This window comes from Zingiber officinale, chromosome 8A (assembly GCF_018446385.1).
Source record: "Zingiber officinale cultivar Zhangliang chromosome 8A, Zo_v1.1, whole genome shotgun sequence".
NCBI lineage: Eukaryota > Viridiplantae > Streptophyta > Magnoliopsida > Zingiberales > Zingiberaceae > Zingiber > Zingiber officinale.
Genome location: NC_056000.1, coordinates 64,080,711 through 64,152,799, shown reverse-complemented (window position 1 = coordinate 64,152,799; position 72,089 = coordinate 64,080,711). Strand labels below are relative to the sequence as shown.

At 35.5% G+C, this 72,089-nt stretch overlaps 3 protein-coding genes and 1 long non-coding RNA gene across 4 annotated transcripts; 2 read left to right on the top strand and 2 right to left on the bottom strand.

The window, feature by feature from the left end:
- The first annotated feature begins 2,645 nt into the window (after positions 1–2,645).
- LOC122009307 (NADPH--cytochrome P450 reductase 3-like) lies at positions 2,646–9,407 on the top strand. The gene is made up of 18 exons (XM_042565416.1): positions 2,646–3,202; positions 3,287–3,346; positions 3,437–3,513; positions 3,583–3,640; positions 3,732–3,815; positions 3,897–3,933; positions 4,289–4,358; positions 4,509–4,700; positions 4,800–4,892; positions 5,828–6,053; positions 6,134–6,217; positions 6,330–6,481; positions 6,555–6,651; positions 6,895–7,044; positions 7,146–7,223; positions 7,329–7,451; positions 7,540–7,653; positions 8,923–9,407. Exons 1-18 carry the CDS (start codon positions 2,873–2,875, stop codon positions 9,001–9,003), a joined length of 2,106 nt encoding a protein of 701 aa, XP_042421350.1. The 5' UTR covers positions 2,646–2,872; the 3' UTR covers positions 9,004–9,407.
- Positions 9,408–25,770: 16,363 nt separating this feature from the next.
- Positions 25,771–26,414, bottom strand: LOC122011607 (protein GLUTAMINE DUMPER 2-like). The gene has a single exon (XM_042567989.1). The coding sequence runs from the start codon at positions 26,340–26,342 to the stop codon at positions 25,854–25,856; it is 489 nt and encodes a 162-aa protein (XP_042423923.1). The 5' UTR covers positions 26,343–26,414; the 3' UTR covers positions 25,771–25,853.
- A 3,088-nt stretch (positions 26,415–29,502) lies between these two features.
- On the bottom strand, positions 29,503–49,841 carry LOC122009304 (diacylglycerol kinase 4-like). The gene is made up of 13 exons (XM_042565415.1): positions 49,238–49,841; positions 47,845–47,967; positions 47,429–47,566; positions 47,264–47,349; positions 46,236–46,323; positions 45,305–45,380; positions 43,783–43,865; positions 42,812–42,882; positions 40,529–40,606; positions 39,695–39,782; positions 33,675–33,791; positions 32,697–32,876; positions 29,503–29,809 (listed from the first exon to the last, which is right to left on the bottom strand). The coding sequence occupies exons 1-12, from the start codon at positions 49,778–49,780 to the stop codon at positions 32,718–32,720; spliced, it is 1,650 nt and encodes a 549-aa protein (XP_042421349.1). The 5' UTR covers positions 49,781–49,841; the 3' UTR covers positions 29,503–29,809; positions 32,697–32,717.
- An 18,519-nt stretch (positions 49,842–68,360) lies between these two features.
- Positions 68,361–71,161, top strand: LOC122009303. The gene is made up of 3 exons (XR_006119522.1): positions 68,361–68,905; positions 69,007–69,116; positions 70,958–71,161. It is a non-coding gene; the product is annotated as an uncharacterized LOC122009303 (long non-coding RNA).
- The last annotated feature ends 928 nt before the right edge of the window (positions 71,162–72,089 follow it).

Sequence of the window (72,089 nt, the reverse complement as noted above, 5' to 3'; positions counted from 1 at the left end):
TTAAGTCAGCACATTTAAATTATGATTTATTTAAAAATAATAATTTTATACTGAATGCAATGCTAATTTTAACATAAAATTATGTATATTAAATTTATTTATTGATGTGGCAGAGATAACGATATCACATGTGCCCGCACAGTTCGTGGCTCAGTCTGACGCTCAATTAGTCCATCTCGAAATAGAACTCAAGTTAAGTCACTCGACTCATACCTAAACTCAGATCAAGTCAATCGATTCATGCCTAAACTCGAGTCAACTCATGCAACTCATACCTAAACTTGGGTCAAATTAACTTACTCTTGGTGGAGCTCAATCCGGATCAGTTTGAGTCATCTCGATTTGGCCTAAGTTGATAGATTTCCAGCACAACATGGTCCTTGATAACGCCCAGGGGCATGACAATTAAATTAACGCCGGTTATAGAAATAAGAAAGTTACGTTGCGGCTTTGGTGAGGGATAAAGAGGTGCACCTTTGGTCAAGTCAGTCGACTCATGTTTGAACTCGAGTTAACTCATGTGACTCATACCTGAACTTAGGTCAAATTAGCTTACTCTTGGCCAAGCTCAATCCTAATCAATTTGAGTCACATCTCGATTAGGCCTCACTTACTAGAGTTCGAGCACAACATGATCGTCAATAATATTAAGGTTACGTTTGATTGGTTGTAATGTAATTGAACTTGTAATGTAATTAAATTTATAATATAATGTAATGTAATCTTGATTACGTCACTACGTTTAGTAATATAATGTTTACAATCTTTGATTAAAAGATTACATTCTTTTGTTTGGTATCCATTATTTTTTATAAGGAATGTAATTCATATTATTATAAAATGATAAAAATATCCTGCGACCGCCGCTGCACTTCTGTCGAAGCTTGCGGCCGGCGATCGGCGACGGACGACAATGGCGACGACTGACGACGATGATGACCGTTGCCGACGACGATGGTGACTGGTGACCGATGGCAGCGTTCAGCGACCGACGACGGCAGCGGCCAACGATCGGCGACCGGCGGGTGGCCGAGGTGGCGGGCGACCTGCGGCGGCGACCGACAACCGGCAGTGGGCGGGCGGCGGCCGACGGGCAGTCGGCGGGCGATGGCTGACCAGGGATATATTCAACATTCAAATTTTGGTTAAACAGTGATCTCGTAATGTAATCGGATTACATAGTATTTGTTTTGTAATCCAGATTATAAAATGTCACTACCTTTTGTAATCGAAATTACATTACATTACATGTTTAAAGTTAAAATAAATAAAATAATTAATCTTATAATATAATCCTGATTACATTACAAGATAAGTTGCATCCTATCAAACGTAGCTTAAAGGAAATAAGAAAGTCGTGTCTTTGGTCAGGGATAAAAAGGTGTCTTTTGGAGATCTGATCTCCTCTTTGCATCATATAAGGTAACGATGATGCTACAAAAGGCGGAATCCGCCGCCCCGACGGCCCCCTACGCCTGCCCCATGGTGATGTAGGAGGAGGGTTAATCAGGGTGAGTGCTGGGCTGACAAGTGGCTGGGGGTTCGAGGCTTTAAGCCAGCAGACGGGGATATTATCCCGCATTGCAACTGGCGACACTCGAACCCGTTACGTCATGCTACAACATCCCAGCCACTTACCAGCTGATCCAGCCCCTGGGGGCATATAAGGTAACGATGATGGTATTACACCAGAAGGTTGAGTTTTACTATTTTTTTTCTTAGCTATTGTTTTTTCTTCAACTCTTTTGTCAAATTTGGACTTGAGCATAGGATGCCATCGAGAGGTACACCTTAATCTCCATTCTAATCTCTTTTCCTATTCTTATCGTTTGACCCTCGTCCACTCGGAGAGTTACATCCGAGTCTTGATAATAAAAGCAACTTGATAAAGATCGACCCGATAGCAACTAACTTGACATAAGCTGACCTGACAAAGACTCCCTACAGAGCTGACTCAACAGGAACTGACTTAACATGCATCTGAGCTACCGAAAGAGTTTGGCTGTGATTAGATTGAGTCAACCTTAAAAAACCATTAAATATTATTCACCAATACTAAAGCATGTATATTTGTATTAAATTTATTAATTACGTAAATGGGAAATTAATAATTATTTTATTTAATTATCATTTTATATATTAAAAATATATATAAAATAAGCTTCTAATATTTTTAAAATATCAAATTGATAGAGGTTGGATTCGTTTTTAGCACTATCCATAAAAAATAAATATTTTTTTTTTCTGATTTTACATCCACCCACGCGTTCCCATACCCAGTACACCCACCACTCGCACACGTGACACGCCCTCTCGCCACATAAATAAAATTGACTCCGGCCTCTGGGACAATTAAGTCCATAAATAATTAAGGAATCTAGTAATTATATAATTTTTTTTATTTTAATGAAAAACAAATCTACGTTGGCCACTAAATGAATCTTCAGGAGCGCTTCTATTCGATTTATTTTAATAATCGGTAAATAATATTTTTAGAGCAGATCGATCACCCAGATAACCAGATTAATCAGTTCAAAGACTCGATACCTTGTAAAAAAAACAAAAGTAACTCCGATCACGCTGCATCGTAACGGCCGTTACGTTCCGTCTCCACGCGTTTATGTCCTCCTTTCCCACGACGTGATATTTCCAAAACCACACATCCCACCTTCTGGTGTCTTCTCGTGTCGCCGTCTGCTCTTCCAACCGGCTACCCACCAACTGCACGTCGCTCGCTGCTCCTCCGCAACCTCTCTCTATCTCTGTGTCCGTCACGTCGAGCATCATCGGAGCAGGGAGAGAGGCGGAGGAGTAGGAGAAAGAGATCCACCCGGGAATTTGTATCTCGTCGAGCGATCTTTCACGGGCCGCGATGCAGACTGGTTCAGGGAAGGCATCGCCTCTGGATCTCGTTTCGGCCATCGTCACCTTCCTCGGAGGCGACGGCCTTGCCCCGGGGGTGGACGCCGCGGCTGCGATCGCGGAAAACCAGCGGCTTCTCGCGATCCTGACTACTTCCGTCGCCGTGTTCGTCGGATGCGCTGTGATCTTCTTCTTTAGGAGATTTGGCGGGAAGAATCCGGCCGAGCCTCCGAAGCCACTGGCGGTGAAACTGCAGCGTGAGGCGGACGATGACGACGGGAAGAAGAAGGTCACCGTCTTCTTCGGCACGCAGACCGGGACAGCCGAGGGGTTCGCTAAGGTTTGGGTTTGATATCTATGGTTTGATTTTGAATTTGCTTTTCCTTTCTTAAGGAGCTTTTTTTTTTTTCCTTTGCCGTGTTAGGCGCTGGCCGACGAGGCGAAGGCACGGTACCCTAATGCCACATTCAAAGTTGTGGATATCGTAAGATCGTGTCCACCCTGATTTGTGATAATTTGGTAAATATTGATCGGACTTTATTTTTTTAGTGATATGTACTTTCCCAAATTGCAGGACGAATATGCCACCGAGGATGATGAGTACGAGGAGAAACTGAAAAAAGAGACCTTGGTTTTGTTCTTCTTGGCCACGTAAGTAATACAAACTGGGAACTATTTTCTGCAGAAATTTGAGCTGATCAATTTGGGTCCTATTTATAGGTATGGAGACGGGGAGCCGACTGATAATGCTGCTCAGTTCTACAAATGGCTTACGGAGGTTCTGGAAACATGCACATTTCATTTATATGTTTTCTCAATGATCCTTCAACATTACCTGATTACTGATAGTGTATCTCGATTGATTACAGGGGAAAGAGAGAGAAACTTGGTTAGAACATCTGCAATTTGCTGTGTTTGGCTTGGGCAATCGGCAATATGAGCATTTCAATAAGGTCTGTGGAAGAACTATTCAAGACCGCTTTGTGTTAACCTCTGGACTGACATATCTTTTAATGTTGCTTGCATAATAAAAGGTTGCCAAGGTGGTCGATGAATTGCTTGCAGACCAAGGTATAAGCACTTTTGTCTAGCAAAGATTATTTGACTCATTGTTTTTGTTACTTGGATTGTCTTTATCTTCTGTGGCTTGTTTTCTTTGGTTGAAAGCCTATGACACAATCATGTCATTCAAGAGCATCTAACTTGTGTTTTTGAGAGAGATTTTTGAAAGTTACTACAACAAATGAGGAGTGTGCTTTAACATGCCCTAATATGAAGAGTTACTTGGAGACTTTAGTTTTTTGTCTTAGGTTTTCACTATATATAAGGAAATTTAATATGGGAAGGCTGTAAATGTGTTTATCAAAATTAAAGATAGTAATCAATTTTGACCAGATTGATTTTCCAACATTTTTGTGCTGCATAGGTGGCAAGCGCATTGTCCAAGTGGGATCGGGAGATGATGATCAGTGTATTGAAGATGACTTCTCTGCATGGTATGTTGTATCAGCAAAATATTATACTTGTGCCCATCTAATTTCAATGTTGACCAGGCACTCTTTCTGTTATCCTTTCCTGCCTCTCTCTTTTTTTGTATTTTTTATTTCATTATTCACTCTATAATGGTGGAATTGATATTCTACTAGGAAGGAACTCCTTTGGCCAGAGTTGGATAAGTTGCTTCAGGATGAAAATGATGTAGGTGCATCTACTCCATATACCGCTGCTATTCCTGAATATCGGATTGTTTTTATGAAACCCGAAGAAGTTTCATTCCCGGATAAAAGTTTTAGTTTTGCAAATGGCCATGCTGTTTATGATATACAACATCCATGCAGGTAGAGATACTACTCTATTCATGAAAAATTTAGAAACTATAGGATATGAGACACCCTTAATGTAGAAGTCATGTCTAATGCAACATATGGCTCTTCAAGGGCTGATGTGGCTGTGCGACGAGAACTCCATACTTCAGCTTCAGATCGATCCTGCATCCATTTGGAGTTTGACATTGCTGGCACAGGCTTGACGTAAGCTTATTTGTTGTATCATTTTGAAGCATTGTTTCTTATTTATTGCTGTAGCTACATGCAATTTATGTAATTATCTGAATTTGATACTTTACGTGCTAATCTATTTGGTGAACGGTGACCAAATTTCATTTGTTGAGTTGGTGTTGTGCGTTTTACTTTGTTTATTATTCTTTGTCCATAGAGAATGTTTCTTCCTCTGAATCAATTCGAGATTTTTTTTTGACAATCTTGCCTCTAGATGAATTTGTTTCAGAGCAAATATTAAATACTACAGTGCACGCATATTTTATAAGAAACCAGTTAATTGCTACCAAGTAGTTCTTGTAGATGGCACTAACAAAGAATTACTGTTACTCTAGCTAGTAGCCATGTATTCCAAATATGATTGAAATTATCTAATTTTTAAACAATTTTGATTTTGCATAAAATAGTTTTACATTCTATCTAAATATTTTAGGATTTGCTCCACTAGTTTGAATCAAACAATTGAAACTGCCCCATCAACTATAATTTTGGTTCCATATGTCTATCTAAAGCGTCTTAATCTTCACTTGTTGATGAACGATCACTTTCAAATTTTCCCCATGATTAATCAAATGTTGCATGTATAGTCATATCAACCTGTGATGTTCAGGAATTTTAGATATACAGAATTAAGCTGAATGTCTTCATAGAGTGGCTACCTGACCTAACTTTTATTCTTGAGATACATTATGTGTAAGATTCTGATCCTTCACCTTTGTTTATTCATCATTATGAATCATTGTGGTATTCTATAAGTTGATATGTTTTTGTACTCATGCACTGGAAGTTGCATTTCTAAACTACAAGCATCCTTTTGAACAGGTAGACAAATTATTGAAGTAACATGCTCATTTACAATTATGGAATTTGACATTCTAGTAACCAGTTTGGACCTTTTATTTTTTCAGGTACGAAACAGGGGATCATGTTGGTGTATTCGCAGAGAATTGTACAGAGATAGTAGAGGAGGCTGCGAAGCTGTTAGGTCATTCACCCGACACATATTTTTCTATCCATGCTGACAAGGAGGATGGTACACCACTTGGAGGCTCTTTATCACTTCCTTTCCCATCGCCATGCACTCTAAAATCTGCTCTTACCCAATACGCTGATCTTCTAAATTCACCAAAAAAGGTGTTTTGTTGCTCCTATTAACTAGTTTATATTGTTGTGTCCCTAAGCTTGTACCTGAATCTTTTCTGCTAAACACACAGAGTGCTTTACTTGCTTTGGCTGCACATGCATCAGATCCTAGTGACGCGGAGCGACTTAGATTTTTGGCTTCACCTGCTGGAAAGGTTAGCTTTTTTCCTGAGACTGCACAAACTTTTTGTTGTGAACTTGCGCAAAATTGTTGCCCAAATAAATTTTGTTCACAAATTCTCACCTAAATAAAATTTGTTTATGCAGGATGAATATTCTCAATGGGTCATCGCTAGTCAGAGGAGTCTTCTTGAAGTTATGACTGAATTTCCATCTGTAAAGCCTCCACTAGGAGTGTTCTTTGCTGCAGTAGCCCCACGCTTGCAGCCAAGATATTACTCAATTTCCTCATCGCCAAGGTAATAATAAATTCGTAATCTCGAATTGTTTTTCATTTATCCAACAGACTCACGTTGGATTGCTCCTGTTCAGGATGGCACCAACTAGAATACACGTGACGTGTGCATTAGTTTATGAAAAGACACCAACTGGAAGGATCCATAAAGGGGTTTGCTCCACTTGGATGAAGGTACTTTTCTGTGTGGTTTAGCCCTTTTGTACCTGCATGCCTTGATTGAATAATTGAACTACAGCATGACAGCCATGCATGCTTTCTTTCCACATCTTCGTTCTATGTCATTTTCAATCCTGATCAATGCATAAAACTAAATCAAGTTGTTGCTCTTTCAGATTACTACTGCAATTTTTTTCTTTCTATTTTTTCTTATAAAGATATTTCAGTCTTATTACAATGAAAGTCTTCGTTACACAGAATTCCATTCCTCTGGAAGAGAACCAACAATGCAGTTGGGCTCCTATATTTGTCAGGCAGTCAAACTTTAAATTGCCTGCGGATCCTTCCGTACCTATCATCATGATTGGACCTGGCACAGGGTTGGCGCCTTTCCGGGGCTTCTTACAGGTTTCTACATTTTTACCAAGAGTTACTTTCTTGCTAACATGAAACATGATCATACCTAATCAATTACTGGTTCTCACACTATGTATACTTGCCTCTCACAGGAAAGGTTGGCATTGAAAAAGGAGGGAGTGGAACTTGGTCATGCTATTCTCTTCTTTGGATGCAGGAACCGTAAAATGGTGCAATAAAACACAGTGCATCCTCCGATATGTTTAGAATCTGTTAAAACTTCAGTTTCTTTTTTTTTTTCACTTCATAACTCATGTGGCTCTTAAATTTTGCAGGACTTCATCTATGAGGGTGAGTTGAACAATTTTATCGAAACATGCGCACTTTCTGAGCTGATCGTGGCCTTCTCCCGTGACGGTCCAACCAAGCAATACGTGCAACATAAAATGACAGAGAAAGTTGGACAAATTCCCTTTTCTTCATTTTCATGTCATTATTTCCTCACCTCTTAAATCATAACTTTTGTTTCTTTTACATTACTCTTAGGCATCTGAACTTTGGAACATCATCTCTCAAGGTGGATATATTTACGTCTGCGGTGATGCCAAGGGCATGGCCAGAGATGTCCATAGAGTTCTTCATACTATAGTTCAGGAGCAGGTATGTTGACTATGTGCAAACTTTCAAACATGTTCTTACTGATGACCATCATTTCCTTAGGTTTAATTTGGTTGAAATATGAGAGGGAAGGGTGAGTAATCCATTCATTTTCTCTCTCTTTATTTTCCTCAGTCTAACTTTCCACCCTAGTAAACTCAACCTAAAAGATTTGATCTGGCAAAAGTTAGGCCATTATGTTCTACATGTGCATGTCATTGAGTCTACGTGTACAAGCAAACACCAATCATTAAAGTTCTACTTCAAAAATATAGGTGAACTAATCCTATATTTCTAATCCTAACTAGTAGTGATTATAAAAATTCAGGGTAAAAATTAAAAGTGTCCACCCCACCCCAACCAGTTTCACCTCATTTGTATTTTTAACAATATCTTTATTTTTGAGTCGTTCTAGCATATTCGTAACGGTTACAACATAGAAAAAAATGACTTTAATATAGTTCTAGCCACTATATAGTTCTAGCAACTACTATTCATAGTTACTATAACCGCAGATGTAGCAGTTATGGATTTGTAATTGTTATAACATAATGTAGGTCAGGGATGAAGTATCTATGTTGTAGTAGTTATGATTTATAGCTATTATAATATAATATTCATTTGCGTTGACCAAAGATAAAGTATTCATGTTGTAACACCTATATTCCTAGTAACTAGATCATAGTGTTATTAGTGTTAACTAAAGTTAAAGTGTGTAAGTTACAGTAGCTATGAATTATAGTTGCTACAATAACACTGAAAATAAAGATATTTTTAAAAAACAAAATTAGGCTGAGGGGGATAGGATGATGTTTTGATGATAAATTAAAAAGGAGCCTTCTATTGATGATTTCAATAAAAAAAATGACGTCCTTTTGATTTTTGTCGCAAAATTTATGCATTGTTAAACATGGGATAAATTCGTAAAGTAATTTTTTTTGAAATAAAAATATGCGATTTAGTACTTTTATCGATTAACTACAAGATTACCCTACCCTTATATATTAGATAGGAACTGAAAATCAAATATGTTTCAAAATAGACTCATTTATTAATCCGCCTAGCAATTTGCTCCTTCACTCATGGGAGTCTTCCTTTCGTATTGAATGATATTAAGATAAGTTTGCTCCTTCATTAATGAATTATGTGAGTTTTCGGCTAATTGAACTCTTGATCTACTTCCGCCGTACACATTCAAGAATTGTAGAAATAAATCAATTGTTTGGAATTTTTTTTTTTTGCATATGGATAATTCATCAGTTTCTTTTTCAGGGGTCTATGGATAGCTCCAAGACAGAGAGCTTCGTGAAGAGCTTGCAAATGGAAGGTAGATATTTAAGAGATGTGTGGTGAGCTCTTTCCCCATGCTTCCCCTCGAACAACTTCTCTTCGGTAATACTCTTTTGGACAACAACTTGATTGAAAACTCCAGAATCCCCAAGTTAATAAGGTTCTAGGGAACGTGATCTGCATTGCCCTTCAGTCACATTATTATTCTTTTAGCCATCTGGGCAGAGTTTTTTGTTCCTTATATATATATATATATATATATATATATATTACAAATCACTGTAGTGATTATGAATTATAGGTGTGAAGCCTTAGGGAGTCATAATTAATATACCCAAGTCTGGTGTGATTGGACTGTGAGCTTCCTTCATGTTAGACTAGTACCTCAACCCAAACTCATACTTCTTTACTTTTATCTGTTGAAAGAGTTTTAAATATACTCCTCCTATGAGCTGCTTTGTTAATTATCCAATTTTCTCTATTAGTTATCTTTATTTTCCCTTTAAAATCAATTTTAGCCAATTTGTTTTAAAATGTAATTTGAATATGAATGTCATTTGAACAAAACCAAAATTATTTCCCTCTGGTTACTTTGAAGCGGGTTTTTTTAGAGAAAAGGCAAAGGAAAGAGAATAAAAAATTATCTGAAAAAATAGCAAGAGAAATAAAAAATACAATTGTGATTGTGTATGGTTATGCAGTCGTGATTGATGACCTTGTGTAAGGTTGCCCTATGTGGTTACGCGGGGTTGCCGTTTGCATTCGCATTCGCATGGGGCTATTCATGGGCAAATTTTTAACTTAGAAAATTTCCTGCACGATAATCAAGTACTGCACTTGACTCAACCTACCAATGAATCCACCATTGGGGTACAAGAAATCCCAATGCAAAGGTACTGCAAAAGCCACGAGAAAGCTTCAGCAAGCAACACACACGAGTTTAGGAAAACTCTTAACGTTTATTATTCTCACTAATAAAGGAATACAAATAAAATAATGCATACTCACTTATAAACGGCTCATGACTCATAATTCTTTCCGTCTTCACAAATTTTATAAATATGCTTACAATGTGCACCTTTTGCATTCTTTGCACTCCTCCCTTGTCAATGACACACCTTGCTTATTTATCATTCATAGATAGTGGTTATAATGGAGGTTACATGGTGGTTGCACCAACTGCTTGTGTCACATGTACAAAATTAACTTAACTTACAAAATTATTTTATCCACATATCTTGGCTGCATTGGTACCATGCCAAATGGCAGCTTGCACACTTTGTGCTATGCTCGATCATCATGTTGCATTGGTCTATGCCAAGTGTTATGCACTGCTTATTCGTTGCCCCATGACTCTACTGCATTGGTCCACACTAAGTGCCAATCTGCACGCATGGACAAGTCCATCTGTCCGCCCAGTGTTTGCCCAATGGCTCCTCTTCTTTGGCACCACGGATAAATCCATTTGTTCGCCTTTGGTACCACGGATAAGTCCATTTGTCCGTCCAGTGTTCGTCACGCCAAAGTATGTATGCATGTCAAGTGCTTGACCCATGACTCTATGTCTTTGTCACCATGGACAAGTCCATCTGCCTGCTCCTTGACGCCACGGACAAGTCCATTTGTCTGTTCATTTGTTACTGCTTGGCATGCCCAACACACATGCTTTGTTCGCATGATTGTCAAGCCTGCCATATGCATGACTTGGGCTTGGGTAGCACCCCGCGCACTACCATATTCGTTACTTTGGCATGCCTCGTGCACAAGTCACGTCTGGATCATTGCCAAGTCTTTCTTCTGTAAGACTTGGACTTGGACAATCCCACGTCGTCGCTCCGTTGCGTGACATGTCTTGCGCGCATGCCAGGCTTGTTGGATTGTCAAGTCTTTACCTTTTGCATGACTTGGGCTTAGGCAGTCCCGTGCTGCCGCTTCACTATTTGGCATGGCTTGCGCCCATGCCACGCCCATTGCTTTGCTAAGTCTGCCTCCTGCAGACTTGGGCTTGGACAAATGCCCCGCGTATTGTCAGTCTGCTGCTTGACATGGCTTGTGCCCATGCCACGTCTGCTAGTTTGCCGAGTCTACCTCCTATAGACTTGCACTTGGACAACCCCCGCGTTGCCGCTTCGCTTGGCATGTCTTGCGCGCATGTCACGCCTCAAACATTTGCTAAGTTTGCCTCCTGTAAGACTTGGGCTTGGACAGTCCCCACACGCTATCCAAAGTCTTCGCTGCTTAGCATGTTGCGTGCCTCCCGCGCATATCCAATAGGCTAGATCAAAAGAGCAACGAGCTAATCCTTATGTCCAGCCAAGCCATCGAGTTAAGGGGCTAACAATTGCCCTATGTGGTTATGTGGGGTTGCCCTTTGTGTGGTGAGGGGTTGTTGTTTGCGTTTGCATGGGGCTAACAATTGTCCACGGCTGCTTGAGGTCTAGTTGTGATTTGGGAGGGAGGAAAATATTTTTTGTTTGATTTGGATAGATAAAAAAGGATTAAAAATAATTTTATAAATCTATATCTATTAGATAACAAAGTATTTCATTATTTTATGAAATAAATAAAGTTTTTTTTTCATAATTTTTTTGTGGTTTTAGTCTCTAAAATGTAATTTTTAGATTAATATGAAAATTTATATCGAATCACCCCTCATGATTTTCATGAGAACGTAAAAAATAATAATCTATGTTTTTTTTTTTTTTGTCATTTTAGTGCTAACTATTGCCTTTAAGTTAAAACAGAAACTAAAATAATTTAAAAATTATGAATTAAATTTAAAATCTAATAAAAAAAATTTCTCAATGAATTTTAAATTTTATATTCAATTTTTTTAAAAAAATATTCTATATTTTTCTTCCTTTGTTATATTTATGCTAAAAACGTTTTTCTTCACCTACATGGAGTGAAAATTATGAGGACAAAAAAATTATCTACACGGATAATTCACATGTGTAATGTCAGTTTAGATCTTTTGGTCCGTAAAATATGGACCAGATGATGGGTTACTTTTTACTATTGGTAGAAAATGATGACTTAACGTGTAAAATAAATAGGGGCTATCATTCTCCACCAATGTTCATCTTTTGATCCGTGTTTTAGGGATAAGAGGATTCGTGCTCGTGTAACGAGTAGTAGAGCAAATGGAGTGCCTTGAATTATGATATTCATTCATTGCAGGGTATTTTTTTTTTAATGGGATGATAACAGGGTATGTTATTTTAATGGAATGATAAATTTAAAATGTTGGATGGTTGGATATTTCTGAATTTATCTTAATTTTGTTACGAGGAGTCAGTAGATTATCTTTATAATTAGTTAACCGCTCAACGGATTAAATAAAAAAAATATACAGAGCAAGTGGAGGTCAATGCAAAAAAAGGAAAAAGATTTTTAATTTTTTAAAATAAAATATGGATATCTGTAAAAGAAATGGACGCCAAACTTTTAAAAATAAGTTTTTATAAATATTTTATGTTTCAATTTTAAATCTGAATTTTGGTAAATTTTTTGTAAATTCATATTTTAAACATCGTAAGATAGGAATTATAAATGGAAATCTTAGTATAAATCCAGCTTAATAAGCATCATCCCATTTTTAACGTTGTAAAATATTTCAACTTTTAAAGAATTAATAGATAAAGTTCCAGATTATTTTGCGATTTACTAATTCACATTTTTTTTAAAAAAATTAAATATCTCTAAAATTTAGGGTAAATTATCTATTTTATTAAATTTAGATTACTAATTTTCACTATACATTATATTAGATATTTTAAAATTTTTATTAGTTTTATTTTTTTATTATTTTTTTTCTCTTGTTAAGTTTTTTTTATTATTTTCTCATTCCTAATATCTAATTTTTATTATTCAATCTATTTTTTTATTTTTTTCTCTCTCTAAAATTAAATAAATTTTTAATATTTAAAAAATAAATTTTATTTTTAAAATTTAGAGAATATTATTTATAAAATTTAAATTTAGAAAATAAATAAGATAGTAAATGAAATTTTTTTACATAAAATATAAAATTTAAGAAAAATTGTGTGTAAAAAAATTAATGTGGATGTCTTACTCTGTGCTATATATAAGCACTTATACCGAACATTTTTTTTTATTGATTTATGGACATTTAAAAAAGTTTAGGACGTTTTTAGTGTCTTGAGGAAGGCGGTATGTTCACCTCGTCACCCCTATGCTCACCGCCTGTGCTTCTGTGCAATCATATGGGTGATTATTTTGCTTGATTTTTAACCGTTTAAAAAAACTACGGACCTTTTCGGAGCCTAGACGAAGGTCCATTCACCTTCAGACACAACGCTAAATTTCAGCTGAGTGCACTCCTCGTCTGTGTATGGTGATCATAATTTGACTACGTTGAATTCAGTATTTATCAAAAGACGCATAGTTTAGTACTTATCAAATGACGCAGCTAACTGTGTGTTATTTCTTTTCTAATCCTCCCGTCTGTCTCGCCTTTCCATATGACATTTTCTAAGGCATCCGGACCCTATTTTAAGGAATTCTTATTCGTGAGTGATTTCTCTGGTTTGGATACAATATACATATCACCTACCGTCTCTCTTCATCTCTTATAAACATCTACCTTATCCGTCACATGCTCACTCGGATGCTACGATTTATCTTTTTCGTGATGACCTTGGGTCGGGTACGACCGGGGCGCTGGGGCGAGCGTTTCGCTTTTTTGCCACAACGAATCTCTTATCCCCTTGAGACGAGTTGGCGGGGGAGCTGGGGGCGAGCGTATTCGTCTTTTGTCACCATGAACCTCTTACTGCTTACCATACCTCTTCCTCCAATTTGGTGGGATTGTAAAAGAGTAAGTAGAAAACAGGGGTACTGTAAAGCATTCAAGAGGCGACTTCAAATGATTCAAGAGGCGACTTGAAGAGGCATTGAAGGATAAATTTCAAGCAAGACTAAATTTGGTAGAAGAAGACGGATAAAGATTTAGTGATGTACGTATCAATTTGCTACTGTAAAATTGGGTTGTACTGTAAAAAAAATAGTGTACACTTTTATAGCAAAAGGTAATTACAAAAATCATGTTTATATTGTCCATCAATGTGTAGGGAAGATTTATAGAACAACACTAGGAATATGGTGTCCTCCATTATTTATTTGGTTTGCGAGGTGCTCTACTATGATACTAAATTTCAGCTGCACCTTAGTCATGTTATCCAAGATACCAGACCCATGTTCGGCTAATATGGTATGTATCATGCTCACGTTGGGTTTGATATGGAATCATATTAGATCCATTTTATTCCTTGATCAAAACTTTGATTTGACACCATATATACCTTCTTCTTGCTCAACCCTTCCTAGTGATTGTGAGTTTTACATAAATTCAAATACCCTAGGTCTATTAATGGATTTTGATCAAAATCTACTGACGAACATAAAAAGATCTAATTGCACTCATTTTAAATTTTATGAGTTTTTGATATTACAGGGACTCCAACGATGTCATCCATTGCTTATTTAGGGCTCTCCAGAGATGTTCTCCAACGTTACTATAAGTTTCAGCTTGATATGGGATTGGGCTTGATATTATCCCATATCAGATCTACACTGGGCCTGATATGGGATAATATCAGGCACACTTTGATCCTTGATCACAACTTTAATTTGATACCATATCTACCTTCTCCTCGCACAACCCTTCCTAGTGGTTTCGAGTTTGCAGAAATACAAATACTCTAGATCCATCAGTAGATTTCATTTAAAACCCAATGATTAATTATGAAAATCTAGTATGTACACCATATCTATCGTTGTTTGCTCTTTGAATTACAACACCACTTTACTATGAAGTTGTAACTTTGCTAACTTAGTTTATAATTTATTTTTCAAGGACAATCATATTGTTGAAGAAATTCTCTCTGAGTATGGAATACACTTGATGCAAATTTTATCATGGGATAGGGAGCTAATATGGTAGAATTATCCAGAACTAATATTTCATCGTATTCTAAGTATAGTGGTATGTGGAACACAAATAGAAATACATGTAATTTGATATTTGATCTAAATGAAGAAGCAAGTAACCTAGAAGATAAGGTTCTGAATACTTTGAGCTTACTTTGAGTGAGGAGAAAGAGCATTATATCAGGATTGCAGAGGAATTACAAGCAATACAGATGTACAAGAATTCTTAGCTGATGATATGCAGATTGAACAATATGAATTTTTCCCAGAGCAATACAATGACTTAGAGGAGGAGTTTCGAATAGTTAATGATCTATATATTTTGAATTCTCGATTAGTCGATGCACTCCACCTCATCTTGTTGATGAGTTTTTGGGTCCGGGCGCTTGGATCGACTCTAGGCGCTTGAACCGCTCGGGTGCCCGCGACACCCACCCGGGAGAGGTGGTCCGGGCACCTGGACCAGCTCCGGGTGCCCGGACGCCCCTTTTCTTCAGTAGTCTCTTCCCTATAAAAAGGGTTAGTCCAGACAATAGAAAATATATTTACCCTACAAAATAGAGTTAGCACAACATAATAAAATAAGAATAGTAATTAGATCCTGTCTCCACGAGATTAAGATCTAGTTAAGGTCTCGGCTTAGATTTTCCAAATGGACCTAAGCTGGACCGACGTCTATAGTTCCCTAAATGAGGAATGCGTCCTCATTGGATCTCTCCTCCAATTGTTTACCTTCACTTACTACTTCAGTCGCTTGACTTACCTTTGACCCACCAGGTCTTTCCGCCAGTTGTCAGATCCACAAACCTAATTGGACTTCGGCCGGTTGTTAGGTTCCGCGGACCCAACCAGACTTCCCGTCAAATATCAGGCCCCATGGACCTATTTGGACTTCCCACCAGCTATTGGGTTCCGCAGATCTAACTGGATTTTAGCCTGGTGTCATGCCCTTCAGACTAGTCAACTCTTACACACTTGGTAAAGTAGTTAGATCACAAAACACTCTAACTTTAATTATCTTATCATTCATCAAAATATGAGTTAGATCATTAGTACAACTTGCACCAACAATCTCTCCTTTTTGATGTAATGACAAACTAAGTTAAAGTTAGAAAAAAATAATATTGAGGGACAATATGTAAAAAGATAAAGAAATGATCTTAGTTTGTTTTGTATTTGTTTTACATGATCAAATTTATTTGTTATTTTTCTACATTAACTCCTACCCTCCCCTTTTGACATTCATACAAAAAATTAGGGTAAAGGAAGTACAAGCATACAAATAATGTCAAACAGTAATATAGAAAATAACTGAAAGTAAATGCTTTGTATATCTCAGACTTAGGGAGAGGTATGAACAAAAAGTTTCAACTAAAATTCTAAGGAAACTGAAAACATTTGAGTAGACTTTTTTAAAAATTTTGTAAGTCCAAGAAAACTTCAAAAATTTCTAAGTAATTTTTTTTTCAAAAATTACTAAGAAAACTTTTGTCATTTGTGTGAGTAAACTTTTTTCAAGAATTTCTAAGTAAAGTTTTTCAAGAATTTTTAAAAATTTTGAAGTAAACTTTAAAAATTCATAAGTAGTTTTTTTAAAAAAAAATTCTAAGAAAACTTTTTCAAAAATTTTTGAGTAAATTTCTATGTAAATATTTGCAAAGTAAATATTTTCCAACGATATTTTAGTAAAGATTTTTACGTAGAATTTTGGCAAAATTGGTTTTCAAGTAAGCTTTTGAAAAGACCTTCAAGGAAATTGTTGAGGAATCTATTTTTAAAAGAAGTTTTGAAGTCAAATTTTTCAAAAAAAAAAAATTCTTAAGTGTTTTTGAAGTAAATAGTTTTCAAAAAAATTTTAATAAAGATTTTCAAAGGAAGTTAAAGAAAAAAATTTTCAAAAATTTTAAATAACCGTTTTCCAAAAAAAATTCTAAGTAAATTTATCAAAATTTTTAAAGTAAGTTTTAAGATATCAGTCAAAATAGCACAAATTTTTTTTAAAAAATATGATAATATTTGAAAACAGTTTTCAAATATCCTCCCCCTGAATTTAGTATTTGTATTTTAAAAATAATGATTCAGCTACCAATATCTTTAGAATATATCTAATCGTTTGTTACTAACTAACTATACAGAGGACAACAGTATTCATTTGGTTAGTCAAGTTAAGTAAGATTTGATCTAACTTATTGTTTGATAAGAAGGATTGCTTAGCTTGATCACTGTATTTTGGTATTTTACGTCCAAATTTTTGTTGATGCATGAATGTAAGCATCCGAAGTCCAGGCAGAAGGCCTACGCATCTCACGTCATTCTATGTTTTTGAATACACAATCAAGGTAGACCAGTGTGTTTGTGAGATACTCGTTTCCTAGATCTATAGGATCATACTTTCTATGAGTTTGATCTAGACTAAGGCCAAAATAATTTTACAACACTAGAGAAATGGAAATTTTTTAGAAAATATAAGTAAATGATTTTCCTAGAATTTGTATTTTTTTAAAAAAAAATGTTTGATAGAAGTCCTAGTCTATCGTGCACATTCCTAGTCATCTTCGTAAATTATTGAATTCAGATTCTGGTAATGGTTTAGTGAAAATATCATCCAAATTTGACTTGGTCTCAACATAGTTAAGTTCAATGTCTCCTTTGGCGATGTGATCTCTAATAAAGTGATGTTTTATTTCAATATGTTTGGTTCTTGAATGATGTACTGGTTGGTTAAGTTAATTGAATTGATGCTATCAATATAAATTTTTATATTTTTATATTCTAAGTTAAAGTCTTTTAATGTGTGCATCGTCCATAACAGTTGTGCTACACACTCACCCATTGCTATGTACTCGGCTTCAGTAGTAGATAAAGCAACATAGTATTATTTTCTACTAAATCAGCTGACAAGTGATGACCCAAGTAATTGATATCCACAACTTGTACTTTTACGATCTAGTTATAACCGGCATAATCTGAGTCAGAGTAACCTATTAATTCAAAATTAGGTGTTCTAAGGTACCAAATTCCTACATTTTGTGTGCCTTTCAAATATCTAAAAATTCTTTTTATATTAGTTAAGTAGGATTCCATAGTACGGGTATAGTATCTAGCGCACATACTAATTGTAAATAAAATATCAGGTTGACTTGCAGTTAAGTATAAAAGACTATCTATGACACTTCTATAGTATTTTAGGTCAATGGATTTTCCATTTGAGTCACTATCTAAATTTGTGTTGGTTGCCATTGGTATTTTTATTTCTTTGGTATTTTCTATTCTAAATTTTTTAAGTAATTTTTTGATGTATTTTTGTTAGTAAACATAATTTTCTTTATTTATTTGTTTAATTTGTAATCCTAAGAAATAAGTTAGTTTATCTACTAGAATTATTTCAAATTCTTGTTCCATTAGTGTTATAAATTCTTGCAAAAATTTTGAGTTGGTTGACCTAAAAATTATGTCATCTATATATACTTGGGCTATAAAGATATCTTGTTTTATTGATTTGACAAATAGAGTTGGATCAATTTGACATTGGTTGAACCCTTTGGAAATTAGGTGGGAGGTTAACCTTTCATACTAGGCCCAAGATACTTGTTGAAGACCATACAAGGCTTTCTTTAATTTAAAGACATGGTCAGGATGATCTAGGCTTTCAAACCCAGGTGGTTGACCTACATGGACTTCTTTTTTTATTAGTCCATTTAAAAAGACGGATTTAATATCCATTTGATAAAGCTTAAATCTTTATGGGTTGCATAGCTCAGTAGCATTCTAATAGACTCAAGTCTGGCTACTGGAGCGTATGTATCATAGTCAAGTCCCTCTACTTGACTAAATTCTTTAGCTACTAGTCTAGCCTTGTTTCTAATAATTTTCCCATTTTCACTTAGTTTATTTATGAATACTCATTTTGTTTCTATCACCTTTTTATTAACATGTAGTGGTACTAAGTCTCAAACTTCATTTCTTTCAAATTGAGCCAATTCTTCCTGCATAGCTATAATCCAATCCGGATCAAGTAGAGATTCTTCTATCATGCATTTTGGTTCAATATTAGATATCAAGGATATTTGACTTAAGTTTCTGAATGATGGCCTAGTATGAACTCTTAGATCTGGGTCACCTATAATTTGTTCAATTGGATGATCTGAGCTGACTCTTATCGTTCTAGGCTAAATTTGTGTTTGTTCATTTTCTTGTGATTGATTATGTTCATCCTCATATTCACCTATTGGGTTTTCACTTGCTCCCCCTAGATTAGTGTTAACTCTAACGAAGTCCATTAGTTGATACCGAGGTTGGGTTGAATTAGATTCATTAGCAATTTCGTCGAATTTTACATTGGTTGTTTCCTCAATTCTTAGAGTAGTTTTATTATAAACTTTATATCTTCTATTGTTTAGGGAATATCCTAAGAAGATATTTTCTTAATTATTCCCTTGTGTTTAATATGTAAATAAGACATCTAAATATCTTAAAGTATTTATTATTTGATAATTTATTATAGTAAATTTCAAATGGGATTTTATTGTGTTTCTTATTTATTGTTGTTCTATTTTGTACATAGCAGACTATTCTAACAGCTTTTGTCCAGAAATATTTTGGTAATTGATATTCATTAAGCATTGTTCTTGTGGCTTCTTGGAGAGTTCTATTTTTTACTTTCCACTATTTCATTTTGTTGAGGTGTATTAGGACACGAGAATTCTTGATGACATCCATTTTCTAAGCAGAATTTAGTAAACCTGTGATTTTTAAACTCCCCACCATTATCACTCCTAATCCTTTTGATTTCTAAGTCTTTTTCATTTTAAGAATTTTAGCCAAGTGAATCTTGAGTAATCATCAATTATTACTAGATAATATAAATTTCCATTAACAGATTTTACCCCATGTGAGTCAAATAAATCTAGGTGTAATAATTCAAGTGTTGAATTAGTTTAAATTTAATTAGTTACTTTGTGGGTTGATTTGGTATATTTTCCTTGTTGACAAGCATTACAAATTGTTGAGTCTAAATTAGCTAGTTTTGGTAGTCCTCTAACTAAGCCATTTAGTTTGATGATGTTTCTAAAGTTAGTGTGGGACATTCTCCTATACCATAGTCAGGTTTCCTCTTTTTGTGTCAAGTGATACTTAAATGAGGAGCTGACTAGGTTAATTGTATAAATATTATTATTTCTAAGTCCTTTTAATCTTATTATGGGGTACATTCATATGTTTAATTAAGCATTCAGTGGATGTAAACCTAATCTTATATTCTGAGTCACACAATTGAGTAACACTGAGTAAGTTAAATTTGAAATTTTCAATAAGAAGTACTTTGTTAATAATGAAATTGGATTCTAATTCAATGTTACATATTTCAATTACCTTCATTTTGCCATTGTTTCTAAAGGCAATTGTTCCTAGTCTTTTGAAGGTTAACTTTGTGAACATTGTTTGATCCCCAGTCATATGTTGAGAGCAACTACTGTTCAATATTTATTTAGATTCCTAAAAAAATAGGAGAAACAAAATTTCAACTCAAGTGTAAACTTATTTTAACTTGATTTCTTTTGATTTTAATTTAATTTATTTTTATTTTTATTTAATTTAATTTAAATTTTATCCTTATTCAACTCATCGAGTCTAAATTTTTAGACAAAGGGATTATACGATTTTGTGAGATGAGTTAGGTTAAATTTCAGGGTTTGTTTTAACTTGTGTTAGATTCAAGTTTAGCTTTGGGTTCAACATATAGACATTCTTTGGATAAACTTCTAAGCTATAGTGAGTCATTTAGAAATCATTAGAGTAACTATACCTTCAAAATTTTCCAAATAGTCTTATCCACTGAACTTAATAATCAAATTTTGGTATAAACAGCTAGGATTGATAAGGGGCAGCTTCAGCTAGTTTCACTAAGCTAAATGCACCAGGTCAAAGTCATATCTTCCTAGACATGGATATGCATAGTTTTCCTAACTTACTATCATCCAAAGCTTCTCTAGTGTTGTTTTTCAAGTTAAACTTTTGTCCCCTTTTAATCTAATCATAATTACCCTACCGGGTAAACTATTATTTTGGAAGTACCAGCTAATTTGGAGCCTCTTCCTCAATTATTGAACTTTTAAGTTTAGGTTTTAGGTTTATGTAGATTATTTTTATAGTTATAATAGACTTGATTGTAATTTAAATTTGATTTATTTTTTCTATTTGAGTTTGAATTGTTTGACTTCATTTTATATTTTAGGTTTGATTTATTTGATTTGATTTTATTCTTTAGTTTGAAATTTAGTTTTGAAGGTTTATTTTAGTTTGGTTTTGAATTAATAAGTTTAGTTAGATTTGGTTTTAGATAATAAATTTCATTCTTAGGAACATAAAATTGATTGAGTCCTACTTGCGTGATTATGTACGCTTTCGGAACTCAAGCTTTAGTTTGTTTCCTATTTTGGCTTATAAGTGATATAAATATTTTGTTTGTTGAGTTCGACTTGTATCCAAGTTCGAATTTATTGTACACAACCTTTTGGGTTTTAAGAATTAGGTCCAAGTTTTTTGATATAATTGTGAAAGCTTCTAATAATCCTTTGAGTTTATTAATTTCACTTTTTAATATTGTGTTTTCCTCCTCAAATTTCATAACTTGATTTGAATTTGTACTTTTAATTTGTTCCTTGAGGTGTTGATTTTCCTCAAGGACTGTTTTAGTTTATTTTTCATATTTAATTAATTTTTATTCAAACACGTAATTATTATAAAGAATTGTGAGGTTAAGATAGAAGATACTTTATTCGAACCTTCAGAAACAAGTGCGGACTCGTGACTTAATTCATCTTTGGACTCATCATCTTATTTTGTCTTGCTTTCTGATTCTGGTCTGGATGCTATCAGCATAAGGTAGTTGTGATGCTTTCGATCTTCAATGTCTGATTCTTCGGAGGACGCTTCACCCCAAGTTACCTTTTCTTCTTCCTGCATTTTGATGTTAAGTGATTTATTCAGAAATGAATTCTTTTCAATTACCTTTGCACTGCTTGTGTCTTCGTGTAGTTCTATCAATTTGTCCCAGAGCTCTTTAGCATTCTAGAATGGGTCGACGCGGTTCAGTTCTTCCTTGGTAAGTCCACACTGGTTGATGTTCATTGCCTTCGAGTCGATCTAGGCCTTTTTCTTGTCTTCGGAGTCCATCTTTCTAGTTCAATCAGTACTTTTGTTGCTTCGTCCACTGGCGCCCGATTTCCTCATCGGATGGTGAACCATTGACCAAGGTCGGTCAAACAACTAAAACAATTTATATGAAAATACATAATTATGACAATGGCTTATTTCCTCATTTTGTTAAATTGGGCAATCCTATCTACTTCCTTCTTTATCTCTACTTCGGAATTACCTTCCATAATTGTAATGGTCTCTCTTTCTTCTTCCATATCATCCCCACCAAATTTTCCTTTCCCCTTGTCCACAACATTAGGTTCTTTTACATATTTTTGACCCTCTCCTTCTGCTAAAATGTTCTCCACAGGCTCACATATTTGTATCTTACTCTGCTTCCTCTTAAGTAAAAGCCGGAGTCATAAAGGACTATCAATTGGAGTATTCCTATACTTCGGTCATGTCATCTCCTACTCCTTATTCCAAAAGCTACTGGTTTAGGATGAGGATCAACTACAGGATCGCTTGATTGAGCCTTCATGCCTTTATTTTTCAATTATTTCGAGTAATTATTTCACTCTTTCATTTAGATGCATGTTCTCCAATGTTAACTTCTTGATTCAGTTTGCTTGAATAATGTAGTTACAACATTCCATATTACTTTGGCTTCCAACTTCTGTGTCATATAGTTGTGATGTCTCCATTGGACATGGAATATCATCAACGAAATTAAAGTTCTCAATCAATATTTTTTCATATCATGTCAATATTTTTTTCATATTAGGTAGGGATTAGTTCAATTATAAATTATCAAATTATAAAAATAAATATTAAAAACTACATATTAACCTAAGTTAGTGACCATCTTCAATATTTACCACTTGAGGTAAGCCTCGATCGAATAAGACCCTCACCTTACAAATATTTGAAGGAATATTCCTCCACTTGTTTATTTGTGCTCCTTCAATATTGTATGAGTTCTGAATTAGAACATGTTCTAAAAATCATGTCTGATTCATCATAACAAGTGTTACATATTGATAAATGTCCATAAAATATTATCAAATTTAACATCAAAAATAAACTTACAGTCAAAAGACCAATAAATCCTTTTAGATAAGGGAGGTTGGTGTTGGAGTGATATGTCTGAGTTGATGAAAATATGTTCCTAATCTTAGGTAATTTTAGAGCCATAAATTAATGGATAGTTTTAACCCAGTTGAATATAACAAGATTGTCAAAGTCATTTACTATATCTACAAAACCTAAATGGACCTTATATATACTAGAAAAAAAATAATATACAAACAAAAATATATAAAATGTAGAATTTGCAAAATAATAAACATCATCATCTACTTCAACTTTATTGACATAAAATTTAAGTAACTCCTCAATTCTTGATCTAATAGTTTCTTTTTTATTTGAGAAGTAAGCAAGAAAGAGGTTACCCGGTACTTTAGTTGAATTGATAGGAACTGAAATAGATGGTCTGAAATACCAAGTAACAAAGAAACACCTCTTCTAGTGAAGGCAACTAGCATAGATGAAAAACTTAAATGATTAGTTATCTTCTACGACACGATGAGCTTGATATAAGATAATATCAGGCCCAATGTATCAGACACATGTTGGGCTTGATATGAGATCATTTCAGACCCTCGTTGGGGATGATATCCTGATATCAGGGTCATATGCTGACCAAAATGAACAAATATTAAGTTTTTCAAACTTTTATTTTACTATACTACTTACTTCTTCGTGCTTAAAATTCACAACTATAAGTTGTACCTGAAACTTTAAAGGTTTGAGAAGTTAAATCCTACTTTTGAAATATATTGACTAATATATCACATATATGTTGCATATTTTGTATGTCCAAGAAAACACTAAAGAGGCTTGTTTAATCATCGTTATGTGTTGATTATATAAAATAACAGATCCATGATATCTTCCTTTCATTGTGGATGCTTAAAAAAATTATTAAAATGACCTAACATACTGTTCCAATGCAGTTTCTGTCCAATATGAACTGAAACCTATAATTTTTTTAAAAAAAAAATTATTAACAACTAAATCTAAGCTGGTTGAGCTTTTCCAAATCTGGATGCACATTATATGAATATGTCTATGATAAATACCTTTGGGATAATTGAAAAGTAGAAGTTGAATCACCTGTCATACTTTATCGTGTTATTTTGAAAAGAGAGTATTGAGGACAAATAATACTCTAAACCTTTGACTATAGAGAATATTTCGTCGAAAACCCTTGACGCCGCCTTAGGGACACATGAAGTCACTTGCTGAGCCTTTTGATTGGGAGGGGATAATATCACTATTAAAACATAGCGTCAAATTTTTACAATCAAATACTTAAAAAAAGATATTAAATTTGTAGGTGTTAAGAGAGGGAGGGAGAAAAATATTGATGCCTTCAATATATAATTAAACTATCGATATTATTTTAAAATCAAACTATTCAAATATCATTCAGATGATTTAGAAAATAGCGAATGGAAAGGAGAGACTGATAGGAGTAAAGGGCAATAGTATACATTTGACTGTGCTATTTAATAAATGTTAAATTATTGTGTGCTTTTTGATAAAGGCCGAATTCGACATGCGCCTTTTTGATAAATTGTTTATCATAATTTCGAACCTTTTGGCGTCTTGCGTCATGACAAAGGCAGTACATTCACCTGCGGTCACGACACCTCATTTCAACTATGGAGTGATTTCATCCAAAAAAAAACGGTGATCATTTTAAACGATTTTTACCCGATTTTTTTTTTAAAAAAATGGGAGCTATGTCTTGCCTGTAAGAACGCGGTAACTATCACCGTAGTTACCCAATTGGTTTGAATAATTCTAAAAATTAATCAAAAAACAGGATTGTTCTTGAAATTAGAGCAAACTCAATATCATTAACAATTAATAGAGTTTGACCTATAATCAATTCAAATAATTAGATAATAGAAAAAAAAAAATTCGGACAATAGATATCCATCAAAAATTGACTTCTTCCACTGTAATAACCGGGCACCCGTAAACACAAACCGATAAACATAGTAATGGAGGAAGTGGTCCTATAAACCCCAACTTTTGCACCGTCGCATCAGTCCCTCTCCAATCGACTGTCCCTTCTTAAATGAATTCAGTTTCAAGACTACAACACTTCACATGTTCGATAGCAAGACATGCGACCTAATTCATACAAACACCGTGATACCGTGTCGATATTCCACTCTAATATGGACCCTTCTCATACCCACCAATCAAGGTATGCCACGTGCTAAAGGTATGCCACCGTGATAGTATTCTTGGCATTTCGACCGAAGCAACTGCGAAGACTATAACTATTTAGTAATTGGTGGCGTGCAGAGAAAAAATCTTAAATCGCAGGGAGCAAAATGGAAAATTTCCAAAGCTTCTATGAAGCTGACGTGGACGACGTTTAGGAAATGCAATGTAACGGTCGTTACCATCGCGACGAAACCGTTACGCAGCACGCTGCTTTACTTACTCTGACGCCGTGGGCACGCGGCATCGCGTGATGCCTTCCGGGTCCCGTGCTGGTCACGTGCTTCCTGCTGGAAGTCTATTCGCTACCGGCCGGCGAGGAAGAAATCTAGGGAATATTCCGTCGCCAATTTCAATTTCGAAGGAACAAAGAAATATTATCGAAATTATTGGTATCGAATTTTAATTAAACTTTGAAGGAAAGAATCATTGACAAAAAAATTCGAATAATTTAGAAATTTATATATTTTCGGACTATGCGATAGAACAAGTAACACCATATGCGGGCAGCCCGTCGCCTTCGGTCAGGAGGAAGGTTGTCGGACGTCCTGGTCGGTGGCCGCGGCGGCGGCGGAGAGGGCCGAGGAGGGGGTGGAGGAGGCGGCGGAGGGAGGTTTGGAAATGGGGATGGCGAGGACGGTGGGGGCGTCGTCGCCGGGCATGATGACGAGGAAGCGCTCCTCGAGGAGGGCAGGGACGGCGGTGCCGGGCTTCCGGTGGTCAGCAGAGGGGGGGTCGCCGCCGCTGTCGGCGGCGTCGGGGTCGGGCTCGGGCTCGCCGGCATCGAGGTAGCTGGAGAGCTGCCAGAAGGAGCAGGTGAGGATGAGGAGGGCGACGGCGATGAGACCGAGCATGGCAGCGAGGCCGCCAAAGAGGTACGGCACGGGCGAGTGCCACGGTGAGTGGGGCCCTCCGGGGGCGGCAGCGGAGGAGGAGGGAGGCGAGGATAGAAGGGAGGCAGCGGAGGAGGGGTCGCCGTCGCCGTCGGCAGTGAAACCTGCGGGCGTCCGCATGTTGCCGTGTGTCGTATGCGACGGGGCGGTGAGTCGATGAGGGAATGAGAGGAGTCGATAGGAGAAATAGGGCCTATTTATGGCAGCAGGGAGGTGTTGCTAAGCATGACATTTATGAATAAAATTATGCAAAATAATATAAATTTATTATATTTTCAACATTTGTCGAGGACACGTTAAATTGTGAAATTTTAAGACAAACACGTATCTAATTTTTAGATTGTCTGAAAGACGATCTTTTTTTTTCTTCATTTTACTCCCCGCTAAGTAATGTGCTACTGTATTAAAAAAACATCAATATGATATGGGATTAGTGTTGATGATATATAAATCTTAAAATACATCGTGTTGATTTTTAAAATGTAGTAGTATTATTACGATGTTGATTTTTAAAATATATAGTAATGTCTTTAAATGCAAACACTCGAGTGATTAGAGTGATTGATTGCAGGATAAAATGGGAAAGAAATACTTCCTTTGAGAAATCCGAAAGTTTGGGATAAAATGGAAAATAAATACGTGCATCTTTTGAAAATTTCACAACTTCCAGTGCATCTTTGGTTGATTGTAGTTATTCTTTAATTTTAAGATTTATTAAACCTTAAAATTAATTTAACATAGTTAATAGGCCAATTTACGGGGTTTATTTTTATTAGCCAGCACTCGTTTTTTATGTTAAGGTAGATCAATTTTACTAAATTTGAGTTGGCTTAAATTTAAATTTCGATGTTTACCAATATGTAAGATAGAAATCAAGTAGATCAAGGGACGATCGGCTACTTATCTAGAAAATCCCTAACTGGAGATTAGGTGGCAATAAATCTCTAGTTGAAAATTAGGCAGTACTGAAAGTCTTAGCGGGACTAGGTAGTCAAGACCTAGTAGAAAACTAGGCAATGGAAGTCCTAACTGGGGTTAGAAAAAAGGAAAATTCAAGTGAGTCAAGGAAAAGTGTACGTTGGTAAAGGAAAGTCCTAATTGTGGTTAGGCAAGGGAAAGCCCGAGGTTAGTCAGGGTGGAAGTTTATAGAATGACTAGTCCTAACTGGAGACTACTGGAGACTAGGCAAAAGAAAAATCCAAGTCTATCAAGAAGGACTGTACTTGGTGATTAGAAGTCCAACGGAAAGTTGACAAGGGAAAATCCAAGTGGATCACGGAGGGATCGGACACTTGATGAAGAAGTCCTAACAGGTCAAGGTTGACTGGATTTTAGGTAACGAGAAATTCCAACAACTCACGGTTGATCGGATATTAGGCAAGGGAACCCTAGATGTATCAAATGAGTTAGGATTAGACAATCAATTAGAATAAGTCAATCAATTAGAGCAATCAATTAGGAGCTTTTCACGAGAGCACAGTGAGGCTAGGAATCGATTGGTCAATCGATTAGGCTGAAATTTAATCTCTTGGCCAATCGATCAGCTTGGTTTCATAAAAGCAAAAAAACACTGTGAATCGATTAAGATATCAATTAAGTCTATTCCAATCGATTGAGCTAATCAATAGAGACATTTTTAGCGAGAGAATGAAGAGTTTGAGAATCTATTGGGGCAATCAATTAGGCTACTTTCTCTCGCAAACACAAAGCATCCGAATTGATTGTAACAATCGATTAGAAGTTGCCGAATTAATTAGTATGACTCACCAATCAATTAGATGTTTGAAAAAGAGTCATTCAGCAAGTTTAAACGAGCAAATCTTACGTGGCATTGATTAGAAGGCGTTGAAGAATAGAAAAAGGTTTTCATGGACATTTTGAACTACAACAATTTACGACAATTCTTGAATTTTGAACAATAAGTATTGCTGCACTTTCTAAGCATTCAAAGATGAACGAAAGCAAAAAAAAAAAAAAAAAAAAAAAAAAAAAAAAAAAACACGCAAAGCAAAGTTTATTGTTATAATCGTTTTCAATTTTTTATGTAACCTAGTTTGCGATTTCTTATCATATTCTTGTATTTAACTTGTACGAGACTTCTCCACCTCTAAAAAGGAGATTTTCATAATGTATCTATGAGTGAGAAGTGAACCCTTAGATTAGTCACCTCAAAAAGATGAATACCAAATAAAATTTAGGATGTTAAAATTATGAGGATTTTCACTTCGAGTATCCGTTGTAAATCATCATCAAAGAAGCAAACGTAGTTATTCATCCCCTCTAGTTCTCTACGTGTCCTAACAGTATCTAATTCTTTTGGCCGATTAATTTTAGGGATGATCAGCTTGGCGAAAATTTTTTATTAGACATCAAAGTAAATTCAAAAATGTTTGCAGTGGACGGTCCACTAGAAAAAAATAGTTTAAAATTTAACAATCTTTCAACTAAAACTAATTAAGGGAGGCAAAGTAAAGTATAAATAATTATTAAAATTAAATTAATACACCCTTATAATGAAATATAGGAAAGCGAAAAAATTTAATCGAAGCAAAGACCACACGACACGCTTGCGTTTGCTTGTCGGCTCATAGTTTTCGATAAAACGATGCTTGGTATTGTATTATTGGAATTATGTCATCGAATGAGGCTTTTTTGGGTCGTAATCTCATGATATTAAATTTGGTAGTTGGATTCAAAGTATGAATTTAATCATATAAATAGTTTATTACATTTTTATTTATTTATGATTATTGATTATTTTTTTATTAATGAGAAAGTTTCATTTCTATCTTTACTCTTTCAAAATAGCTCTTGAACTTTTAAATTATTAAAGATCTCCCTTAGTAAAATACTAAAATGTTCTATAAACTTTGTTAAATGACTTAATGAGGTTAATAATTAGGGTGCAAGATCAGGAGAGTCCCTGCAAGTTCATTGATGGGGTGAGCTAAATCTCACATGTTTAAAAGGTGGAGTCTAGTTCATCCCACTAATAAATGGACATAGATCTATGACTGAACTAGGAATCTTGAACCAAAGGATCCTATCCGGGTGCAAAACGATAAGAATAAGAATATCCAAACTCAAGTGCATGTTAAAAAATTGGTGAACTTCAAGGTAAAATAAAGAAAAGTTTTGACAAAATACCTATACGGTAAAAAAAGTCCAATTAGGGAGTAAAATGAGAAAAAAAATATATCCAAAGTGAAACTCAAGAGGGACGTACGATTTTGAAACAAAAACAGAAGATAAACTTGGGATAAAATAAAAATGTTCCTTTCTTAATTGCTCCCTAAAAATATTAATTAAATTAATTGATGAGTTGTTTTGCCTTGTCAAATTTGCAAGTGAGCAATTAAATGCTATTTCATGATTGTTGGCAACCAGACTACACGTGTCAAATGGCAAAGGATTCCAATTCGTGTTCGAATTTGAAAAAATATATATGTGATCAAATAAGATTTCCGGTAGTTTTTTTACTACGTACCTCATCATTATGATGGCTGAACTTCACCAAACCCACGGCTCCACCACTTTAGTAGTTGCCTGCCACCTAGGGTGCGGGACCCACTTTCAAAAGCCAATCCCTGAGCAAAGAGACAAACACTTGAGTACGTTAAGGACAGCCCTGTGGAGATGGAACAATAATGGTGGGAAAAGAGACCATAATTCTAATACAAACAAGGCTAAATAAATGAGAATGGAAAGAAGAATAAAGACCACAGTTTTCAAACAAAGGTTTGGATAAGAAAGGAAGATCATTGCCACTTCTCCAACTTTGCAATGATTAATGAGAACACCTTTTTTTATATATATATTTTTTTAAATAAAATTTTAAATATATATATTATATTTAGTCTAATAATAATGTGCTAATTTAATTTTTAGTAAAAAGTAACTGCAAATACTACTACAATGTTTGAGACGCCCTCCTTTTGATTTTTACTAGTTTTTTGTTTTGATATCAGATGAAGAATAGTCTCACAACTCATGAACAAATAAAAAAACCTGCACTTAAAGTTTGCAAAATATTCATATTTCTTATTTACCTCCTCAACAGCACAATGCCGCTGCAAGGTTTAAAATCCTTAAAAAGTTTTAAAACTACTATCACTTTACTAAGCTCTAACCATCAAAATTATTTCAACTAATAAACCACCTGATAATTCGTTTTATTTCAAAACATAATTGACTAATAAAATTCTTCTAAAAGTATCTTAAAATATATAATTAAAGAAAATGATGTTAATGGTCAAGTGGTGAAGTGAACACAGTTTAAAAGGTATTTTAGAGGAAAAAAAGGTAAATGACAAGAGACGCACGGTTTTCTTTTTCATAGTTTATAAAACTCTCATCAAAAGAGACATTTTGATAACAATAAAGGAAAACTTGGTACACAAAACTTGTGATTCAAATCTGTGACCTTCAAATCACAAACAACAATTTTATTGTTGCGTCAAGACTCTCATTCGGGCATTTTGATAACAATAAATTTTCATTTAAAAAATTAAAGCATGACAAGCGAGATGAAAATTTCTCAAACTAATCATTATTGGGAGAGGTATATGAGACAAGGACTAGGTGCAAATGCTAGTTGGTGTCACAAGCTGTGGACAAAACTTTTGAGTGTTTTGATCCTTGCCAACCCTGAATGAATGATGAAGTGTTGGCTCTTGTGCTACTTGACATGGAATGCAATTTCCTCAAACCTAAACAAGTTGTAGTAGGAGCAAAATTTTCAGGAGCAAACATCCCGATTCTACCCCCCTGCAAACACCCCGATTCAAATCATTCCTAAGCCTATTGTACAAAAGTATATCCCTAACAAAGCTTAAGTCGCCTGTTGCCTCACAAACATAGTTCTAAAAATGGAACTGACAAGTTTAGATTCAATTATCACTAGTTGAGCCAATGGATCCATCGGTGTCAACTTAGTCGTTGATCATGTCATGTTCATTGGTCAGACCAATCTAACTCAATTGTTTAAATTGCAAATCTATTGATTTTATTCATGAAGTATACATTTAAGTAACTAAAACAACTTAATTCAAAACATCAGTTTTCCTTGTGCGACCATCAGATGAGCCAGATGATCGAACCGATTTTTACAAATAGGCTCACAATGTCTAGAAATGGAATTATGCAATGACATGATCATGGTGGCACAAGGCCAAACAAGATAAATTAAAGATTGCAGAAGAAAGGAGATGCTGCAAGTCTCTGAACACTTTGCTTGACAAGAAGATGAAAACAACACAAAACAGTAGGCTTAATGGCTGTCAGCCTCAAGAAAAAAAGAAAAGCTTTAATGACGAAGGATTTGGTTAAACTTTTGTAATTAGGGTTCGACTTTGGCTGCCCTATCAATCGTAGAGCCCTGATGAGACAGGATATTGATATTAAAGCCTATACTGTGAGGATAAGACCAGTTGTTATCATAGATACTTTACACACCAGACTAAAATGAAAGCACAGAGACCCTAATCTCATTTTCAGATGTTCTACTGAAGTCACCAAAGTAGAGTCAAAGATCGGTCATACAAGCATCATAATAATTTGAGCCAAGTGAAACACAATTGCACTGCTTTCTTTTTTGATATCATCTACACCCGAATTTAGTTTGGCAGGATGAGCATACTGCAACTCAAATTTATTAACAATAATCATGGTTGAACCATACAGACTATACAAGTCTTATTCATCTGTGCTAATGTATATATGATATCTCAATCAACTCAATAATCAATGAAATGATGCAAAGATGTGAGCTCGATCATCAAATTAGTGGCTTATCTGGACAAAAAGAATTGTCTAGCTAAAAATAAACATCCCCTAAAAAGAAAAATTCTACATTCCCCCCAAAATATTTCTTTGCTAATCGACCAGAAACTTGAAGTTATCATCCTACATGACCTAATAATTTCTAGACAAAATTGAAGGCCACTCCAAGAGGGCAAAATCCTTGTTTACATGATATCCCCATGGCAGCGGCATAGAAGAAGAGCATTTGAAATGTTACAGACAATACTTGTTGAATTGTGGCTTATGAGCCACCTTGGTGGCCTAAAATCCAAGAGTAGCATGATGCAAAATGGCTCATGCCTTCTGATTGTGTGTGATGTGCCTGATACGAAGAAAATATGTAGTTATGGCTGATAAAGATCTTTGGGATCAAAAATTAGTTTCAGCTGATCCAAACAGGATTCTTAGTATAGTTTTTTTTTTTCTAAAAAAAAAGGTGAAAGAAAATGTTAAAAAAACAATTGTAAATAAAACTTCTACACCGTCTCATTTCTGTATGCTATTGCTGTCAGACTTGAATAAGAAGAATGGCATCTCAGCCAAATCTTCAAAGTGCTTCACAAAAAATGTTTCATAACAAGTAAAAGCCATTTGTAATTAAGAACTCTGATAATAAATTACTGATGCATAATAAATCATACTACAAAACTTGGCAATTGGCAGTATACTTACCTGACCCAGTGCACAAAATTTTCACTCTCCGTTTATAATAAGTGAATGATAAGGTACTCTTTTTATCTCCACAAATGACGAATACTCGGTGTTCATTGACTGCTTCCATGGTTCCCCATCCATTTGCATGTATGCATTTCTCCACTCCCCACCTCTGATCTCGAGACGAATAGCTGAAGCCTGATCAGACAGCATTTCATAGGACTTCAGAAAACAGAGCTAAATTAATTCTAACTTATTGTATAGACAGTGGAAATTACAAGATTTTAGTCTACTATGTCACTGGTTTGGAAAACTCCTACTTGAAATTCTTGTTTCTGTGAACTGAAACCAAATAAAGCATTTGGATGTTGACCTGTTTGTATGTGCATGCAACCATCTCCTCAGGAAACAGAAAATAGAGTACTAGATCAGTGTCATAAGTTAGGATGACTGCCTTGGTACTAGGTTTGACTTGTTTGATTTGCAAGTAGAGGGAGGAACCATTGTTTGGAATTTCTTTGGACTTAGAAGAATTGCTTCTTCAGACATGAGAATTGAGTCTATGAAAAGGTTGTGTTGGCATAATGGAAAAGAGACTATCAATTTCTCCTCTACACTTCTCTACCCTTCTCTCTTCTTCATATTTCTCTACTTCCTCTCCCACCTTCCTTTCAATATTGCACCTCTATTATTCATATTTCTCTAATTTTGATCTCTCCTTACTTCCTTTCTTCTAATCTTGCATATCTATTCTTCATACTTTATATTCTTTTTCTTCCACTTTTCCCTTTTCCCCTACTTATCATATGTATCACGTTGCTCATTTGGTGGTATATGTCAGTAGGACCATGAAGATAAGGAGACACATTGCAGATTTTGGTGGCACTTGAAGCAGAAGGATAATGGATTTTGTTCTTCAATCACCTACCTCACTGAAAATATAGGCAACAAGACCAATATGTTGAATAATGAACATGGTAAAATGATGATCCATACCTGTGCAATGTGTTTTGCAGATATAATTTCAACCATAACAAGTGAAGCATGCCACCCTTGCTTGAAGCCAAAGATCTCAAGCAGGCCATCGTCCATTTGGGCTTCAACAAAGCCTCTCTGAAAAAGAAATACCAAAGTTAAACACAAACGTACATTCAGTCCAATATGAAGTGACAGTGCAGAAAATTTAAAAATATTAATATCATCAAAAGCTATAATGTCCATTTTCAAAGTCCCTTACTCTCGGCAATATAAGCAACAAATTAATATCTTCCTAATTTAAAAGCTGTGCTCTTATTCAACACCAAAGGATACCAAAAAGATATAACCCTAACAAAATTAAAGCCGCACATTGTGATAGTGCTTTGATAGGAACCCAGGGCCTATCACGTGAAAAAAAAAAATCAAAAGAGAAGAATGCAAAGGGGGATAGGGTGATCACTTCGAGGGGATCAGCCTCCAATAATCAAATGAAATTTATTAACTAAAAGGGAAATTACTTGTCCTCCAAAATTACAAAACGTCTCTTTAAATAGAGACCTAAACTACCTTTTCAAAAGAAAAGGGCTAAAAGAAAAATAAAATAAAAATATATTTTCAAGAGAAAATGTCTTATTAAAACTTATCTTAAAAAAAGGAAAAGGTCTAAAACTTGTTTTAGAAAAAGAAATAAAGTTAAAGGATTTATTTGAATAGATCCATTAAAGGATCCTATCATTCCACCGCCCTTCAAAACAACCTTGTCCTCAAGGTTGTTTTATCAATAAACTCTGGAAATTTTTCTCGAATGGTATCATACAATTCCATGTTGCATCATCGATAGATAAATTGTCCCACTGAATTAATAGCTCAACCGTCGCTTGATTGTTCTTCTGCACAAGTCTCCTTTCTAAAATAGCATAAGGTTGAAATTTAATTTCACCATCTGAATTCATTTCAGGAAGGTGTTGTTGAGGAGTAATTTATCGCCTAATTTCTTCTTTAAACAAGACACATGAAATACAGGGTGTATTTTAGAATCTTGTGGAAGCTCCAAGCGATAAGCAACAGGTCCAATACGCTCTATCACTTTATAAGGGCCATAAAATTTCGGTGACAACTTCATAGAGGTTAAAGGACGAATTGAAACTTGTTTGTATGATTGAAGTCTTAGAAAAGCCCAATCTCCTATTGTAAATTCTCTTTCCGAACGATGCTTGTCGGCCAGTTGCTTCGTTCTTGCTTGTGCATTGCATAAGTTGTTTTTCAAAAGTTGCAATATTTGGTCCCTTGTGCGTAGGTTTTAGTCGACTTGATGCACATTTGTTGATCCACGTGTGTATGAGCTAACTGATGGTGGTACACATCCATAAACGACCTCAAATGGGGTAATCTTAGTAGCTGAGTGGTAGGTCGTATTGTACCACCATTCTGCCCATGGAAGCCAACGAACCCACTCCTTGGGTCTATCACCAGTTAAGCAACGTAAATAATTCTCTAAACATCAATTTACCACCTCTTTTTGTCCATCAGACTATGGGTGGTAGGATGTGCTAAAATTAAATTTAGTGTCTTGCAATTGGGATAATTCTCTCCAAAATTTACTTGTGAATACCGGATCTCTATCAGTGACAATAGATCTTGGTAGATCATGTAGTTTGATTATATGGTCAACAAATGCGTGAGCAACATGGGCAGCTGTATAAGGATGCGATAATGAACAAAAATGGGCATATTTTGTGAGACGATCAACGACCACCATGATAGTAGTTTGTCCTTGTGAAGTGAGTAATCCATCTACGAAATCCATGGAAATGTCGGTCCATATTTGTTCAGGTATGGGAAGGGGTTGAAGAAGAACTTGTCTTGCTACATTTTCTCCTTTGTTTCTTTGACATACATCACATTCAGCAACAAAGTTTTTGGTGTCTTTCTTCATTCCTTTCCAATAGAAAGCTCTTGAAATCCGTTTATACGTGCGTAGAAAGCCAGAATGCCCTACAATTGGTGAACAATGAAATTCCTCCAGTATTACTTCCTTTTCAACTGAGTTTGTTGGAAGGAAGATTCTGTTTTTATATCGTAAAATTTCTCCATCCCAAGAATAATGGAGTTCTGGCGATGAATTTTGTAATATGTTTTGGATGAGAGCCTGTGTCGCTGAATTTTCCTTTTGCTCTCTTTTTATGTTGTCCAAGTTTTTGCATGTTACTAAAGATATAGCAGCGAACTCTATTTGGTTAGGAAGGCGAGATAAAGCATCAGTTACTGTATTTTCTGTTCCCTTCTTGTAAATGATTTCATAATTATATCATAAGAGTCTCTTGATCTATTTTTGTTGATCCATATTTGAGATACGTTGATCCAAGATGAACTTAAGACTCTTATGGTCAGTTCATATTTGACAGCGTCGGCCAAGAAGATAGGGTCTCCATTTTGTAACGGCATGTATGATAGCCAACATTTCCTTGTCATAAATTGACATCTGTTGATGTAGAGGAGATAGTGCTTTGCTAGTAAAAGCTAATGGTTGTCCTTCTTGCATAAGTACTGCTCCGATTCCAACTCCGGATGCATCGGCTTCAATGACAAATTGCTTATTGAAATTAAGTAGTGCAAGAACTGGTGTTGTCGTCATAGCCTCCTTTAAATTATGAAATGCCTTTTCTGCTTCAGGACACCATCTAAATGCATCTTTCTTTAACAGAGTTGTTAGTGGAGCATTAATATTTCCATAATTTTTTACAAATTTACTATAATAACCTGTGAGACCCAGAAAACCACGTAATGTCTTGATATTCTTTGGGGTGGGTCACTCCTTCATAACTAGCACCTTTGAAGGATCAGTAGCTACTCCTTGGCTTACAATATGACCAAGGTATTCCACCTTAGTTGTCCTAAAGTTGCACTTAGATCTTTTCACAAAAAGAGAATGCACACGCAAAAGAGTGAATACTTTATAAAGGTGATGCAAATGATCTTCGAACAATGAACTATAAACAAGGATATCATCAAAGAAAATCAAAACAAACTTACGGAGGTAAGGCCTGAAGATATCATTCATCAAACTTTGGAATGTAGAAGGTGCATTAGTTAAACCGAAATGCATGACTAAAACATCATAATGACCATCATGAGTCCGAAAGGCTATTTTTGAAAGATCTGGCTAATAGATCCTAATCTGATGAAAGTCTGAGCAAAGATCCAACTTTGAGAAGAATGAGGAACCTCCTAATTCATCAAGTAATTCATCAATGATGGGGATAGGGTACTTGTCTTTCGCTGTAATTTTATTGAGTGCTCAGTAATCTACACACATTCACCAACTTTCGTCTTTCTTTCGTACAAGCAGTACTGGAGAAGAATATGAACTTACACTTGGGCAAACAATACCAGTTTGAAGCATCTCTTGCACAATCTTCTCAATTACCTCCTTTTGTATGTAAGGGTAGCGATAAGGCCTAACATTTGCTGGTGCACTCCCCAGTATTAGAGGTATACGTGTGAACGTGATGGAGAAAGTCCCTTTGGCTCAGCAAATATCATAGAAAATTTTGAAAAAAGTGCGTCTAATTCTTGAGGGGTATGTGAGGTACCTTTAGGATCCTTGGTGATGAAGAGTTGCATGAGAAAAATGGAGCAATATTTTCTTTAATAATCGCTCTACCTGATAACTACCGATTGATGTGATAGTATCTTAACTCTTGCCTCTGATGCAAACTTCTTTTCCTTGATCTTGGAAGCGCATTGTTAGTTGAGAGAAATTTCATATTATGTCTCCTAATATTCTCAACCATTGTACTCCAAGTATAACATCATATCCATCTAGGGATAGAAGAAAGAGATTTGTGATTAATTTATAATTTGGTAAGAAAAGTTTAATATCATCGCACTTTCCTGGACTTGTAAGTGATCTACCATCTGTCACCTTAACATCAAATGTAGATGCTTGCTCTATATTTTGTTTAAGCCTTCTTGCCAAGGTTGAGTCTAGAAAATTGTTGGTGCTTCCTGAATTTATAAGTGTCATTACGTTATTTTTTAATGAATCCTTTTACCTTCATCGTTTGCGGAGTTTGTAGTCCTTCTAAGGCATGAACTGATATTGTCATAAAGTCATCTTGTACTTCATTGATATTATCTTGTGTCTCACCTTCATCGAAATCGTCTTCTTCCTCAGAGTTCTCTATTGGTTCAATCATTAGTATCCTCTTTTGCTTACATTGATGACCACGGTGTCACTTTTCATCGCAATGCCAACATAATCCCTTTGTCATTCTTTCCTTGATCTCTTCTTTTGTCAATCTACAGGGTGTTGAATAATGTGATGTGTTTTCACGAATTACCTTGTTATTTCTTCTTCCTTCTTCATTGATCTTGTCTTCTTGTAGTCGTGCAAAGGATAAGGTGGCCTTTATAGTGTGGGGTTGATTCATTTTTACTTCTCGTCGTATATCAAGGCGAAGTCCTTCAACAAAAGTGTCGAGTAGTTGCTTTTCTGACCAATCACGAGTTCGATTAGAGAGTCACTCGAATCGTCCTTGGTACTCTAGTACAGTTGTAGTCTGTCGAATTTTGGCCAATTCTCCATCAACATTCTCATAATTGGAGGGACCAAATCGATTGATGAGTTCTTCTTTGAATTCCTCCCATTTTGGAGGCTCATGGCATGCTTCAAGCCAGTCATACCATTGGATGGCATCACCTTCGAGGTTTATAGATGCTAGTTCTATCTTTGCATTGTCCGATGTGTTGTGGAAGCGAAAATATTTTTCAGCCCGTGAAATCCATCCAATTGGATCGGTGTTCTCCTAGCGAGGAAATTCCACCTTCATACGTGGAAGGTTGTGCTCTCGATCTTCATTTGAATTCGCTCTATAGTCATATTGTTGTTGTCGAGACTACTGATTTATTCCCTTTTTGATTAGTATGCTTAAGCTGGAATCTGCTTCTAAACGATCCTTCAATTCTTGTACTATTGTGACCAACGATGCCACAATTTTTTCGAGTTTATCCATCCTTGTCTCGTGCTTAGCTTCAAATTCTAGAGCCCATTTGACGTCAGGATGAGATCCTCCGGTCATCATGTCAGAGTGGATTTTCTTCTCTTGAAGTCGGGTTAAGACCATGCGCTTGTTGGTGGATGTGGGCTTGGGGTGTTGAAGTTGTTGCGAGATATTATAGGGCGATGATGAAGTGAACGTGCTCTGATACCAAGTTGATAGGAACCCGAGGCTTATCACGTGGAAAAAATATCAAAAGAGAAGAATGTAAAGGGGGATAGGGTGATCACTTTGAGGGGATCAACCTCCAATAATCAAATGAAATTGATTAACTAAAAGGAAATTTACTTGTCCTCCAAAATTACAAAACGTCTCTTTAAATAGAGACCTAAACTACCTTTTCAAAAGAAAAGGTCTAAAAGAAAAATAAAATAAAAATACATTTTCAAGAGAAAATGCCTTATTAAAACTTATCTTAAAAAAAAGGAAAAGGTCTAAAACTTATTTTAGAAAAGGAAATAAAGTAGGATTTATTTGAATAGATCCATTAAAGGATCCTATCATGCTTACTGCTTAGCTTTAGGAGAAATTTTAGTTAAATATAGAATATTTATCATTCCAGAATTTCAAGTTGTACAAGCAAACAAGGAGAAGCATAAATAGTTGGCCTTTTGTCAAATTTCCATAGTACCTCATTATTTTATTGATGAAAAGGAAATTTCATTAAGTAAATAGAAGAAATGATTTTGATAAAGGGAAAGAACATCTAATGCAAGAACATTATAAAACTTGTTCAATTAAATGGGCTGTAGATTTGCTGCGTGATTTATAACTACTGATTGTCTTTACATTTATGGAAAAATTTATCTGATTCAGACAAGCATATTTTCCTAGGCTAACGTACATTCAAAAAGATCTAATAATTCTATGCAATAAGATTGAATCCGTTGATGATTATCTAATCTTATGAAAAAGAATTAAAACAAATGCTGTAAATGATATAAGATCTTTCTAAGAGGGCAGCACTGCTCTACTTGCCTTTTCAAGATATTCTGGTTTCAGATTACCCCAAGGATTCCTCCCACTTGCGTAATTGTGAAGATTTAGCATCACAATTGCCCGGACACTGCATCAATTACTAATTCTGAATAGGTTTAACTTATAAAGTAAAGAAATACATCTGGAAGCATAGAAACTTTCTGAGAAGCATCTATTAACTAGGTCCATACGCAAATGAGAAACAATGCATGAGCATAGCTACAAGGTTAACTTCAGTTGAAAAACAAACAGAGACCCAGAAGAAACACGGAAATTCTTTCGTGAATTTATGGGATAAATATTCTGATATTGAAATAAGAAACCATATCACTGATAGACATAAAATAAGGTTAATTTCATTTTGACCTATGCAATTCCATATGTTTTCTAATATAACCCCTAAAGTTTTACCTAAGTTTATCCCTCATAGTTTATAAAACTACTCATTTTACCCTGAATTAACAACAGTAGTTTGCCTCAAAAGTATGTGATATTTTGAGCATTTCACAAGATAACAAGAATTAAAAAATAAAATAATTTTTTTTTGAAGTAAACTTATTAGGTGTACTACCTTTGATGTTATTTTCAACTATCCTAAGGCGTTACAGTATTTACTTTTTCAAAAACACATATTTTATTTAAGAGATCTGCAATGCTTATAAGAAAAGTAGTGTCATGGGCATTTTGGGATGAATTCAGTAAAGTAGCTTTTAGGTTGTAGAGGGCAACTTATTGGGGTCAAATTGATTATAAAAAACAAACAGACAAAAAAAAACTATGGAACCAGATACAATAACATGTTCTTAAGTAACAAAAAAAAGGTGTGGTACCCACCTTGATGGAACAGGAATTTGTTCCCATTCTAAGCAATTAATCCTTTTAACTGATAAGCGAAGAATGTGCTTGAGTCCCCTGCACAAATTTAAATATCATGCAAACAAAAATAAAATGAGACATACCTTCAGCATCAATATTGTGTTACACACAAAAGAAGGCATAGGCAAAGTAGACAATAGCATCAAAGAGAACTTCAGTGACGAATGAACCGAGAATGAACATAAGTTTGAGATATTAAACCTTCTAGTCTTGGAAATGTGGTAGCAAATTAGTGAGACATATTCCCATTCTGCAACTATATTCAAAGGCTCCCCAATTGTCAATTACTTAGATATTTCTTTCTGAATTGTAGAGGAAATGTATTCTGTTTGTAAATAACAATTTTTGTTGGATTTCTCAATCAGCTTACAGAGATGCTCCTAGTATTCAACAATAAATATCCCAGATGAGATGATTTACGAAGAAAATATGGTATTGAGCAAGGTTTTATGGACCGGAACGATACGATATTGGTACCGTATCGTGCTGTGCCGATATAATTTCGATATTTTTTAAATATAAAATATATTAATTAAAAAATAAAATATTTAAAAAATAAACAATATAAAAAATAATCTTTAAAAAAGGGAAAAGATATGAAAATAGATAAATAAATAAAAATTTTATTATAATTTTTAAATTAAAATAAATGAAATATAAAATTAATTAGATAATTTTATTAGGTTTAATAAAGTCTCTTTAGATTATCTCCATAATAACTAGGAGTTAAATAAAATAATTAACCTAAGTTTAATTTTAAAAAATCTGAAATCCGACACCACTCACAAGCTCATGTGACTTCGGTGTTGCTGCGGGGTCGCATGACCCCTCAACCATGGCCGCGGGGATTGCGTGACTCCTCCAATATGACCGCAATGGTCGTGCGACCCCTGCAACGGATGCAGGGTCGCGCGACGCCTCCGCGGCGACAGGGGAAGGGTTATACGACCCCTTCGCTAGGTCGAGCAACCCCTCCACTGTGACCACGGGATCATGCAACACGTCGCGTTGACATGGGTCTGGTGCCGAGGTCGTGCCGGTGCCGATCGTCGAGTGGAACGAGATGTTTCGCCCGTTTCGACTGTCTTGGCATGGCACTTTAAACCATGATATTGAGAGGAATCAGCAACACAGCCAAAACAAAAAGGTAATGGTTGAAAAGAGGTGCAAATAAAGGGAGCTTCTATCTGAGTTTTTAGATTGTTGTGGTTACACAATGCTAAGAGATGATAAACAGAAGCAAAAAATTTTACTCAAAAAGATAAACCCACATACCTTAAATGCATTTGTGGTGTTTACTCTACCAAAATAGGTTCCTTCAAATTCCATATTTGACTTATTGCTTGCAGTCATTGTCATGTAAATCCATGTTCCATCAATTCAAATACTCCACTCCCATATTAAATCATTTGTGTAACTAGGTAAAATCCTGATCTCATCTTGGAAATTTTAGGGGATAGATATCAGTGATGGACACTTACACAAGCTGGAAATGTTACTGAGATATTGATATGATTCCAGAAATTCCAAAATGGTATGGAAAGTGGCCCACTTAGATTGTTATCAATTTTGATTACTGCTTCTCTTAATCCAGTTTCATTTGTCTGAGGAGCATGAATAACCATGCTCATTTTGTTTTTCTTTTACATTGTTTTCTCATTGAAAATGCAATGTTAACTCAGCCCAACATGCAAAACTCACCAAGTAAAATGATTTGTATAATTTCTTGTTTCAAGCTAGTCAGCAAATATCAAATACCAACCCATATGAATCACTGCAAAATGCATTGGATGATTGATTGCAACTAAATGTTCAATAATTGGTTCCAAGCGACAACCAAGCATGTGTAAGGATCTACATGACTGTGAATCTGTGATGCTATGGTTTATAGGGTGGTATAGGGAGCTGTAATGTCAATGTCATATAATAAGATATTTGATATTAATAAAAAAACTAGATGTACAACAAATTCAGTACAGTCTACTGACTACTGAGCCAATTCGTACAAAACAAATTAACAAAGAAAGCACAAATTTAGTACGCTGTAGTCTGTACGATGTACTGACTACATGCAGCACAAATTCAGTGGCATGGTGCCAATGCATATAAAGAAAGTTATAAGAAAGCATATAGAGCACAATTTTGTCAGATTGCTAAGTACTTCACAGTCAATATTTTAGCTTCAAATTTATGGTAGAGTTAAAGGATCACGATTGATGGTAGAAGAAAAAAAAAACAAACCTTAGACTTGGATCGCTAATGCAAGGAGTAAAAAACCATCCTTGTTTGCAAGTATAACCAGTATAAATCAGCTGTCAAACAAACATCAAAAGCTTGAAAGCTCAATGGTTCATGTGTAGCAAATTGAAGTATAAAAATAAGAAGCTTAAGAACATGGGGAAAGAAGAAAAATTGCAAGCAACCTTTAAATATAATAAACATGGTGAAGCAAACCTTGGCGGCATCTGACAATTTACAAATTACTACTGGGGAAAAAGAAAGAAACTGTATATAAGGTAAACCTTACATCCTGATGGAACTCTAACAGAAAAGTAAAATAAAATTTTAACATAAAATAAAGGCAAACTTGGGCAAAACAGAGCTATGTGAGTTCAATCAATGAAGAAAAGTATATCTTGATAAAATTGGAATGTTCTAGTCCCTGGTTTCAGTTTCTCATTTTTTAGTTCCATCAGAAGGAATGGTTAAGCACGGGTGCTGCAAATGTCATTATTGAAGTTCTAGGATATCTTTGTTCACAAAGAAAATGAAATTTCCAAACCTGGTCAGACAATAATTTTGTCACAGATCTGCAACAATTGTTTTGCAGGTCTCCTAAAATGTTCTGTATCTTTTCAGCTGAGTTAAGGCTTCCGATAAAAAATTAGATAGTTGTTGTTGACATCAAGCCATGTTAGATGTCCCAACTATTTGGGATTGGCTATATGGAAACAGACATATAGATCTTATCCTTGATTGAACTCTTAAGGTTCCAATTACATGGGTGAAATACATGAGGGAAAGGAGGGAAATGATACAAAATTACATAGAAAGCTCCATCATTTATGTATATTTTTGTGACCCTTTCCCTCATGTATTGTTTCCGGAATTGGGGCCTAAGTCTATATAGCTAGCAAAAATAAAATATAAGGTGCTGATGAAATGAATAATAAAGGAAGACAGAATAAATGGAGCAAAAGTAATAACTGTACCTTATTTGTTAATGGTCCTTGTGCAAGATATGGTTTTTCATCACGTAGTTGATGGAAATCGTATGCAACTTGAGCATCCATTCCTAAAAATGAGAATAAAAGGGCCTTTATAGAAAGTAGATATTTAATACTCAAACAAAGGAAACATTGTACACAGCAAGGACCAATGGAATCAACATCAAACCTGTATATATAGCCCTCATCTGTATGTATCACTTACTAGATTTGCATATGTATATATGTATGTGTGCCTGTATGTATGTATATCAAGAATAGGCAATTCCATTCTCTCAGAAAAAAAGAACACTACTCCGGTATAATATTAACAAAGCAAAAACTCATTCAATAATACAAAAGCTAGAAAGATTATGCAGGCATTTTATATTTTTACAACATTGTATATTAACTTGCAGGATTATGCTCATATGACATTCAATATCAATGTAAAAAAAAATGGAATTTAGTATTCTCCATCCTTACAGCAACATTTCTTTGCCTACTTGTTAGAGCTCTTTCCCACTTCATTTCTTGGTCTTCCAGTAGTCACTAACCAGCTTCACAATGAAGAGTAGCAGTGCAGCACAGTTCATCCATCATGTGGAGAAGTGACTAGCTCTATGCAAGCCGACTTCTATCCTTCACAAGCAAGCTGCCAATTACTGAAGAGCTTTCAGCAGTCCCAGCTCTATACCATAGTATTTTCTTGGCACCGAAGCAAGCCATTCATAAAGTCGGTCATATCTGACACTTTCTCTAGAACAACTAGGAACACCTCTGGACTTGAATATAAGGTTGCTATGTCTATTATTTATCTCCCTATGGACTTGAGGTTCTCAATCTTGAAGCACAAAACCTCACACGGCTAGAGCAGGTGGATTTATCCCTACCTTGAATTTGGATACGTCTCAATCAGATACTTCTCCGAACAGTCTATTTTCTGAGCTGAAATCTGTTTCTTCGTTGCCTGTTTATTGAACTATAATTTGTTGCTCATTTTACATTCATCTTCCACGTACTGCTGCCTAGTTTGTTAGATTTCATTCTTTTGTGTTGAGGACTCATCCCTATTAATAAAAAAAATTGTTCCGTTTCTCAGTATCCTAACATATCTATTGTCATGGGAAATTATGAAGGTTTTCTACCAATGTTTATTATTCATCAATGTAAAATTGTAAGTAGGGCCCCAGTATTATAAGTAGGGCCCTAATATTGTGTACCCAGATATCCCCCTCTACATATGCTTCTTATTCACAAGTAGGGCCCCAATATCATATATTACTTACAATTAAGTCCCTCACAATATCTACTTTTATTTCATACCCAGAATAAGACTATTAATTATACAGTGATGTAGGAAATTTCCTTCCTCTTTTCTTAAAGAAGAAAATTTTGAGGATCACAAGATTATGGTACACAAATGCTATAACTCAGCCAGTGCTCTAGGATAAGTTCAACTTTTTGAATAATAAGAAATACTGATGGATTTTCCTACAAGTGTTTGCATGGAGTAAAGATGTCATACCTATGCTAAAATAATTGTAGAAGGCTCCGTCAAAGCAAGTCATGGTTTCAGGTATGAGACCTTCGATGTACCCATCCTATGAGAAACAGAAGCAAAAAATTTAATAGCAAAGGAACTAAAAAAACATGCAACTAGACTGAAGAATGAAATGTTTGCTAATGCAGACTACTATTTTAGATTGATAACATATGATAAAGTACCTTGGAATGCCAAAAAATAGAGAAGGAATTTGCCAACTTGGAAAACTAAGGCAGAGTTTGGGTTGGTTATTTTTCCATTTTCATTTTGTGAGAAAAGGGAAAGCATTGTTTGGTTGGCAATTTCCACGTTTGTTTTCTAGAAAATAGAGAATGTCTCAAAGTCATTTTCTAAGAAAAGGGAAAATGCATATTTTTCAGAAAATGAAAATGAAATCAAACGCTCTCTAAGTTTCATTGTTACATGACAAAGGGCAAAGCTTAATTTATATGAACAATGATCAAACAAATTCCTCAGGTGAAATACATAATAAATTAAGGAAAATAGACAGGATATTGCTTCTTTCTCATACTGAAACATCAGAAGCACAAGAACCAAATCATTCATCGCCATAAATAAAAATTTAAGAAAATGCACATTGAATCTGTGATGTGATCCAAACATAATGCTGCAACCATGCTTTTCATACTTTAATGATATAATGGTATAAAACATTATGAGAAGCATGTGACAATTTTCTGGTGTCTATCTTGCAAAATTACTCTATTTTATTTAAACTTTTCAAACTGGTGCATGTTAGTACTCTTTTAGTTTTTCTAGAAGATGATGCTCTCCTATAAAGCATGTACTATAAAGCTTACTTTCATCAAAATTCAAATATACTCAATGCAGCATTAAATAAAGAAAAGGAGATAATTCAGTTAAAAGGAAACCTGCAGAATACTAGAATTACCGGTGTAAATGTACTTTCACCCAGATGTCTAAGAGAGTGTGGCAACTTTATTAAGTCTCCAACTGGAACCGAGACAACAATGTGCCAGCTGCATTTAGACAACTAAGAGTTTGACATGCACCAATACAAGTAATACTGATAATTTTCGCAACCCCAAATCGAGAATGCGGAAAGGGGAGCATGTTATGAGGAAGAAGGAAGAAAATTTAGTTAAAATGAATAGTATTTTGCAAGGAAATACGTACTTTCTTAGATAATGAGAATATAAACAAATTAGAGATACTAAGAAGAGTGACATACGAACAAAAAAAAGTAGTTGCCCAGAATTCTTTTGCAGAAACCTTGCACCATGTTAAAAATCCCAAGAAAATGCCTTTCACACACATTTGGCAAGGGTATCAAGTGCACCATGCTATAAAGATAAAGAGGTCATAATATATTCCTAATTTTAAATATTAATTTTGACTTACCTTTGAACTTAGTTTTATTTGCATTTTCATTCTAAATTCTAGTTTATGAAATCCAGCTCCACCAATTAATTCAAAGATTTCATTTCACCAATAGACTGAATTGTTATGAGAAATTAAGCATAGATGGCCCTGTGACATGCCTGATGTATGAGAAAAGCCTAAGAATTTATTTACAACATGTATTAGAATATAGATAATCATGGATTCTTTCACAACAATGCCATGGGCATACTATTTCATCTACCTTTTTAATAAATTGTGCCAATCAATTTAAGCACAGAACTATCTCAACAAGCATCTGTTATTGCTATGTTTTTCAAGTAGACCAACTGACGAATACATTTATATATTTAAACAAGATCAATTCTATTGTAATGAACTAATAAAATCTTTTTCAAGATCTTTCTCCAAGTTGCACATTTTTAAGACCTAAGGCAAAAGAGCATTATCTCAGAGTTCCACAAAATTATCAGGAATATCGTAATACTATTAGTCTACTAATCCAAATTGTCAAAAATATAATGACATCCTATGTTTCTTGCATAGAGAGAGCTTTACCTATCAAGACGACAAATAGGACCAGTAATTGCCTTGTATAATGACCTTTTCACAGCCGACCTCCATGTCAAAGGAAATGAACCTCCCTAAGTATACATGTTTTCACATATTAGAGTATGGATTACATGTTGAAAATGTAAGGAAACAGTTGAATTAGATTCCTACCCAACCAAAGCTCCTGGACAGGTCATTTCCTGTTCCAAGTGGAATGATCCCAATTGGAAGAATTGGCTCTCTGCTCTCTTCATAAAGTTGTCCAAGGCTTCCTAATACCCAACCTATTGTACCATCGCCACCTGCAACCTGTGGAGAAGATTCAGAGAGTAGTATTATCACTTTAATAAACCAAGATTAAGGCCTTCAGCTGATTTCCACATGCTTTCACACAATCATAAGAGATCAGATCAAAGGAATGAACCAAATTAATCATCACAGAGATTAGAATGAATGGTGATTGAATAGCAAAGCAGCAAATCGTAAATGCAATTACAGGAGCTCAATCAGATGCAATGTAATATATAACCACCATTTATTGCAGAAATCTGTTTGTATTTGCTTAAATTAATTTGAAACCAACATACCATGACTCTCATATTTTCACGAGTAGCCTTTGCACAATCATCACCTAGATCAGCCATCCTCTCCAAGCATGCCAAACCAAACTGAACAAAATCAGAAGGCTTTGTAACTGAAAGATCAAATACCTGTATATTCAGTTAACTGTCAGAAAGAATATCTTATGACTAACGCTACAAACAAAAACACCCATGTAATGGAAACAACTAATGAGTACATGGCGATTCTAATTAGAAGGCATATGAAAGTTTTCCTCAAAATTCTGCATAAATGCTATGAAAAGTTGAATTTAAAATGTAGATCAGGGACCAGTTAAGAAGGTATATGAAAGTTTTTTGAGAAGTACACAAAAAAAGTGTAAGGAGGAAAAAAGAGAAATCTGATACACTTACTCTCATGATAAGAAATCTGGTTTCATAGTGCAGCATAAAAACAAAACTTAATGCACTTTGATGATAGGAATCCTAGTTTCACAGTGAATCAAACTAATACTTCATATGAGAACTTAGAAATCTGCATGCTGTAGTACAAAAAATGTTTATTAAATTCACCTTTCAGAATAACAAGTTTACCTTCTTCCCCTACCTGTTTTACTTATACAGGGAGATAGTACTATTTCCCAGGATAAAAAAATGAATAAATAAATAAATAATCAAATAAAGGTATTAGGAAATTAACTGCTAATATCATCCTAAAGAAACAAAACTAAAATAATTTCACCTTCCTTCTTAATTGATCTACCTTATTAAAATAGATGGTAGGAATACTGCATACTACCAAAATGAAAAGAAAAGGCAAGAAAATGGAAAACAACAAAGGTAATACCAGTCATTCCATCAACTGGAAATAATTTCACCTTCCCTCATCGCCGGCCTGAGAGCGAGATGAAAGGAGGTAAATCAAGTACCGAGTAACCTCTTAGGTGGGAGGACATTTAATCCTCAGGGGAATGAACCCGCGGGAATCGACACTTGCCCAATAAAGCAATTTTGCCACCCGATTACCAACTCAACTACACCGTGGGGCCAATTTTCATCCAATCTAGAATCATGCAAACATTGCCCCTAATATTTTCCAAAACTCGCAGAGCGATACTTTCTTTATCTGGCGATCTAACGTTCTTTTTTCTTCATTCTGTTCATAAGACGTGCTGTGTTGCCGTGTTGGGTTAGAACACAAAACCAATTAAAAATCAGCTGGGTGCACTAGCAATGTGTGACAATAGAGGATCAGGCAGGGCAACATATACAGTCTGCCGAGAAGTAAAGCTCATGTATATATTCTAGATGAGCTAAATCTCTTTAGTCTGATCGAATCAGGTGCCATAACGATCAGAGGGTCAAAATCTATAGAACCATGAGAGAAAAAAAAATAGATATAATGCAGGAATGACCCGACCTGATCCGCGCCGATCAGGTTCTCAAGCCGTCCTTTGAGGACGGAGCCAAGTCGTCCCCCGCTGCGCGAGTTAATAAAAACCACCAAGGGCGACTCCGGCGGGTCCTCATCCTCCCACCCGACCTCCCTCGCCGCGGCCTCCGCCACCAATCCCGCCGCAATGTTCCTCGACCTGACAGCCTCCACGATCGCCACCGCCAGGCGGTCCGGAATCATGACCCTCCGACGGAGATTGTCCTTACCGACCTTCCCGAGGCCGCACCCCCCGAGGGAGTAGTCCTTGATCGAGGAGGATCTCGAAGGGGGCGCCGAGTTCCGCGACGGGGTCGAGGACGACGAGTCGGTCTCGCAGTCGGTCATCGAGGGCGTGGAGACGAAGGTGGTGAGGGAGTCGGCGAGGTTGAGGGTCAGGTACTCTTCGTCGTCACTCACCGTCGTCGTCGGGTCGGACACGGCTATCGCCCTAGATCGATCGCTGGAGGAGGAATTCAACAATGTGAGGCGGACATGCTTCCAGAAGCGAGTTGGTTTCGATCGAGGCATGATTCCTCTCCTTCTGCTCGGTCGGTGTCGACGACGTCGGTAAAACTGCGAGGAAATTTCATTAACCTCCTAACGTTCCTCCTTTTTTTTTTTTAAATGCCCCACCCTTTTACCGTAGAAAAATGAAAAGAATATTTTCATACTAAATTTATTTATGTATAATAATTTTGATGAATATAGCAGAAAAGGATAATTCGGTGATCCTACCATAATACTTTTATTGTTGAAGACTGCAACTGAGCATTAAAATGTTGCGACTTTAATTGTATTATATATGTATTTTTAAGGGACTCTTATACTATAAATCTGTTATTGTGCTCGTTTATAAGCATCTAATTAGAAACGGTAATTTACTCATCAACCCATTTAAAATTTTAAATTTATTAAAAGACGTATTTAAAATTTTAAATTTATTAAAAGACGTATGTTATTTTACTATTTATCAAAAAATGTACATTTTCAAATACAATTCATTTTTTACTCTCTTGATAATCTGACTTTTTCAATCATTTTTCTTTTCTCTATCATTTTTCTCTCTATTCTCTCTATGTCTTTTTTATCAACATGCAGAACATATGAATAACATTACATAAGATTTAGTCAATTTTTTAATGACATTTTAATACATTTGAAGAGGTCAAAATAAACAATGAATAGCATATTTGAACTCCTTACAATCTCAAAAATTCACTGAAACTGAAATGAGTGTAATCGGAGCTCTTTAGATCCATCAGTGGGTTCTAGTCAAAACTCACTGATGGATCTAGAGAGTTCCGATTGCACCCATTTTAATTTCTATGAATTTCTAAGGTTTCAAGGAGTTCAAATATAATATTCATTAGTTATTTAAACTTTTCAAAGTTGTTAACATGTAACAAGGAAAAATTATCAAAAAGACCCACGTTATACCTAATATGAAATCATATTAGGCCAACGTGGGCTTGATATGAAATTATATTAGACCCAACTTGGTCTTTTTTGACGATTCTTCTATTTTACATGTTAATATTTATGAAAAATCGAAATAAATAATGGATATCATATTTGAACTCCTTGCAACCTTAGGAATCTACTGGAACTGAAATGAGTACAATCAGTGCTCTCTATGTCCATCAGTAGATTTCGGTCAAAACTCATTGATGGACTTAGAGAGATCTGATTGTACCCATTTCAGTTCCTATGGATTTCTGAGGTTGTAAGGAGTTCAAATATGGTATCCATTATTTATTTCGACTTTTCAGAGTTGTTAACATGTAACAAAAAAGAATCGTCAAGCAGACCCACGTTGGGCCTGATATGGAATCATATCAGGCCTAATGTAGGCCTTTTTGACGATTCTTCCATTTTACATATTAACAACTCTGAAAATCCGAAATAAATAATGGATATCATATTTGAACTTCTTACAACCTCAAAAATCCATAGGAACTGCAATGGGTGCAATCAGAGCTCTCTAGGTCTATTAGTGGAGTTTGGTCAAAACTCACTGATGGACCTGAGCTCTGATTGTACTCATTTCAATTTCTATGGATTTCTGAGATTGCAAAGAGTTTAAATATGTTATCCATTATTTATTTTAATTTTTCAGAGATTTTAAAATATAATAAACAACAATTGTTAAAAATATTCATGTTAGGCCTAATATGGAATGATATAAGGTCCAATATGGACTTGATATCATTCCATATCATGCCCATGTTGGGCAATATAGTTTTCTATTGCCATGCATGAAAAAAAATAACGATAAATAGAACATACATGCTTACTTGTCGACAATTGCTCCAAGTTGACTTCCTCGAGGACAACTATGGAAATATTGCTCAGACTCCTCTCTAGAAACCTTTTCAACAACAACAACCAAGCATTTTCCCACTAGGTAGGGTCGGCAAGTCTAGTTCCTTCAATTTTAATCTGTAAATATGATAAACAACTTGTGAAATGAATCCAACCAGATGAAGTGTTTCCCTTTCAATAAAAAAAAATCCTGCAAAACATTATATTTTCAAACTATATATAGATATTACTTGAATTTGTAGTTGATTAAGGAAGGTATGTTTATGCTTTTATTATGTAGTAACTAAATGTCAAGTTCAAAAAGCAAGAATCATATCAACAAAAGTATTGGCTAAAAAAATCCCTTCTTTATAGAAATATAGTGGAGTCTATCTTATGTAATTACAATTTAGAATCACGTGAGTATGATGTAATTTAATATCAGACTCATTGCCCAATGTAGGCTTGATATGAATTAGTTTATATTTTAGCTATCTTTTTAATAATATTTTGACATTTGGATATGCTGAAATATGTAATGAACAATACCGTTGGACTCCTTGCAACCTCAGAAATCCATAGGAATTGAAATGAATACAATCGGAGCTCTCTAGGTCCATCAGTAGGTTTTGACCGAAACTTATTGATGGATCTAGAGAGCTCCGATTGTACTCATTTCAGTTCCTATGAATTTCTAAGGTTGCAGGGAGTTCAAATATGATATTCATTATTTATTTCGACTTTTCATAGATGTTAACATATAAAATAGAAGAATCGTTAAAAAAATTCATGTTGGGCTTGATATCATTCCATATCAATCAGGCTCACGTTAGGCCTGATATAATTTCATATCAAGCCCACGTTGTACCTAATATGATTCTATATCAGGCCTAATGTGAGTATTTTTGATGATTTTTCCTTCTTACATGTTAACAACTCTGAAAAACTAAAATAACTAATGAATAGCATATTTGAACTCCTTAAAACTTCAAAAATTCATAGGAACTGAAATGAGTGCAATCGAAGCTTTCTAAGTTCATCAGTGGGTTTTGACCAAAACTCACTGATAGATCTAGATAGCTCAGATTACACTCATTTCAGTTTCAGTGAATTTCTGAGATTGCAAAGAGTTCAAATATGTCATCCATTGTTTATTTTGACTTCTTCAAATGTATTACAATGTTATTAAAAAATTGACTAAATCTAGGTAATGCTATTCATATGTTATGCATGCATGTAAAAAAGAGAAAAGAGAGAAAAATGGTAGAAAAAAAATGATAGAAAAAATTAGATTATCAAGAGGGTAAAATAGGAATTGCATTTGAAAATATGTTCCCCTTGGTAAATACTAAGTAACATATGTTTTTTTAGTAAATTTAAAACTTTAGGTGCGCTGTATGATAAATTGTCGAATTAGAAATGTCATCCTTAAGGTTACAGTGCAATAGTAAGTGTGGAATAGTCTCCTCGGATGGGTCTAGTGGCTAGCGCATAAGGTGTTACCACAATGAGGTCTGGGGTTCGAATCTCGGTAAAATCGAGGTAAATACCTCTCTTATATGCTAGTCACTATTCCAAAGACTAGTAGTCGCCCATGATTATCTCCTCCATGTTGACCTTAGGGCGAATTGATGGGAGTACTGGGGACGAACATATTCACTTTTTGTTACAATAGTAAGTGTGGAATAGACTTCTTAGACAACGACAGGTCGAATCTTATCAAAACACTCATGATACATTTCAGATCGTTCATCTCCAGAATCAATAGCTAGATATCCAAATTATTAAAAAACTAATTTCAATCTGGCATCTTTAGCTTTTTTCTAGGTAATTTAAGGATAGGCACATATAAGAAAATGATTCCTTATCTAAGGTCACTTGGTGATGAGGATAAATTTTCTAGTCCGTAATTTATAGATCAAGGGATGTTTCATTATTACAGACCTTTGATTTAGATGGACCCTATTAATTTAAAGATAGGCTCCATCCAAATCAATAGTCCTCATACAGTGGATCATCCCCTGATCCGCAAATTGCGAACCAGAAGATCCGGCCCACTTGGTGATCAAGAGTAGCGGTGCAAATTAAATAATAAGAAAATATTAATATTCGAGTTTAAGTTTAAAAATATTTGTAATATTTGAATTTGACTTAAAATTAAAAAAATATAAATGATTTTGACTCCAACTTAATATAATGGAATTATAATTTGAAATGATTTAAATTTGAATTCTTTTTCAATTTTAATTTGAATATATTTAGATTAAAATTATATAAAAATAAATAAAGTTGAATCCGAATTCAACTCATGAGGGATTTTGAATAATCAAATAAAATAATAAAATATTATACGTTCAAAATCGACTTAAAAACTATTGAATGCGGCTCGGATTTAATAATTTTAAATACAAATAAAATATTCTCGAGCCATTAAAAAAACTCATGAACAGGCCTAATCGGAAGGATTGATTGACCATCTTGGCAAAGGTGAATTTTGATTAAATTCATTCTTTCCAAAAAAATTTACTTGATGAAGAACACATCTCAACTTTCAATCTACCCTTTAACAATCGATACTTCATCTGGTGTTTTCTATAGCCCCAGTATCCACGGTTTATTGTCGACCTTTAAATTTTAATAATCGAATTTGGAAGCATGAGCTGTCCGTCCAATAGCCTAGTTCGGATTTTCTATCCCGAACTTTCTCTGTCCCCATATCTTTTTGTCGATCGGACGGATCAGATTACATCTCAAAGATGTATTGCACATCACGAGGATATTGCACACATCTTAAGGATGTCATGATTCCTTGAGATGTAATTTGCTCCGTCCGATCGACAAAGAGATATGAGGACAGAGAAAATTCGGGACAGAGGATCCGAACTGCCAATAGCCCACATGCTTCAAGTTTTGAACACACGAAGTCCTTGTCGGTCTTGAGTTTTGGACATTGATTGCGAGGGTAAATATTACTAGGGTCTTGCCGTCCCACCTTGCTGGGGCATAATCGATACTTTTTCTATTAAATTATAAATAGATTCTGTTGATCACCCCGTAATAAAATTACAAAATAATTATTATAAAGATATTTAAATTTTATAAGTTTTAATTATTAATATCAGAATCCAAATGACTAGAATGCTTAATCATCCACTATTCACAAAAGATACAGTCTAATCAAACCGTTTAAATAGAATATTAGTCTGAACAAAAGAAATGAGGATTCTCATGTCCGAATCAAGAGAATGAAATTTTGATGGACAATTAAAGAGAAGCTCTAGTTATAATTAAATAAAGAAATCTTAATAGGTTGGATGAATCAAAAGACGTGAAGATATAATAAGTCGGTTGGATGAAGAGATAGAAAAACTCCATTAGAACAAGAGACAAAAAGATATGATTGATCGGACGTCAAAAAAATAAAATTTTCATTTAAAGGGGTCTGAGCCTTCATTTAAAGGTGGATTATTAATTAAGATTATAAAATTACAAATAAAGTCATATATTAAAAATATATAAAAAATTATAAATTTACAAGGAAAAAAGAAATCTGAATAAAATTTTAAAATAAAATTTCGAGCGCTTAAATTTAAAATAAATAATATCATATCAGAATTTACTCTCTCCCCTATCTTTGTCGTTTTTCTCCCCATTAATGCAAATAATAAACAATATCATATAATTTTTTATAAAATTATCATAATTAAATTAATAATTTTTAATAATATAATTTCGTTTTGAAAAAATATTCATATTTATAAATAATGTCAGGTCGGATTAGGCTATATTTTTTAGGGTTAGAAAAATCCCGAAAATCCCGATCCTTCCTGAATTTCATCCTATTTCCGATCTGAAAATATTCTGACCTGATATTTTCCCGATCCAAAGGTTCGGGATTTTCCCATCCCGATCACTTTCGGGAAAGGGATCGGAAAATTTTTTTCTCCCAATGGGAATCCCGTTCCGACCCGATTGTATTATAATATTATTTTTTTATATTAAAAATATTTTTTATATTAAAAATATTATTTTTTATATTATTTTTTTATATTTTAAGCATCTAACCATTATGTTTATTTTTTTTTTGTCTTTTCATTTTTCTCATACTTCATCATAATTTTGTTTCTAAATAATTTATTGGCAATGTGTGAAGAAGATGATCAATTAGTTTATTTTATCAAATGAAAACTGATAAAATGATATAAAAAATAATTTTTGTGATCTTTTTTCTGTAGGTTGAATCCAAGCATTTCTAAGGACTAAGATCACCATATCATCAATTCATTATTGATACAATGGCTGACATGATAACTTTTATTTTTGGATTTTCTTGTATTAGGTATAAAATATAAACTAAGTAGTAGTTTTAGTTTTTTTTTATTAGTTTTAATATATTTATGATGTCCTAGAAAGATATTTTAATTTGTAATGGTTATGTACCACGAAATCATTTTAATTTATTTGTATTGTATTAAAAAATTGTTTGAGTCTCCATAGATTTTTTTTAAAAAAAATATTTTTCGGGATGTTCTTACGGGTCCCTACCCGATCCCGAATATTCGGGATCCCGAACATTCAGGTCCCGACACTTTTCAGGTACGGGATCGAGAGAAAAAAAATCTCAATTCTTATCGGGATGGGTATTAGGTAAGGAGGTTACGAAACGGGTCCCGACTCGATCCCACCCCTAATATTTTTTAGGTCTTAATTTTTAAAAACCCACTCCGTTAATAAAACAAGTTATTTTTTTATTATTAATGAGATGTATTAGATAAACATGATCAAAGAATATAATAAAAATATTTTAAATATTACAACTTATAATAAAATTTTATAAAAAAATAGTTTGGCATGTTGGAACCCCAAGTTATTTTGGTGTGATCAACAAGTTAAATTAAGTCCTGTAGTGTTTTAACCCTATGTCTAAGTGTGAGGAACTTAGGAGCACAGAAAGTCGAGTGGAAGACGTGCCTAGCGAGAAGGACGATACGGGGAGAGAGTCGACAGGCTCGGTGCATCCGAGGGACGAGGTGCCGCGAAAAAGTACCCCGGCGGACGAGAAAGAAGCGTGCGCTGGTTCCGAGGGACGAGAAGCCGGAGCGGAAGATTACACAGGGAGCAAGAGACAACTAGCGAGAAGGTCGGCACGGGAGAGAGCCGACGGACTCGGTGCGTCTGAGGGACGAAGAGCTACGTATGAGTACGCTGGCGGACGAGAATGAAGCACACGATGATTCCGAGGGATGAGAAGCCGGAGCGGAAGCCTGCTCGAGAAGGCCTAAAGTTGGGTTCGGGTGAGCCCTATTCCGGATGGCCAAGATCACCCAAGCGAGCGGAAGACCCGGATCGAGGCGAACGAAGCCGGAGTAGAAGACCCTGGTTGAAAAAGTCAACGAGGTTGACTTTCCCCACCCGAGGCGCCCGGAACAGTCCGGAGTCCCGGAACAGTCTAGGGCGTCCGGAACCATTCCTGGCGCCCGGAGTTGACTTTTAACTAGGATCGCGTCAAACACGATCTGTTGCGAAGGGGATAAAATTTTATCCCCTCCCAGATGCCCAGAACCCTTCCAGGCGCCCCAACCAAGGCTATAAATACAGTCTTGGTCCAGAAGCTAAAAAACGAGACAAGAATTAGCAATCCAACACTTGTGTACTTCATTTGTAGTTTAGCTTCTTTATTTTCTGTGCTTAAATGTTGTAAGAGGCTTCTCCGGCCGAAAGGAGATATCTATTACACTTCAACCTCCTTGGATTAACAACCTCCTCGGTTGTAACCAAGTAAATACTTGTGCCTCTTTCTTTTGTTATGTTCTGTTTATTTTCTATATGCAAGTGTTAGTTTAAGAAGTCCGAGAAGGGTTGTGTTTTGTATTTACAGGGCTATTCAACCCCCCTTCTAACCGACCGTCGCGGTTCAACAAGTGGTATCATAGCAAGGACGCTTCAGAAGGATTAACCGCCGACTGAAGCTACGAGATGACCGGAGCTAACATTTATCCACCAACATTCGAGGGGGAGTTCGCGTTTTGGAAGCGACAAATGCAGGTTCATTTTAAATTGACTTTAATATATTATTAATAATGAAATATGATTTTGAAGTGCCCAAAAGCAAAGAAAGAGAAGAATTTGAGGAGCATCAGTGGACTGACGAGTAACGTAACAATGTTATGGCAAATGGTAAGGCCGAGTCCAGTCTTTTAAGCGCACTACCTGCCAAAGATCTCAATAGAGTCGGAAAATACAAAAACACAAAAGGACTTTGGGAAAAGTTCTTGAAGCTATACGAAGAACCAGTTGAGGTCAAAGTCGATTCCTCGACGGACACTGAGACGTCGTCAGGAGAATCTGAAACCGAGAAAATTGCCGGAACGTCTCTCACCACCGAGCATCTACCAGAAGACACAATCAACTCTTCCTCAATGAGCATCGAGAGCATCGATGAAAGGGGAGCAATGTCGGAAGAAAACAACTCAACAGGGGGAGAGTTAACAACCGAAAAGGTAAGTCAGGTATAGCCTCAACCTCCTGACCAATTGATTAATTCAATCAAAACCTTATCGAATTTTTTTTTCGAATTAGAAAATATATTTTCAAAACATTTTTGCAAATCAAAAATTATTTTATCGAAAGGATTTTGCGAATTAAAATCCAAAAAATGATTAAAGAACAGTGGGTTAAAGTAAACTCACGCAACAACTTGTCGATTAAAGAATTTCGACAAACTAATAATAGAAAATAACATGATAAAGGAAAGAATACAACTTTCTGCATGCTTAATATTTTCTGCTTCAAATTTGAAAAATTGTGACTTGAGAAATTATGATAGTCTAAAATGGAAATTTAGATATCATAATGATATTAAATAAATGACAATAACTTAAGAACGAATTTTGTTTAAATAAAAAAATAATAATAAGCTAGTATTATTCTTTTTTCAATTGTTAAACTATGAAAATTTAGTTTGAGTTATCCGTGCCTACAAAAGTTTTTTATTTTAAAAAAAATTACTTATCTAAAATACAATGTGTGTTAAATCTTGAAAATGCATGCTCAATTTTTTTCAAGATCTCAAAATTGATTTAGAAAGCTATCAAAAATTTATTTTCCAAATCATGCTCTAATTGGTTTGTATTTTTCAAAGTATTTCAAATAAATATACTTCGCTTATTTTCAAATGAATATATTTTGTTTTACCCTTAGATTTTTTCTTGGAACACTATTTTTTTTATGTGATTAAAGGGGGAGAAAGAAAAGTATAAGTCTAGGGGGAGGTAGACTAAATTTTCTATCTTTTTTGCACTTTAATGCAAAATTTTATTACTCTTAATTTATTTCTATTTACCCTAACTTAATTTGGCTTACTCACATCAAAAAGGGGGAGACTGTTGGAACCCCAGATTGTTTTGGTGTGATCAACAAGTTAAGTTTGTTAGAGTGTATACTAAAAGCCTAGCTTTTTGTAAACATTTACTTTGAAATAAAGAATCACATTGATCAAATGTCTACATTTATATGCTAAGTGTAGTTGTTTAATTAATTTATATTGTATATAACATGGTGTGTGGTGTCACACACAGAAGATCATGTTATCAGTTCCTTATAAGTTATAAATAGTAGCTCACGACTAAGATGGATAGGAACAAACCATTGAAATAGTCGTAGTGTAATTTGGTATTAGTTTATCTTGACTATAAAATTACACTAGTACACTCTGAGTGTATTGAGCAAGACCATTTGAGGTAGTTTCTTTTTATACTGACTCTTTAAAAGAACAAGACCTCTGTTATTATGGAAGTGTGTACTCTTAATCATGATATAATAACAAGTACGTATACTTAATATTTATTTCTTTAATTTATCAAAGGGTGCGATTTAGTTCGATAAATGAATAGGTCTGATAAGTTGGGAATGATATTATTTATATGGTGTGTTGTTGATTATAGAATGAAACTGTGTCCTAGTAATCTAGGTTGATGATGTCCCCTTGAAGAGCTCATAAGGATTGTCATGTAAACCCTACAGGTGGACTTAGTCCGACATTACAATAAAGTTGAGTGGTACTAATCTTGGAGCTAGATATTAATTAAATGAGTTGTCGGTAACTCATTTAATTAGTGGACATGCGATATCTTAAATACAGGGAGATTAACACACTCATAATAAGAAGGAGTTCATATAGTAATATGGGATTGGTGCGGTAGTTCAATAATAACTCTTTAGTGGTATGAGTTATTATTGATGAACTCGAGTTGGGTGTTCGGGGCGAACACGGGAAGCTCAAGTTCATCGGGAGACCAAATCCAATTCCTCCTCTTGGTCCCCGTTGTAACCTCTTATTAATAAAGTCTTATATCCACCTAAACCCAACTTCTTACCCACCTTAAGGTGGTCGCCAAAGCCAAGCTTGGAGCCCAAGCTAGGGTCGGCTAAACCAAGGTTAGATGGGTTCAAGTGGTGGTCGACCCTAGCTTGGAGCCCAAGTAGGTGGCCGACCACAGTAAATTAAAAGGGGAGCCCAACCCCCTTCTAGCCGGTTGCCGCAGTCCAACATGGCCAACACTAAAATTCCTAGTATCCAGGGGCGTGGAGCCATCCTTGGGCTAAGGTGGACTCCAACCCTACCCATGTTTAAAACTTTACAAGTAAAATTTTATTTCAACCTCATCCTCATTTTATTTTAGTCCATATGATTTATAGTTTTTTCATTTTAGTCCTTATTTCTCCCAATTGAATTGTGAAAAATTTTAATTAAATATAAAATTTTCCTTATTTGCTGCTTCACCTCCCTACATATATTGCTCTATCTGCCCCATGAGCAGCCGGTGTCGCCGCCTTCCTTGTCCCTACTCGCATGCGTCTAGCCGCGATATGACTAGTATAACTGCGACAAACCTTCTCCTTATTAGCGCGCTATATCTGTGGGGCATTGCCACAACCACAACCACGACCCTACTATCGCTACCTTCCTCTCTGACCACCATGACATCACATTCATTGTTATCCCTATTGATAGTTTTGTTATTGCTGCTCTCCCTGCCACAAGCGACATCGACTCCGCCCTATCATCACGACTCGGCCGCAACCATCGTAGCCGGAACACCAATGCCGACGATCATCCCCAAGTAATTTTAAATCTTGGCTATGCTTCTGTAGTATGTGATTTTAAGATGACGGATTTTAATTACAAAATAGTATTTTACCGATGATAATTGTGACCGAGTCATGATGACAGGGCGGAGTCGACATCGCTTGTGGCAAGGAGAGAAGCAATGACAAAACTATCAACGAGAATAACAATAAATGTGATGTCATGGTGGTTAGGGAGGAAGGTAGCGATGGCAGGGTCGTGACAGCAGCTGTGGCAATGCCCCATAGATATAGCACGCTAATAAGGAGAAAGTTTGCTGCAGTTGTGCTAGTCAAGTCACGGCTAGACGCATGCAAGAAGGGACAAGGAAGGCTGTGACACTAGCTACTCGTACAACAGATAGAGCAGTACACGTAGGGAGGTGAAGCAACAAATAAAGGAAAATTTAGATTTAATTAAAAATTTTGACAATTCAATCAGGAGAAATAAGGACTGAATTAAAATTACTATAGACCCTATCATCACGACTCGACCGCAACCATCGTAGCTGGAACACCAATGTCGACGATCATCCCCAGGTAATTTTAAATCTTGGCTACGCTCCTGTAGTATGTGATTTTAAGATGACAGATTTTAATTACAAAATAGTCTTTTACCGACGATAATTGTGACCGAGTCGTGATGATGGGGCGGAGTCGATGTCGCTTGTGGCAAGGAGAGAAGCAATGACAAAACTATCAACGGAGATAACAATAAATGTGATGTCGTGGTGGTCAGTGAGGAAAGTAGCGATGGTAGGGTCATGACAGCAGCTGCGGCAATGTCCCATAGATATAGTACGCTAATAAGGAGAAAATTTACTGCAGTTGTGCTAGTCACGTCATGGCTAGACGCATGCAAGAAGGGACAAGGAAGGCGGCGACACTAGTTGCTCGTGCGACAGATAGAGCAGTACACGTAGGGAGGTGTAGCAACAAATAAAGAAAAATTTAGATTTAATTAAAAATTTTGACAATTCAATCAGGAGAAATAAAGACTAAATTAAAATTACTATAGACCATATGGGCTAAAATAAAATGAGGATGAAGCTGAAATAAACTTTTAGTTGTAAGTTTTTAAAAATGGGTGGGGTTAGATCCCACCCTAACCCAAGGGTGGCTCCCCCCTGATTTTAATCTTAGCCAGGCTTAGCATTCTTAGTCTCATAAAGTTTTTAATATACGATCGGTCTAATAAAGGTTGGTCAAACATAAGGTTTTTTGTGTATGCCCGGCTGGGTAGAGGCCAATCGGGATTAAAGACACTTAGCTTCACAAAATTCTTAACATATGCCCATACGAGGAAAGACCAGCCGAGTTTAAAGGCATCATCTATCCTTTAAAGGTTTGACATGAACGATCTGCTGGGGGAAGGTTGGCCAGATTTAAGATTCCTAATATCATATCGTCTCTTAAATGTTACTTCAATATACAATTAATCATATGACTCCTCAAATGGATTTTTGGCATATTTAGGGTACCATATCAATCGTTGAACAGATTTTTACAAGTATCTAGTACACGACGGAGCAGATTAATGCAAAGGTAGGTATAAATATGGCTGGTCTTATGGACCGACCGAGATATACTCAGCAGACAACATTTTAACAACTTACCAGAACTTGTCGAAGAATATTCCTTTGAAACCTTCTCTGAAGGTTATTATGTTTTCATAAGCCAGCTAATCATGACAATATATTCCTTTAACCGCCTCAATAATGACGCGAAACATAAACGATAAAGAAGGTACATGAGTACATCTGTGGGTAGAAAAAAGATTGACTATCATTGCAAAGCACCTAGACTGTACTTCTTCCATCATCTAACAAACTTCAACGCAAAGGGCCACCTCACGATCGCGAAGGTTGTGAGAGGTGGTATATAAAGGGGGTCCTCTCTATTGGCAAGATACGTAATTTTGCATCATCTAAACCTGACGCTCGTGCATATCCTCTACTGTTATTCTTCTTCGCCCACTCGATGGAAAGTGTATTGACTCGAGCGTCGGAGGGTCTTGCCAGAGAGCCCTTCCTTGGTCTTTGATCACTAACGTTTTGTTGGATTGTTGGATTGTCGAATTGTGCTCAGGATCATTGAGGAGCTCTATTGCCAGTTAAAGAAGTTTTCCACTGGGCTCCATATTGATGGTGCATATTGGACAAGTCTATTTTTTTATAATAAAATTGTATAGATAACATAGTATTTAAATAATAATCATTTTTTAAAAATAATTCAATAAATCAGTGTATCTGTATTATATTTTTTTAAAAAAAATCTAAAATAATTAACCTATGATTAAAAAATATTAAATTATTTTTAATATATAATTATTTTATAATATTTGTATGTCCCTTGTTAATTGAGCTAAGATATGAATAAATATTCAGTTAAAACTGTACTGAATTAATCAAAAATGGAATAAATTAGTTTTTTTAATCAACAAAATCGATTGAATTTTTCAATAAAAATCAAATAAACCAAACCAATATAATTTCAATTAATTCAGTCAAAAATAAAATTAACTGATTTTTTTTACCAATGGTAGATTTAATCAAAATCAAAATTAATTTTTTTTAATCATAATCGAATCCTAGGAAAATTTTTAATTTGATTTTGTGTATTTTGGTTATTTGGTTTACCCTAATAAGGAAATTAAAAATTGAAACTGAACTGAATAAATTAAAAAATATGATATTTTTGGAAAAATAAAACTCCGAATTAGAATTTTAAATTCGATCGATTTTTCAGTTTAATCAAATTTTTATTAACCCTACATAAGATAGAGACCTCGTAGGTCTCTCCTCGAGCATAACCCTAATTCAATCGTATCACCGATTAAGCTTGCTGAATTTTTAATAAAAAAATAAGTCCAGACTTCGTCGCCTAACCACAGTTATGATTTTTTACTTTGCCTAAGATCACTCAAGGTTTTCTTGTACACTTAATTCAACTTGTTAGAACAACAATAACACTTAATTTAGAACTCTTTGTCATTATCAAAACTCAGGTTCGATTGTCTGGTGCTCCCTGCACCAACATAATCATCATAATACATCAAATAATCACACCAGACATATGTGATCACCCAACACAAGTATAATCGACATGATTCTTACAATAGTACACATCAGACACTTTCACACCCAACATAAGCATAATCAATATGATTCCTCCAATAGTACACATCAAACAAAAGTTCATACCCAACATAAACATAAACAAATGTTTCTCCAATAGCTGCCCGTGATTTACCTCCTCCGTGTTGGCCCTGGGACTGGTTGACGGGGGTGCTGGGGGCGAACATATTCACCTTTTGCCACCATACCCAACATAAACATAATCAACATGATTCCTCCAATAGTATACACACACCAGACACATGTGCATACACAACTTGCAAATGGATGATCAACATGGTAACTCTTATAGAACATACCAAACATGTATACACTCAACAATCAACATCATATGCATAATCAGTATGTTAACTCTGTCAACAAGATATTCCCTACAATATATACTCTATATATGTATACACAACAAAGTATAGATATCCAAAGTCAAGATTGTATATGAAATAACTAGATGATCATCTTTAAGGCCAAGCTCGTAAGTATCAAGCAGGATAAAAATGAACAGATTTAAGGTAAAGCAACCTAATCTATCAATCAAAAATAATCATACATTAAGTTCAATGTGTTGAAACCCCAAGGTCGTTTTGGTGTGATCAACAAGTTAAGTTATGTCCTGTGTATTTCTAACCTTGTATCTAAGTGTGCAGAAGCTTAAGAGCACAGGTAGTTGAGCGAAAGACGCAGCCAGCGAGAAGGACGGCACGCGGTGCGTCCGAGGGACGAGGCTCTACGGAAGAGTACACCGACGGACGAGAAGGAAGCGCGCGGTGGTTCCAAGGGACGAGAAGCCGGAGCGGAAGACTGCTTGAGGAGCAAGAGACGCAGCTAGCGAGAAGGTCAGCACGGGGTACGACCGAGGGACGAAAACTGCGGATGAGTACGCTGGAGGGCGAGAAGGAAACACACGGCGATTCCGAGGGACGAGATGCTGGAGGGAAGCTTGCTCAAGAAGACCGGAACCTGGGTTCGGGTGAGCCATTTTCCGAATGGCAGAGATCACCCAAGCGAGCGGAACCGAAGTTGAAGACCCGGACCGAGGTGAAAAAAGTCAACTGGAGTTGACTTAGGGTCCGGGGCGCCCGGAGCAGTCCAGGGCGCCCAGAGGTTGAATTTTGACCAGATCGAGTCAAATCTCGATCTGAACATTGGGGGATAAAATTTATCCCCCCAGGGCGCCTGGAACCCTTCCAGGTGCCCGATCAAGGCTATAAATATAACCTTGGTCCAGAAGCTTTCAGTTCATTCAGAACTCAAGCATTCTTTCTACACTTGTACGCATTTCTGTAGTTTAACTTCTGTTGTGCGCTTCATTACTGTAAAAGGCTTCTCCACCTGAAGGAGACACTAGTGCTACACTTTCTTGGATTAACAACCTCCCCGGTTGTAACCAAGTAAATCTCGGTGTGCCTTTTACTTTTCTGATTTTATTTATTGCTTTTATTTTATGCAAGTGTTAGTTTAAGAGTTCAAGAAGGGTTGGTTTGTTTTTATTTTACAGGGCTATTCAACCCCCCCTTCTAGCCGGCCGCAACGGTCCTACAAGTGGTATCAGAGCTGAGGCACTTCAGGAGGACTAACCGTCGAACGAAGCAACGAGATGGCCGGACCAAGCATCCACCCGCCGAAATACGAAGGGGACTTCGCTACCTAGAAGAATCTGATGCAGGTATTTTTTTTTACAACAAAGTTTGAATTAACTTTAACAATGGAATCTGGCTTTGTAACTCCAGAAGGTAAGGAAAAATGTCAATGGACAAAAAAGGAGCAGGCTGAATTCGTGGCGAACGACAAAGCAGAATATCATCTGCTAAGCGTTCTTCCACCTCAAGAAGTCAATAGGATCGGGTACTACGACTCGGCAAAGGAACTTTGGGAGAAGTTCCTCGAACTGCACGAAAGGATGTCCGAAGCCAAGCTCGCCAGAAGAGATCTGCTTCGCAATCAGCTCACCAGCCTGCGACTTGGGGAAGACGAATCAGTCGCGCATCTGCACTCAAGAATAAAAGAAATTATTACCGGACTTTCGAATCTCGGAGAAAAGGTAAGTAACCGAGATTCACTCAGGTACGGACTGAATTCCTTTCCTAGAAATACCAAATGGGTATCATTAGTAGATGTCTTTTACATTTCTAAAGATTTAGAAAAAATTTCGTTAGAAGAATTCTTTTCAACATTTAAAGTGCATGAGTTAAGATGTGCAGGAATAAAGGAGCCCAAGAACAACGTCTCCCTCAAAGCTTCGAGAGACGAACCCGAGTCGGAATCTTCTCTCGACGACGAGGAAATGGTAATGATGGTAAGAAGGCTTCTCCGTACGCGTTTTGTACGGGGAGGAAATGGTATAAATATAGCCTTGGTCCAGAAGCTTTCAATTCATTCAGAACTCAAGCATTCTTTCTACACTTATACGCGTTTATATAGTTTAGCTTTTGTTGTACGCTTCATTGCTGTAAAAGGTTTCTCCGCCTGAAGGAGACACTAGTACTACGCTTTCTTGGATTAACAACCTCCCCGGTTGTAACCAAGTAAATCTCGGTGTGCCTTTTACTTTTCTGATTTTATTTATTGCTTTTATTTTATGCAAGTGTTAGTTTAAGAGTTCGAGAAGGGTTGATTTGTTTTTATTTTACAGGGCTATTCAACCCCCTTTCTAGCCGGCCGCAACGATCCTACACAATGAACTAAACAGGTCAGGAAAAAAGTACCTGTCTTTATCATAGCTCGTATCCAATACCTCTTATGTTGAGATGCTTGTTTCAAATCAGAGTCCTGTATCAAAAGGTATAGTTTAGCTACTCTAAGATGTATCATCTAGCTAAACTAAATCTCAAGACCAAATAGATAAAATGAATCCCAAATTGAATCAATCGGATAACACATCCATCTTTCAAAACACTCCACATCTAATAATCAATTCAATGATCCTTGATAAACAATCATGAGCTCATCAAATTCAACTAATCCCTAATTAATCAAACCATAACACATTACAAACTCCAAGTCTGATACAAATCCTATTCAGAAAATAAAGTCCATATTAGATCCATCCGCTATAGACAAGAAATCAAATTCCTTTAATCAACTCCATCACATATCAATGTAAGCAGTCTGTTAATTAACCCAATGATTCAATTAACGAACATGTAATCATCTAAATCAAATCAATCCACTAATCCTACTGTTAATTCTGCTTTCACTCCACCAATTGAAAACCAAATTTCCATGTAACAATTCATATTCAACTTATCCACTAAATAAACCAATTACCACAGGAAATCTGAAATCAAACCCCCATCAACCACACATGAACCAATACTAAAATGGTTACAATATTCAAAGCAACCCATGATTTACAACTAAGCACAGCTTAATCAACTCAAATTCCAATTCCAAACACATCTCCTCCTCATCAACTAGTTAATCAAGCTAATGTAGAAATGAAATCAAATCTGTATCAATCTAATGCTAAACATATCTTAACTTAATCCAATCTACACATCTACAACGGCTTGGTGAAGACATCCGGATACAGTCGTGAGGTAGATAAAACTCTCCACTTTAGATCTAATGAAGAGGACAAAATAAAGTCCGATGGAGTTATTGAGTCCCTCCTCTCATCTCCAAGAGTGCTCCAATGCACTGGATGACAACGGTGCCGACGAGCTAAGCCCTAAGCAAGACATCGAACGTGAGATTCAGAGGGAGAGGAGATGCTAGGGCTCGAGATGGGGTTACGATGAAGTGACCAAATAGCTCCTCTCCCATCGACGATTGCATCGAAACAATGCGAAAGGGCGCCAGCGACTCCTGGTTTCTGGCCGGAGATGACCTGTGTAGGGGAGGGCGGCTCAGAGACGATGGTGGTGGATCTAGAGGGAAGGAGTGCACCGACAATGGTGAATCAGGTGGAGCAGGCTCACGGAAGAGATGAGGAGAGGAGGAGGTGTCGGTGATAATGAGAGGAGAAACTAGGTTTAAGTATTTTTAACCTAAGTTTAAATTACACTACAAGAAAAAAGGTCTATTATGATATTTTCTTTATGACACTTATTAAAAAGTGTCATTATAAATGTTTTATAATGACACTCTTTACATTTGTTTTTTTTTTATAAAAATTATTATATTAGACCCTTTATAGTGACATATTTTATAAATGTCATTATATTATAAACATATTAATCTGAATTTTTCCTTCCACAAGATCATTTCCTTCCCTCTCCCACCTCATCTTCGTTCATTTTCTTTCCTCTATCCCTCTATCACTAGGTTTCTTCCATCTCCCACCCCTTCTTTCACTTCCTCTTCCCTTTTTCACAGCAAGCAAGGAGAGGATCAAAAGGTATAGTAACTGTATTTCTTATTTCTTCCATTTTCACATCATTGCGCGTAGGAGTAAAATCCCTTTTTCACAGCAAGCAAGGAGATGATCAAAAGGAATATAGTAACTCTATTTCTTATTTCTTCCCTTTTCACATCATTACACGTAGGAGTAAAATTAGCCTAAGTTAAAATGTTTAATCGAGGTTATATAAATTAAAACCTTAGTTTCTGTCGTTAATTCCTCTCACCCGACCATTTCCCCCAATTTCCCCTCTCTTCACGCCATCGCCGATGCCCACCACCTCATCGTACTCCACCGCAGGGTGTCGACGCTGAAGACCACGAAGGGTTGGACACCTCTGGTGTAACCTCCATGGCTACCAGCACCGGACGCGGCCATGATGGGAACGGAGGCCAACCTCTCTCCCGATCTCCTCGCGACAAGCAACACCAACGTTGTGCCCTAGCTCTTGATCCACTGCCGTCCGAGCTCTCTCTCTTCCTCATCCATGATCATCGTCGCCTCCTCACACTAGAGCAGCGTCATCCACTCATGATGTCGAGCCTAGCCTGATAGCATCGCTGTCCTCCATTGCTCTGAGTCGGCGCCATCCATTTAACCTAGCATCGTCATTGTTTAGAGCTATCGGTGCCGGTGCAACCATCATCCAGCCATGCCTCCCCATGTGCTATTGCCCTTCTCTTCTCCTGAACTAGCCAATGCTATGAGCCACTGCTGGGCAGTGTAGATCCACTGAGAAGATGCCAAAGGGTAAATTTTGATTTTGATTTTTAGGGTTGTGTAAACCTGATTGCTTCAGTTAATGGAGTGGAATCTGGATTAACCTTTGGATATAATTGATTGATTGTTAGGTTGAGGATATCAACAGATTTAAGCCTTGCTAAGACATAGGCATCCAATCACCAGTCGGGCACCAAGGAGTGGTCTCTACTGTTCTGGTAGGACCAAGAGTTCAATTAAGGTATATTTCTTGGTTTAAGAATTTAGTGATCAATAAATAAGTTAATTCTAGATTGGTTAGCAATTGATCAGGATTATAATCAGTATGTTTGATTTGTGAGGAGTTTAGGTAGTGAAGTTAATGAATGTGTTAATACAAATTTGGTTAATAATGGATGACTGATGCTCCATCCCATTTCTTGTTTGTGTTGCTTGATATTTCATTTTTTAGCTGTGCCATAATTATTTATGGCAGCCTAGCATTTTATTTGTTTGCTGAATCTCTCTATAAATATTGCAAGTCCAGTTGATGAATCAAAAAATATTCTTCTAGAAATTTTATGTGTTTAAGTTTTTTTTTTCTTTCTCAATGCATGATTGATTTTTTTTCTAGTTAAAAAGGGGAAAACAAATTGGACTCCTAGATTTAGCAGTAATCTTGACCATACTTATTAAGTTGGGTATACAAATGAGATGTGCTATATGTTCAAGCATTGAGCTCATTTATTGTGGGGCAATCTTGCAAACAACTTTTTAGCAATTCCAATATATCCTTATGTGGGAAAATTCTCAAGACTCTAGCTAAGGTTGTTAAAGCACGAGCACTATTTTTATTTCTTTTCTTCTTATTTATTTATTTTTTTTGGTAGAGTTCATAAAGTATAAGTATCAGTCTTTCATGCTTCTTTATGTGTGTCAAAGTAGTTTATATATGGTTCAAAGGTTTACCAATTTCTTTGTATATATGCCTAGCCATTAAAATTCAAGTAGAATTGAAGTTAAGGTTAATAGTTTAAAGAAGTGTGAATAAACTAAGCTATATTAAATTTGTGCAGTATGCATTTTCCCTAATTGGTTTAAGTGATAATGAGGGGGCTGAAGTTCCCCTCCAAACTAAGTTATATGAAGACGTTCTAATTGCATTACAAAGCAAGAAAGATGATATTTTTCCCTTGAAGAATCTAGTTGTTTATCTTGTGTTGCTTATTAACCTCATGTATTTTGGCTATGTAGACAGATACTTCTAGTTTAAAGATGTCATATGCACTCATATCACCTGAAATGGTTCTTATATTAAATCAGAGCCCAATGAGCTTGGTATAGGAATTTATGCAATTCAATGTTTTTTTTATCTGAGTCTAATCTTAATTGTACGTATTATGTTGGGTATACCAATGAGATATTCTATATGTTCAAGCATTGAACTCATTTATTGTTGGGCAACCTTGCAAACAACTTTTTGCCAATTCTAATATATCCTTGTGTGTTGAAGTGGAAAAATTCTCAAGACTAGCTGGGGTTTTTAAAGCACGAGCACTATTTTTGTTGCTTTTCTTTTTATATATTTATTTTTTTACTGGAGTTCATAAAGTACATGTCTCAATCTTTCATGTTCTTTTATATTTGTCAAAGTAGTCTATATATCTAGTTCAAAGCTTTGCCAATTTTTTTATGTATGTGCCTAACCATTAAATTTCAAGTAGAATTGGAGTTAAGGTTGATAGTTTAAAGAAGTATGAATAAACTCATCTCTATTAAGTTTGTGTAGAGTGCATTTTCCCTAGTTGGTTTAAGTGATAATGAGAGGAGTGTTGATTGACAAGTAAAGTTTGTTGATTTATTTTGTTACTAATGATATTTGCTTTGTTGGTGCACATATATCGTTATGGAAACAAAAACTTTTCATTGTTTGCTTTGGTGTTTGTAGTTAACAGTAAGCAAAGACTACTATTAGGTGCATATGAAATGACACTTTGCATTTTTCTCGTTTGGAATAATATATGATATTTTAAATTATTTTTATTAATTTTGTATCTTCATTGTTTTATTTCACTCATACAAATATATACATTGTATTTGCAGGTGACAGGTACTTGGATTTTTATGAATCAATATAATGGTTGAAGATGATTCATCTAATCGAGTTTTTATTTTACAAGACTTTGTTAGTATTAAAATTTAATATTTTGAGTATATTTGTAGGTTGTTTTGGATGTAAAAGATTTATCATTAGTATTACATTTGTAAATTTGACTCAAATGATTATTGGATGAATAAAAATATCTATTAGTCCTTTAAATTTTGTTTTGTAATTTTTTCTATTGTAAATAGTCGATGAATTATGATGATGTGTAAACATTGAATTCAAGTTATATATTCTAAATAAATATTAATGATAATTTTTAATGTATTTATAAATTATTATAATGATATTTATTATGTCATTATAAATTAGTTTAGGTGACATTTATAAATGTCCTTAAAATATGTTTTTTCCTGACATTTTTGACTGTCGGTATATTCCTATATTGTGACACTTTTAAAGTTAGCATTGATATTATATAACGACATCATAAAATGTCAGGAATGCGAGGAGGTCTAAGACGACATCACTTTATAGGGCGTTTTTCGGTGATGTCACTAAAATTTAAGTGTCACCAAAATTATACTATAAAGACATTAATGTGTGTCATTATAAACCTTTTTTCTTGTAAATTAATCAATTATAGGTTAATTTAATTAATCAACTCCTAATTAAATGGATATTCTAAATAGACTTTCTCTTAGCCTAATAAATTTATTCCCTTAAAACGTGTCATATGACCTCTGTTTAAATTCTGGAAAATTCTCAAAAAATTCAATAAGATTATTTTTCTAATAATATTTATTATTTAATTATCGTGTATATATATTTGATTTTGCCTTTGTTCTCGTGAATGAGCATTTCTATTTCCTGTTTGGTTGTAGCTCGATCAAGGGATACCTATTCTTAGAGGAAGCGATAAGATGAATTGGCTCATGCACACGCATATGAAACTTAAGAAGGGGAGGACTCTTCCAGCACTCTTTCCAACTAGAAGAAAGCAACCAACAAAGGCAAACAGCAAGAAAGAGAGTGAGGCGGTCTCATCCCATGAAAGGTAAGGAAGGACTACAACTTTTCCGAGTGGAAGATGTTCAATTCAATAGTTCTGACTCTGACTTTGAAGGTCGG

Bases quoted from the DNA above. Each gene is read 5' to 3' on its own strand.
- LOC122009307 (XM_042565416.1), top strand. From the start codon at position 2,873: ATGCAGACTGGTTCAGGGAAGGCATCGCCTCTGGATCTCGTTTCGGCC. The intron at 4,893-5,827 runs GTAAGCTTATTT...TTATTTTTTCAG, and splicing joins ATTGCTGGCACAGGCTTGAC to GTACGAAACAGGGGATCATG. The intron at 7,045-7,145 runs GTTTCTACATTT...TGCCTCTCACAG, and splicing joins CTTTCCGGGGCTTCTTACAG to GAAAGGTTGGCATTGAAAAA.
- LOC122011607 (XM_042567989.1), bottom strand. From the start codon at position 26,342: ATGCGGACGCCCGCAGGTTTCACTGCCGACGGCGACGGCGACCCCTCC.
- LOC122009304 (XM_042565415.1), bottom strand. From the start codon at position 49,780: ATGCCTCGATCGAAACCAACTCGCTTCTGGAAGCATGTCCGCCTCACA. The intron at 47,968-49,237 runs GTCGGGTCATTC...CTGAATATACAG, and splicing joins ACCTGATCGGCGCGGATCAG to GTATTTGATCTTTCAGTTAC. The intron at 32,877-33,674 runs GTATGGATCATC...CTGTCTGATCAG, and splicing joins CTGCAAAACACATTGCACAG to GCTTCAGCTATTCGTCTCGA.